Source organism: Anastrepha obliqua, chromosome 2 (genome assembly GCF_027943255.1).
Source record: "Anastrepha obliqua isolate idAnaObli1 chromosome 2, idAnaObli1_1.0, whole genome shotgun sequence".
Classification (NCBI taxonomy): domain Eukaryota; kingdom Metazoa; phylum Arthropoda; class Insecta; order Diptera; family Tephritidae; genus Anastrepha; species Anastrepha obliqua.
This window is the reverse complement of record NC_072893.1, coordinates 90,812,597-90,884,685: the sequence shown is the minus strand read 5'-3', so window position 1 is coordinate 90,884,685 and position 72,089 is coordinate 90,812,597.

Sequence of the window (72,089 nt, the reverse complement as noted above, 5' to 3'; positions counted from 1 at the left end):
AAAGCAACACCAACCGCAGCAGTTGCTGTTGGGGCTTGCTTTATTTTTGTAATTTTTGGTTATCTATCCGGCTGTAGGCTGGTCCAACCACAGCGTCGCATTTTGTGCAACATTTGTGCCGAACGACCTGCAGCAAGCCAGCGTAATTGTGCAACCAGCACTTGCAGCTGTGCAACCTACTGGTAGACAGAGTAAAGGTGGAGAGTCAACGGGTATAAATAAAGAGAAATATTTCCCTTTTAAAGCTAAAAAGAGTACTCTGAGTACTACAAAATTATATGCACAGTCGCTCTCTACGATGGTCCAACCATTTCATACCTCTTGCCGTTTTTCTGCGCATGCTCTGCGCTCGCTCTCTTAGCTGTCCTTTTTGATAATTTATTATACCGGCGATGTTGAATGCCGCAGCCTACTTTCCACATACGCACATATACGCGTGTTGTATAAAGTGATTTGTGTTGTTATTCAATTAAATTTTAGGATTTATGTCTTGCTTTACAGAAGACAAATTCTTTCCGAAGCTGTGCGTACATAGCAGCGGACATGCTTTTTCTCTAGATGAGTTAAAGCTTTCACGAGTTCCTAATTCTTGGAAATGCGCAGCCTTGGGTTTTCTTCCTTTTTTAGGCTTCCGAATTGTATAAAAATATACATTTATACGTACACAACAGTGCCTATTTGTTTGTCTCTGACACACCTTGCAAATTTCCCACTGTTTTGCTATTGAGCACATTTGAGGGGTAATACATTTGTTGGGGGATATTAAAAACTCCCTGTTGGATAAATAGGCGCTGAATACTGAGTTGATCAACAAATTCGAAGCGATCATAAGGGAATATTTTTGTGCAAGGGAATTCGTATCTCAACGTGAATGTTTGTGATTTAAAAAAAAATTTAGCTTTTCTACGCATTACGAATTATATGACAGATATCGGTCAGGTGTAGTACATGTGCAGAATGAAGTAACGAAAGTCTACTCCCCGTTTATGTGAAACTTAATGCCGTCCTAAAACAACAAATTGTCATTCCTCCATTGTTAAATCGCCTTGGACAAAGGGTAGTAACATATGTTTGCCAAATTCCGTTGAAATATATTAATTTTTGATCAAGTTATTGTACGCTCGGATGTGATTGAATCGACTTCACTCTCATTCTGAGTTTTTTGGGACACATATGTTATTATGTGAAAAATATTATGATACCCTTCGTCACAAATGCGCGGGTACGTCATCTGTGTAGTTCACTATCAAGTAAGTGCAAATAACCTGACAGCCGATGGCTCATGCTGCTGCCTCCTTATATTTGTATAGCTTAATGACATAATGGCATATAAATTTAGTTACGGTATTGCCATGGCATTATAAATGACACATTATTTCCACATAATTGTGATCCATTTTAATATTTCTTTTAAATGTCGCATCCAAATGCTTGTAATCAGTTACATAACGCTACGCTGATTTCTGTTTTTTTCAAATAAGGATTAATCGTCAATCGAAAAGTCGTAGATTAACATTAATGTACGCTTAAATTCAAATCACAATAACAGAAACTACCCCAACAACGGCGTTATAGCTAAATCACCGCAGTTCATTAACAGCTCAATTTAATAGAAGGAGCTTTCAAAAACTGGATCGCCCACTGGTGAAATTTGTTCGGCTACTTCACAAAATAATCATTACTTCAGATATGGGGGACGACTATTACTAGGCATGCAGCGCGATACACTTCTCAGGTTCTCTTGGGTCCTTTCTCCTCTACTCTGGAATCTCACGGCAGCAAATTTGCCGTATGCTAGCTGAAATGTCATTGCTTATGCGGGCGATATTGCATTAACGACATCAGGAAAACTTCAAAAATTCTGAGCGAGCTGTGTTGTGCGTAGCTGGTTCAAGGAGAGTGTACTGAATGCCAACAGGCCCTTACACAATGGGGTGGGAGTTTCACTTGCTACCGAAGTAAAGTGCCTTTGGATTATTATAGACCGTAAATTCAGCTGGAACCGAAACACCAAAATCAGATCCAGAAAAGAGGCCATGGTCCTCTGCATGCAAAACGACTATCGGTGTACACTTCCTGTACACTGCGGTTGTGAGGCCCATCCTCTTCTAGGGGGTTACTGTTTGGTGGCCACCGTTAGAAAATATGGCAACCAAGGGCAAAATGGAAACAGTAAAAAGAGTGGCATCTATGCTTCTTATCACATATGTGCTTATAATTTTAATTTTTTGAGTCTCCATAGAGTAATCTGAGTTTTGCCCCTACGCGGCACGCCTTAACCCTTTCTAATCGAGTAAAAATTAGTAGTTGTACCGGCTTAAGTGTTCTGGTTCAGGAAATTTGATATATAAATTTTGTCCCCCATATTTAAGGACCACATCCCTTCATATTCTTCTGTTCCTTTCACCCGTTGTCTTTGCTTTTGTGAGGTTTTTTGAGAAGTAAATCCCATCTGAATAAACCCAAAACGATTCCAGAGTGCTCATGGTGGACTTTTAAAGATGTAATTTTTCATTTATAACTTTTAAGTCCCTTAGAGTTATGCTAAGTACGCCGAAATATACATAAATTGCCGTACAAGACAGGATACAAGCTGCAAATAAATCTTACTTCGCGCATACACAACGGATGAAGTCGAGACTACTCTTCAGAAACCTGAAGCTTCGATTATATAAAACCGTCACAAGACTTACATTCATATATGGATTAGAAATCTTGGTGCTGATATGAATAGATCAATTCATTTGTCTTGAAAGAAAGATTCTCAGAGAGATATATGGCCCTGTACGACTTGAAGATGATATATCCCGTATTCGGTACAATGGCAAGTTAGATACACTTATCAACGGTGCAATTAATTCAGTAGTACGGTCACATTCTGCGCACAAGCAATGGTAGAACTGTAAAAAATATCTTTGAAACAAATCCACAAGGCGATAGAAAAAGAGGTTGGCCAAAAAAAATATCATATATGAAGAGAAAGGAAAGCGGAAGACCGCGTGACGTGGGGGCGAATTGTAACGGAAGCATTGATTCACCCCAAACTGAGATGCTATGATGATAATTTTAAAAGACACATTTTGAAAGACACATATGGAATATATTTTTATAGCATTCGAGTTTTTCTTAACTTCTTTCAAATCAAAATCTTGTGTTGGTGTATTACCAGCTATTTCTCTTGTGACCTGCTGGTATGGTGTTTACAATTTTTCTCTTATTTTACAATATTTTAATGGTAATAAAGATTAAATTAATGAATTTTAAATAAATTCTTATTAATGGCTAAATCAAGCGATATCACACAGAAGTTTATGCTTCCCAAGGAGCTTTTGTTGAGAGAAGAAAGCAACATTAATAGTTGCCTTGATGGGTGCTACATCAGAAGTTTTGCTGACAGTTCCAGAATGTTTGAGAAAGTACGGCAGCGAATACCGAAAGCTTTATTACATGCAGTTGCAAAACCGCAATCCAGAGTTCGGACCGATTCCGATGTCCTATTGACTTTAATAAAATCCGTATGTTAATCTCTTAATAAACTAGTTTACAAATTTTCAGTTTTATAATAAAAATGCTCCTCGACCAAAAAGCGTTTTTTAGACTAATTTGAGGTCGCTGAACCCAAAAATTACTTTTGTTTTTTTTTCAAAGAACGGTTTCCGAGATATTCCCAAAAAACCTGTTTTTATTACCAGCAATCTCGAAAACAGTGCTTGCCATTTCTTTGAAGTGCGTAAATTTCGAAAGGCACACATATAACCTACATGGCAATATATAATTCGTGTCAATGGAAGTCGTAGTTTTCGCAAAACAGCTGTTCAAAGTAAAAAAGGCGTGTTTTAATAAATTATCAAAGTTTATTAACTTTTTTCTGGAACAAAAATTTTTTTTATACCGACATAAGATAGGTTTTCGGAAAGACAATTTTGTCACCTACATTTTAAGCCTAAGTTTGTCTCAATCGACGAAAAATTGTAGAAGTTTTTTATTTATTTATTTATTTATGGTCTTTGAATGGATACATTCTTACAGACTATATTAAGCTAATGTACAATAGTTTAATTGTTACTAAGAAAAGAACGATTTAAGATGATTGACTAAGATGCCATACGGCCATGTAAAATCAGCACCAGAAGAATTGAGAAACATATTTAAATCTGCACATGCCCTAGGAATCACCCCATAGTTGGTTCTCGAGAAGCCAATTTTAAAGGTTTCATACTGTCGGAGCCTCATATTGGGTATATTAAATTGAATTTCACTTAAAAGGGAAGGACAATCAATAGATCCAGAACTGATACGAATAATAAATGAGCACGATAGAATAGATCGTCTGCTATCAAGTGGTTTTAAGTCAATTAATAAACATCGAGAGCGGTACGATGGTACAGGTTCAGAAAAGTTTAAAGATCGGAGCGCAAAACGAAGAAAGACTTTCTTTTCTTTTCAACAAGTGTTCTGCAAACGAAAAGCAAGAACCAATATCGTTAATAAAGAGTATAAAGAGAAGGGGTCCTAGAATACTTCCCTGTGGGACACCAGAGGATGCAATAAATGCACGGGATGTCGTATTATCAACGGCTACAACGCAGTGCCTGTTGGACAAATATGATTTGATCCATGACAAAAACGTGGAGTGTATACCCAATGATGCAAGCTTCGACAAGAGTATTCGGTGCGATACTTTGTCAAACGCTTTAGAGAAGTCTGTATAAATTGCATCAACTTGAGATCTGTTCTGGAAGGCTGAAATGCAGTAACCATTGAAAATAGATAAATTAGTGACAGTGGAGCGACTTGCAACGAAACCATGCTGCTTGGTAGATATTAGGCCTTTGACAGCAAAATATAACTTTTCATTCACTGTTATCTCAAAAAGTTTTGAGACAGACGAAAGCTTCGAAATCGGTCTATAGTTGCTAACATCGTTTTTATTTCCACTCTTAAATATAGGCGCAACGGAAGTAAATTTCCAGTCGTCAACAAAGATAGTTATGACCCATAATGTCAACACGTGTGATTTTGCAGCTTTTGACATGGCTATGTTTGAGGTCGAAAATACGCTTTTACTCTGAAACTTCTTCTTTTATGTTACATGGAGTCTTCACGAAGTTGCATCCAGCAGTAGTCGCTCGTCATTCATTGATCCCAAAAGCGCTCATAACGCGTAGCAATATCTTGATGAAATCGCTCGCCTTGTTCATCACTTTCAGCCCCTAAATTCGGAAGAAAAAAATCCAAATGAGTGTGAAGTAGGTGCATTTTTAACGACATAATTTTTCCAATCAATGTATATGATAAATATATTTTGGAGTATGTACGGTTTACAATACTAACAAATAGTTTTAAAGTATTTCATCATTGGATGAATCAATTGGCGGCCGTTGTTGCTCCTGTTGTTTCCCAAGAATCCATGAACCACTTTTTGGAAAGCTTTCCAAGCTTTAGCTTCGGAACTGTCAAGGCATTGTTGAAATTCTGTGTCCGTAAACAATTTCTTTATCTGTGGGCCGACGAATATACCCGCTTTGATTTTCTCTGTTGACAATCTTGGGAACTTCTGGTTTTTTTGCCAACGCTTTCACAAAATTCTTCATTAGCCCAAGTTTTATATGCAAAGGGGGGAAAATAACTTTTTTTTCTCAACAAGTGCTTTTTTGATAACGTTGTTTTAATGTTTAATGAAAAGAGTTTGTAGAAAAACCATTTAATTGAATGCAAATTTATCGAAGCAATAATATGTTGCGCAATGACAGGAAAAATAGTCAACAAAAAAGGACGTGCAGGAATACACGTCTGAAGGAAATGCACATCAAGAAATGGAGATTAATTTCAGAAATTACTTAGACCGCAGCTAGTCGGTTCTCACATTTCAAATATTAATTCTGTAAGCTGCACAAAACCGTACATGAATAAGAAGACAAGTAAAATAAAGAGAAATAAGTACAAAAAAAAATATGCACACAAATTTAAAACAAGAAAAAACCATTTGGCGATGCCTCGAAACATACATACAATATATATATTAGGTACGTAAATCCCGGCGTTCCTGGATTCTGGTATTTCGTAAGTCCCTAAAATTCTGGGGTTATTTACCCACATGCGCGGAATTTTCGGAATTTTTAATTTCTTACTATGGATACGAAATGGAGACAGAAAAATCTTTTTTTATAGAAAAAACGTTGCAAAAACTTTGGCTTTTTCGCAAATATGGAAATGTTTGAACGTTTTTGTTCTTGTTTTTCTTTTAATATAAAAAGCAATACATGCATATGTAAGCCTCTGTACAAAAAATGCCATTTACTTGATTTTTTATTTAACATAGCCTACTAATTTTCGCTTAGTTTGCTAAAATTGGAGGAGATTAGAAAAATATATGGATTTCTTTCTGCAACAAAATATGTACATTGATGTACTTTTCAAGTTTGTTTTATGCCAATTCGATATATCATAAGTTACTTTAACAGATATACAGTCGTTAAGGTGTTGTTAACGGCGTATGAATTTAACTAATGTATTTATTTGGTTTTTTTACAAATGAAATATCTATCACAAATAAAAAAGTATATTTAAAGGCGATTTATTTATAATTGACGATGTCGTAGGAGGCTTCTCAAACAATATTGATGCAACTTTTCCAGTTAAGTGGTTGCAAAATAAAGAATGTGCAAATTCCGGCACCAATACCGAAAATCCCGAGATCGTACGCATCAAAAAAATATATATCCCAAATAGACAACTATAGTGAAGTAAGTACAAGGAGTCAAGTCGGAGTTACGAGTTCACATATACTCGCACCAACTGGTTGTAATGGAATTTGTGAAGGGAGGATACTTGCACTTGATGCACTTAAGTGGAAGAAAAATAGTGTGTGAAAAGCCCAAGTAGTGTGGCAAGCGCTTCTCCATACGCTCCTCCGAAATAATCGCTTTGAAAATTGTGCTGATATTTTGCGCAAGCCTTTCCAAGCAATATCATTTTTTTCAATTTCTCATTTCTTGCATTTGTGTGGGTATATGTATGTAAGCATGTATGTGTCTCTTGTATTTTTGTGAAGTGTCATCTTGCGGTAGTGCAGCTTCAAGATGATTTCCTTTTTTCATCGCATTGTTGTTTTGAGTGTCTCAGCGTACCATACCTACCTGCCACACCTGGACGATGCTCTCGAAAAAAACACCTTCACTAGTTTAGCTTTGTGCGGACGCCATCTGTGGCACACCATTGTTATTTGTGGTCACAAGTGTAAATATCGCCTGTGTCTGTGTTGTTGTTGTCTTAACACCAACATTCTCCTCAGTAGCGTCGGGGTTTCACTGCTTCTCAACTTGTTTGATTCTTGGTGGCTGATGGCCACCTGACGCCAACACTTGACCTGCTTTTGTTGTTGTTGTTCTTGTTTTTTTCCTTGTTACTTTACATATACATACCTATACACACTTATTATTATTATTAGGACAGCTGTTGTTGTTTGCTTCTTCATTTGAAATTGCTTTCGTTTCTGCTTTTTCTTGTTTTGTTTTTTTGGTTGCAATGAAGTGCCACGAGGCAGTCAGTCAGCCCTCAAAGGTTTGAAAGAAAAAACCGAAAAGAAACGCAAAACAAACAAATACAAAGCGACAGCAACCAAATCTTGAGTGACAAAGAAAGTAGGAGCGTAAAGGCTTAAGCCGCCTTGTCTCCCCTGAGTAGGAAAACTTAGCTAGATCGCACACCTTTCGCTCACTACTATTTTTATTTATTTTCTTACTCTTAGCTTAACGCCTAGTTGTATGCCACGTCTGACTAGTTTGTCTACCGACTATCAGCCTAACTAGGCCGTCATATTCACCCGCATACCATTTTCTCATTTCAGTAATGGAAATTCTTCCGTTTCCAACACTCACTTTGCTTGCGCATCACTCATTTCTACATACACAGTCACTCGCCTTCCTCTGTCCTCTTAAAATGGAACAAAATGTCTGCTGTGTCCAAATTGTGTGAAGCTGTAGCTTTCGTTTTTTGTTTATTAATATAACTGCATTTTGTTGTTATTGTTTCGTGTTATAATGGTTGCTGCGCTAAGCAACTCAAGTGCTGGTTTTGGTTTTCAACGAAACACAGCTACAATTTCGTTCTGAGAATAAAACAATAAGTAGCAATGGCATGGTAACCTTGCATTTCATTCTCTACCCTCTATCAAATTTAGTTGTTTGTTAGCTGCTATCCCTTCGATAACCCCCATGATGCCTCTTCATAATGCCGCTGATGCTCACACTTACGTACCTAAAAGAAGAAAAAGGCAAATTTGGTTTTATTTCTTAGCTTTAGTTTGCTTTTGTTCTGTTATTTTGTTTTAATCCTTTTTCAACCCGCGTTACGCCCGAAAAATTGTTTTGAAAATTAGGAACAAGTGTTTTATTTATTATTATGCCTAATAATGCTGAACAAAACACGAGTAAACACCAATTTACACGGAGTTAAAGAGGCGTAAACACAAAGCTGGTTGATATGTAAAACTATTGTCCAAGCAATGCCACAGGGTTTTGTATTGAAACTTTGGAACATTACTGCAAATAACCACTTACGTCATGAGCGGGTGGGATGGAATCGCTCGAGCATCCCCACAAATTTCGACTCGCCCCGATCTCACCAAAATTTCCTTTCACAATTAAAGTTGTATCAAAACTTAACCTAACCTAAGCCCAACGCAACTGTTTCTCTAAAATTTTTGATCGCTGTCAAATTTTGATTAAGTTGGTTAATCTTACAGCACTGCACTTGCGTGCAAGGGTGTTCTAATTTTTTTCTCATAACGGTAACGCAAATACTATATATTATTATCATCATTTTTAGGCCATAGTGCACTACGAACTCTGATGTGGTTTATGGTGCTTGAGACTTCTGAGTGCGGCCTCAGTTTTTTGTTCCATATCACTAACGGTCTTGGAGTTGCACCACCCAGGTGCAAGAGTCTTTGTCTTGCAAGGCTCGCATTTGCAGCTAATATGCTTGTAGTTTGATCAACCGGTTCGCAAAAACAACAAACACTTGTTGCTACTAAATCTAATTTTCTGAAGTGATAAGGAAGTCTTCATTGTCCCATTTAGTGTCCATTGAGAGTTCGTAAGCCATTTTTACACTGTCTTAGGAGTCTATTTGTTAGTTTTCTGGGGGGAAGAAAAAACTATTTAGCCTATTTGGCCTGCCTCCTTTGAGGAGGAATCGAGATAGGTATAGGCATATGCTATATTCTAAAATGCTCAGAGTGATGAGAGAATTCTAATTGGACGCGTCTCTCCGCCTGTCCATCCGTGCGTATGAAAACTCGAAGAAAAATTATTAAATTTCAATGAAACTTAGCACGGAAATTATACTTTGTTGAAGGTAATTTTCTAGAAAAAATGGACGAAATTCATCAATAACGACGCCGACATATCAAATAATGCTAATTTAAAAAAAAATGGTGATCTATTCTTATGAATTAAGCAAAATTACTAAATAATAATAATTATGAACTAAGCAAAATTACTCGCATTTGACACAAATAAAGAACAAAAAATAGGATTCGGTGGCATGCCTACTTTTTGCTAAATGTGTATGTTTCTTAATAAAACTCGCCTGCACTTGTAATATGTACTGCTTTCTCTCGAAAGGTAGGTAGAAGTGGCAGTTGATCCATTGATTCTGACACTTACGAAGTGTCAGAAAATAAGGTGAAACGAGCGACGTGTATTCGACTTTCGATTATTATTTCTTTTTATGTTGGCACACTTGTCTCAAAAATATATTCACGATTTTAGCAGTATAGCAATTTTAGTTTGTTTGTGAGAGGCATAACTAAGGCAAGTGTTTTGCGTGCTCGGCGATTTTCTGCTATCGAAAAAAATGGATCAAAGAAGTTGCATCAAATTTTGTGTAAAAATAGAATTAAGTGCTCAGAAACACTTGAAGTGTTGATAGTGGCATGTGGTGAGAGTATTCTGAGTCAAAAAGTGCTTACAAACGGTACAAGCTTTTCACAGAAGGTCGAGAAGATGTGAATGACGACGCTTGCTCTGGACGCCCCAGATGTTAAGAAAACGATTATGGAGAATCATCGAATCACAATTAGAGACGTTGCTGAGGATATCGGCATATCGGTTGGCTCATGCCATGCAATCTTTTTGGAAATTTTGAGCAAGAAGCGCTTTGCAGCGAAGTTCGTTCCAAAATTGCTGAATTTTGAACAAGAACAGCGTTGCATGAGCATCGCTCAGGAATTGTTGAATGACGTCAACGATGATCCAGACTTGCTTAAAAGGTTATAACTGGTGACGAATCCTGGGTATTTGGTTACGAAATCGAAGGCAAAGCCCAATCGTCCCAATGGAAGAGTCCAGGAGAGCCAAGACCAAAAAAGGACACCAAGTTCAATCAAATGCTAAAGTTTCGCTCACTGTTTTCTTCGATTACCATGGCGTAGTGCATCAGTAGTTCTTACCACAAGGTCGTTCGGTAAATAAGGAGTATTGCCTTGAAGTTGTTCGCCGTTTGCGCTCACTCATTTTTGCTTGGCCCTCGATTTGGCCCCCATGCAACTTTTTCTTGCTCCCAAGATTGAGGAGACCCATGAAAGGGTTTTGCGTTTGGCGATGAGCTCAAGGACATACCAAAAAGTGCATATCAGAACTGCATCGAGGATTAAAAAAACGCTGAGTTGAAGGAGATAAAATATAAATTGATGAATAAATAGATATTTGTTGAGAGTAATGTAAATTCATCTTATTTTTTTAACATACCTCGTATATCCCTAAAGTCATTCGTAGCATTGAAGAACGGTGGGCTAAAATATCTAAATATAGTGGCATGCCACGAACGTCAGTGATAGAGAAGATGTTTGACAGACTCTTCCTCCCCCTGATTCTTGCAGTTTCTGTGACCAAAGTGACCTGTGATCAAAGAAACTAACATAATGACGTATTTGCTTGACCGATTAAGTAGCGCCTTTGAGCGTCTGACACCAGAGTATCAACCCATCTCGTGTTAGCTGAAGTGACCCTAATACTTGTACCACACAGATTGTAGGTTGAAAGGGGCATACCTACAATCAACATACCAAGAGGGAGGTGATTTGTTGCGCTTCTCTCGATAATTTGTCTGCCTTACAATTCCCAGGTATGTCACACTCCATCTCATTTAGATCTGACAGAAATATTATTGAAATCGATTGGACATACAGAATTTTTTCCTCTCACTATTGATTTTGAAAAACGGAAGATATACGCAGTCGTTGAAGCATACGTGGGTTATATGTAAAATCGCAGTACTCAGTTAATTTTACAGACGGAATTAGCTTTTGCTCTGTCGGAAATTGAAATTTTAAAGGTCAAGCCAAGAAGCACCGAGAGATTTGGTAACTCCTAAAACACTCAGGCCAAAAATCCCATTGTATTTAAAGCTCTGGAAAGTGAAAGGGTAGATAGTCAAGGAGGAAAGGAGAGAAGTAACAGAAGGAAAAAGATAGGATAGAATAGAGAAATAGAGGTAGTTAGACTTGTGAGAACTTTTCAGATTTTTTGATAAATCTGAAAATATGCTCCAGTTTGAAAGACGAATTTTTCTTTTTCTCATGAATTCATAGCCTTGCTTGTGAAAATGCGGGACACAGAGAAAATGCTCAGTGTCATACGGATTGGATTCTGCATACTGAAATACTTCTCTTAGCTCCCTCGCAGGGAGCGGCTGTAAAGAGTCGTAGCGTAGGTAGGAAACTACGATAGCTTCGACACTATGCCTACTATTCCAGTTCCCTTTTCAGCCATAATAGCAGTCAAATCTCGAAGTCTTTTATTTTATTTTTTAGTCCAAAATTTTATTTTTTATCACAATGGTGTGCTCGTAGTTTAGTAAATATATAACAAATATAGGAGTATGTAGAGGCATCTTCTACTTCTGAACAACATTACTATCAATTTGCTTTGTAGCTGAACTAGTTCGTTTTCTATCTTTCTCCAACACTAGTAGCTGGCAATGTCCTATGAAGAGTCAATTATTGTCCAAAATGTAACCGCTTTCAGGAAACTTTTTCAACTCTTTGCATCGCCCAATTTTCTAAACTTATCTCCATCGGATCCTGCGGACTACTATTTGCTCTTCAATTCGAAGAAATGGCTGGTGGAAAAACGATTTATTCAAAAGAAGAGGTAATTGAAGAAATGAATGGCAATTTTTGAGGCTTGGACATCAGGATTGAAATCTTATTATTCGGAAGGGGTCAACAACGTTGAACGAAGTGTATAAGTCTAAAAGAAGACTATGTCGAAAAATTAAAACCATAAGCAATTAAGTAATTTTTATTTTTGCACGGACTTTTCGTATTTGGGACATTTCCGAGGGATTTCAATAAAATTCTGAAAGATTGTAAAAATAACAAAGTTGTGCAAATAGAATTTGAGAAAGAAGCCAATAAATCGTACGAATTTTTTAAGGGGTCAACAATTACCCCTTTTACATGAAATGACAAACAAAATGACAATATATTTACAGTGCGATATATAGTGGCGGACATAACTATTAATACCCCTTGAAGAAATATTTTGTTATGGAAATAAGTCCGTAAGCTGCTCCTCGAACTTAAGATTGTACACATTATTTTTGTAAGTGTGAGCTGGCAAATCAGCGCCATTAAAAATGTACCGTTATCTTTTCACATGGCAGAACAATTTTCACTAATTGCGTCTCAGTTGCTTTTCGGATTCGACAAAAGTGTGCATACCACTAAAATATCTGCGTGTGTTGTCCTTCGTTTTAAATATTTCCCAAATTCGTAGTGAAAAGGTAATGGAAACAATCTTTTGGTGTTTATTTTACCTTGTATTTTACAACAAATATACTTTTAGCATATTGTAATGCCTAAGGCGAAGGAAATAAGCATTGATTTCAGAAAACTAATTGTTCAGGACCACAAAAATGGATTGAGGTATGGCAAAATTGCTAAAAAATATAATAGATGCAAGTCAACAATCCAGGGAGTTATAAAAAGTTTCAAAAAACACGGCGGCTATGCGAGCGCTCCAAGAACAGGTCGGCCAAGGGTAACCAATTCTCGCGATGACACGAAAATAGTAAGGGAAATTAAGAAAGACTCCTTCGGCAAGGTTTATTAAAGAAAGTCTTCAAATTAATGTAAGCGAGCGAACAATTCAGCGGAGAATTCATGAAGAGGGGTTTTCTAGTCATTACAAGAACAGGAAACCTTTCATCAGCAATAAAAACATGAAAGCGCGACTAGCATTTGCCAAAAAGTACTTCAATATGCCATTGAGTTATATGGAGCGATGAGAGTAAGTTTGAGTTTAAAAATACAAAAAGAAGAGAAAAAGTGTGGCGAAAAAGTAATGAGAGGCTCCAATCAAAGTGCGTGCAAAGCACAGTTAAGTGTGCTTATCTGGGGCTGTTTTTCCTATAGCGGTATATCAGATCTGGTACATATTGAAGGAAAAATGACTGGGGAGTCCTACGTCAATATGCTAAGCACATTCCTACAGCCCTCGGCTCGAAGAATGGGTCTTGGACACAATTTCATCTATCAACAAGACAACGACCCCAAACATACCAGTCGCGTAGCAAAGGAATACTTTAGACAAAACTCAATAGAACTTTTAGAATGGCCCGCTCAAAGCCTCGACTTAAATCCTATCGAGTACTTATGGCAATATTTAGATAAAAAAATCGATCGATCAAGTTGCCGCTCAAAGAAAGCAAAATTTTTTCAGAAATTGCAAGAGACCTGGAATAAAATACCTGCAGAGCTTCTTAAGAGATTAGTTCACAGAATGCCACGCCCCCTTTTGGCTGTAATTAACGCAAAAGGCGGCAACACTAAGTATTGAGTCATTTGCATAGCGTTATTACTTTTACTATTACTAGTAGGGTACAAGGGTACGCAAATTTTGTCGCTACAAGTTTCTGGGCATTTATAAAAAACAATATGAAAATAATATTTTGTTTTTGGAATTGAAATATTTTGATTTGTGTTTTTATAATGTTACTATATTATAAATAAATTAATAAGTTAATTGAAATTTGAATTATATAACAGAAAAAAAATATTTGTGTTTGAATTTTCCGTTAGGTAGAGTATGCATAGTTATGTTGGCCACTGTATAATATATGTAGGTATGTCTACGGTAAGTATTTGGCTAAGCTAAGCGAAGTCCCTTTCTTCTTCACATGCGTTTTTTGATCTTTTCAGGAAAACAAAAAAAGTACCTACATAAATAGTCGGCTTAAAATATGCAAATCATCGGCTGATTGATACTAATGAGGTTACTTAAAAGTGACAACGTTGGTCGTACTTACCTCTTACCTATGTCATTCATCCATATATCTAGATTTTGGTTTCTCAATAGCACTCCGTTGGACACCTTTTGTAAAACCTTCGAGTGGGCGCCCGAGCCCTGTATTTATGATACATGCATTTGTATGGGAATATGTGGCAAATGCGCCACATTTATAATTCATTTTTAAGTATCGCCGGTACTTATTTTCAATTTCTTTACTTTTTCATTGGTTTTGGCGTGCATTGAGCTACAACAGAAGTAAAAATAAGCGTTGAAAATATTTTGGTTTGTGAAAAAAAAAATTTGTTTTGTTCTTTATTGCGACAAAAAGGTTGAAGAAAAAGAAGTTGAATGAAATTTATGGTAAAATATGATATAATATTTATCTATGGATTCGGTGGAAGACCAGAGATATTTGAGTAATGCTGCCATACTAGATTCTTGCATGCAATGCAATGGAAATGAGTTTTTCGACGAAGACAATAATCACTCTTCGCTGTGAGTCTATCGACTCCGGTTGGTTGATTGACTACAATGTTCCCAGGGATAGTAATGGGTTTGTTGAAAAATGGGTTTGATAGCCAAACGAGTAGTGGATTGCGAAATAACAATTGGTGTATTCACACGATTTTCAATGTTTGCAAAGGCCAAGGTGTTCCATAAAGTCGTCAAAACTTACGTATTGCATCACTTTTCTTGAGTCCATCAACTTCCTTGTAAATACAAAACGTTGCCAATGCCGTGACATCTAACATGTTGCAAAAAGGAAGCAAAGGTGCATCGACTTGTTGGCCATTTTGATGTGAAATGTGTGACCATTTGATCCATGCAGTCGACGCCAGATCTGTGTGCATTATAATAAATAATGGGCTATGGGGTTTTTGCTTCGCCTTCACCATCTTTGGTATAATGAACGGTGGAAAGTAAGTTAACCACCCTATTCATTCTTGATACAAAGCTGCTGATTGTAATAAGGTTTCCATGAATATTATTCGTCTGCAAATTATTGTGTTTATTTATTAATTTGAGATGCTGATATCGGTGAAATCACGGAGATCCCATAGTCAAGTTGTGCCAAAATATAATCAATAAAATTTGGACTAGACAGATTCAAATACAGTACACAAATATACTAATTTTCTAAAACTTTCTGATTATAGAATATCAAAGCATTCCAATTTCCTCAAACTTCCTGTATTCATTCTCATTTTATCTTTCACAACCTTTTCTATTATTACAACTACAACTTTATAATGTTATTTAGATTTCAGTTAATTACTACTAAAATTTTATCATGTGAAAATTTACTGGTATATAAGTTGAGGTGCATCTAAAATACTATAGTCTTACTTTGTACTTCATGAATAAGTAAATGAATAAAATCCGAATACTTTTTCTAACTGAGTCATATGTCAACTGGGTTAAATGCTTGCCAAACGACCACAAAGTAATAACAAAATATGAATAATAAGCAACAACAATAACACAATAATACAACATCAACATCAGAAAACAAGCACCGGCAGCGCATTAGAATGCAACACCAAACGTGAGCGCTAAATAAATCCTAAAGTACATAGAGGAAAGGGACCGCGACAAAGTCCAACAATTGAAGGGGCCTTTAAGCAGCCAAAAATTATGCGTTGGCATCTCAACTCAACTCAAGCTAACAAAGCGTAGGATGATAAACAACTTGGAAGGATTGAAACGGGTATCATGACACCCGCCATTACTCTTCTTGCTCTCTACCCATTCATTACATAATATTTAAGTAAGTGGCAACAATGAAGGACAACATCAAACGACGCGCACAATGCATGTACATACTTGTCATACACATTCGTACTCGTATGTGTGTATGAAGTGTTGACTGCTGCGAGTTAGTTTAGTGAATAATGTGACAAAACCAAGATTTGTGTAAATTAGTGTAAATATTCGTTTTCGCACGAGCACTCATTGTCGCTGTACTTGTTTGTGTTCATCAGTGACAAGAGTGTGCAGCTAGCGCGCTGCTCCCCTCAGCCATGCTTTTTCTCCATCGGTTAGAAATTTTTGCACAAAATATGTTAATCATATGACTGTTTGAAGTGTGCGTTTAGGCCCATTGAAAATCGTCATTGCTAAATGGTTCTTACATTATGCAAAACTGAAATGCAAATGAGAAATTTATATACAATATCCTTACGAAGGAATGAATAATGCGTTTAATGAATTAAGCCAAGTTGTTTGGCACTGAATTCGGACACAAAGTTTATTACAGCGCTACATTTTGAATAAATTTAATATTTTTCTTTATGTGGCGGTATTGTTTCTTATATTTATAATGAAAGCAGATATTTTTCTTTCTAAAACGATTGTATTACTTTCGAAAATGTTCCCCTCGAAAAGCTATATTTGGATTTCTTTTTTGAGGCAAGCTGTGAAAATGTTACCGAGGGAAAAGGAAAATGTGTGAAGAAAATATAGACATACCTATAGCTGGACAGTGGCAAAAAGATATTAAGCGGTGCTGAATTTGATAGTACTCTCCAAATATTATATACTAGACATGAGAAGACTTTCGAGGGGTTCATAATTTCACAAAAGGGCGAATTGTTACAGTAAAACCATATGTGGAAGACTTTTTGGAAAAATGTGCAAAAATAAGATACAACTGATGATGGAATTGAAACCAGTTTCAAAACATAAAAAGCTTAGATCGCGGTTCAAAAGAAAATCGTTCCACGACTAAGTTTGCCAAGTACTATAGTATGAATTTTCTGATAAAAAAATTTAATAAAGGAGACAACATTAACTACATCGAAACTAAAAATAACACTATACTACCAGCAATGCTTAATTATAACTCCACCATAGAAAACATTCCCACACACATATACGTAGCTGGAATAACTACAACAACATTTAACAACCAACACTCTATACCACAAGATAATAAAACAGCTAACCCTGGAAAATGTAAGTGGCAAAACAAAAGCGGGGAAAATTAGGACGACTCACATAAGACCAAATAATGGACAGCCATAAACAAAAACTTCAGGTGCACGTGGCCAGACCAGCACGTTATAAAAAATCCAACCAAATGAGGACTGATAACAAACTTTTCATAAATAACCAAAAAAATTTTACAAAAATTAGCAACTACAGAGGAGTTTCAAATAATCCCTCCAACCAATGAACAAATAACAAACTACTGGAAAACATATGGTCAATGCCTGCTCAACACAACGACTCAGCTACGTGGATTCGCCAAGAGGAACACCGACAAAAAGATCTACAACCACAACACAATATCGCTCTGACAACAGAGGATCAAACTAACATAATCAATAAAATCCACAATTGGAAATGCCCAGGAATGGATAACATTAAAATTTTATGGTACGAGAAATTTACCTCAACAAACCATCTTATTGCACTAGCAATTAGTTATTCTAGTCTAGAAATTTGGAAAAATCAAAATTTTTTTTTTTCAAAATTCGGTAGTTTAAATATTCAAAAATATCTCCCTGAAAGGATTTTTCAAAATTCGAATTATTTTCGAAGTTACAACTATTTTAGTGACACGAAAGTTAGATTGGTTTGAGCGGACGGCAAACTTTAAACGTGTTTTTCTCGAAACTACTTCTTTCGATATGGTCGGCACGATAACTCAAGTTCTAATTAACCGATTTGCTTGAAGTTTATCACGAATATTCTTTAAATATAATATATCTCTATCGGATGAAGCACGAAAAATTGGAAATTTCAACTTTTTAATATGTGTAAACAATTCGAGAAAGCTTAAAAATTAGGGAAAAACCGAGCTCAATTTTTGAGAAGCCGCCATTTAAAGAAAAAAATTTGTTCCCCTTTTTTTCTTTACATTCATATTAATTAAGAATTTGTCAACGTTTTTTTTTTTCAGATGACCACAAGGGTAGAAATCGTGACGACGAGGACACTGCCTGTTGTTTTCCTCTTCCACTTCAAGGACGCATAATTCTATGAATTTTTTTTTTTAATTCATTTTGTGTGCTCTTAATATATAAATAAATAAATGATAAAATATGGATAGTAAAAATATAAGTAGCTTTTTTTTTATTCACCGTCAAAAAATGCTCGAAGTTCGGGCCTTTGGACTAGAATACCCCCTTAATTGATCAACCCCAAACCCTACCAGAATTTGTTACAATAGGTGATATACGAGTACATCAAACCAAAAAAATAATGAAACTACCAACAGTGCCAACTATAGACCGCTATATAAAATAATCATCTTCACAATACCCTCGAAAATAGAAACTCATCTAACACATTATAACTATAATAATAAAAAAAAAACAGGCAGGGCAGCAAGGAACAACTTATATTCGACACAACAATAATGCAACAAACCACGTTAAAATAATAAAACTTGCATTCATGCTACATAGATTACCAGAAAGCCTTCTACTTCGTACCACATATGTGGCTAATAAAAGTGTTTGAAATGTACAAAATATACCCAAAATTAATAAACTTTCTACAAAACACAAAATATACCATCTTCCATACATAGATGACAACGAACTATATGCTTCCACACAAACAAACTTAAAAACACTTTTAAAAATCACATAACAAATAAAAAACGATATAAAAATGAGCTTTGGTCTAATGCCAAAACATACTCACATTCTTCTTCGGATTAATTAACTGGACCAAACCTGATAGTGACGACCTAGAAAGATCAACAAGAAGACAACTTACGAAATATAGAAAACTTCACCCCAACTCATGCAAACAAAGACTTACAATACCAAGACTACAAGGAGAAAAGGTTTCATTGATACCCAAAACCTTCACAATAACCAAACTTAAAAGTTAAGACAATTTTTCCACATCTACTATTCCGATCTAAACAAAGCAATAGTCCTTGCAGATAAGCACTGTATCCCACTGAACCTGCAAAACACTGAAATAACAATCACCCAAACAACAGTCGAAGGAAAGAAGTCGGCTTGGTCACATAAACAGCTACATGGCAAACATCTGCATATTATGGAAGACCAAAATATTGACAAAATCAACAGTTATACCTGCCTTCATAGACAAGCGCTTCATCCTGAAACGGAAGGATTTATAATCGCCGTTCAAGATCAAGTAATCCGCACTAAAACTATCAAAAATACATATCAAAAGCCCCGATTATAACTAGCGACAAATGCCGAAGATGCCAAATACACCCAGAAGCAATAGATCACATAACTAACAGGCACAGAGTATACACATAGCCACAACATAGTTGCAAAAATATTATGATACATAAAGAAATAACCAATAAAGAACATTTAACAGAAAATAAAGATCCATATTAGCAATAAATTCCTTCAAACATGTTAGACAGTGAAGAGTGTACCCTATACTGGGACACTAAAATACACACGGATAAAACTGTAATGAGCAATAGACCGGATATTTCTTTAATAAATAAAAGAAACGAAATTACGCAATCAGCCACCCAAATTAAATCAACATACATGAAAAATATATAGAAAAAATTTAAAAATACAGTCAACTAACCCAAGAAATAAAACGAATATGTAGACCAATCACATTTGTGATTTCAGCAACTGAATTGCTCCACAAAATATTTATTAAAAGCTTAAATGAACTCAACATCGAACCAGTTATACATCACAAGATACAAATAGCAGTAAGTTTAAAACCACGCAACCATGTTAGGAAAACACTGACATACGTAAATATGAATAAAATAATATAAAATATAACAAAAAAAAAAACAGTATTCGGTGGACCCCGGTTTGCGCGGTATGCTTGGGAAGCGTGCTCTGGCATAATAATAATAACATGCTTGCCTTATGCAATTACCTTTGATCCTACTCATCCAATCACTCAGTCAAAGAGTCATGCAAGTAATGAAGCGAAGGAGTGCTCATCAACTTAGAACATTTAAGACCGACACATGTGGCTCTAGTCGAAATCAATCAAACAAAATATATCCCCAACCATTTTTGATGTCTATCTCATTCTGGTGATTCATTAGTGAGGAAAATTATGACAACTTCTGCTATAATTGCAATTGAATAAAATAATCCCACAAGCATTAATTCGATATATGCACTTGAAAAGTAATTACAAATACAACTTTCATGAATGTATATTCAACTGCTTATTTTTTTAAATAAACCTGCTTCTTTCACCTTAAGGTGCTATAACGCAGGAAATAGAAAAAAAATGTACCATCAATGAAAATCTAATCAACATCAATGCAAAATTATTGAATTTAACGATGCGTGTGCCGTTTAAAATGTAAATATTTTCGCACAAATATTAAACAAATAAACGCCAAAATGATGTACAGAGGAAAGCGTGCAAACAGCGTAATTGCCTAGAAGTATTTGTGTGAGTGCCTGAAGGTGCGACGCATACGAATGTCACATTGCAGGTACTCAAATATAATACAATCAAATACGTAGACATTTGAAATAAAAAGTTCAAAACCTGTCATCCATGAAAACAAAAAAATATTATGTACAGTGGTGAACAAAAGCGTGCAGCTAATATAGAAGTGTGCAAAAATTTTTGAAATGCATTACAATTATTTTCCTTCATATAGAATGAAAAAAATAATTACTTGTACTTAGTTTAAAAAAAGGTAAAAATCAAAATATTTTATAATATATAAATATAAATATAAAATCTTCTATGGATTTCAGTTGATTCTAACGCTTGCGGGTATAAATCTTGAAGAATATACTAATATTATACAAGGCTTGTTAAAAAAGGAAACATTTTATGTGTATTGAAAAGTATTTTTTTACCCGATAAAGGGTGGAAAAGTGATTGGGTAGAAATGTTTAGTGTTTGTATGAGGAATGTTGTACAGAGTTTATATATATAGGTATATATATTAATTGGCGCGTACACCCTTTTTGGGTGTTTGGCCGAGCTCTTCCTCGCATTTGTGGTGTGCGTCTTGATGTTGTTCCACAAATGCAGGGACCTACAGTTTCAAGCCGATTCCGAAGGGCAGATATTTTTTTTTTATGAGGAGCTTTTTCATGGCAGAAATACAATCGGAGGTTTGCCATTGCCTGCCGAGGGGCGACCGCTATTAGAAAAATGTTTTTTTTAATTTTTGGTATTTTCACCGAGATTCGAACCTACATCCTCTCTGTGAACCTACATTCTCTCCGAATGGTAGTCGCGCACCAACCCATTCGGCAACGGCGGCCGAGTTTAGGGTGATAATATTTCGTGTAGAAATTTCTTAGGTTGAACTCTGGCCCACTTGTATTTCAATTTTCTCTGAGGATATTAAAGCCCTCAAGCTCTTGCGTCTATCTAATCTCTGCATTGGTTTCGTTTCCTTCATATTTATTGTTGTTGTACTTGCATATACGAACGATTAGGCGTAGTTTGATAAAGGCACAAAAATGTTCGCTTTTCTAAGTTAAGAAAAACAAAGTCCGCTACCTTAGTTTTCCCGGTGTCGTTGATTTCACAGTCCTCTGCAAACCGCAAATTAAATTTTACATATCCTGCGACCGAATTTACATGTTCAGCACCTCGTTGAATGTTCCGCATGATGGTGTGTAAAATTTGTACTGCCGAAAGCGATAAGCGATAACGAAATATATGAACTCCTTGAGAATTCGTTCACAACGAAAGCTACTTCGTTGCTAAATAGAAGGTAGCGCAAAATTAATCATAAATTCTGGTTTTTCAATAACTTTTTATTAAAAAAAAAATTAAAAAGGATTTTAAGCGATAGAAGTCTTTATTTTTTCATTTATGTTCACGTGACCCTTATATTCACCTTCTATATTCAGGTGGTTGGCATATTCAATTAGTGAAATGAAGAAATCAATCTGCACCTGCATATTTCTTGGAACAGAATACCCAAGTGTCGTCCTTGGATCCTTGCTTTCAGTCGATGGTGAAAAGTTCGCATAATACATTTTGAGCTTTTGCTGGTTTTTTTGTTTTTTTATATTCAAATATAGAATTTAACGAATTTTTACGCATATGCTCGTAAGCGTTTATTTCAATTAGCTGCCACAGCCAAACTATTTAACAGAGGGGCATTAATTGAAATGAAGGGGCATTCTGTTTGAACTTAGGAAAGATCTTGGATTTCAGATGACAACGCGATCTGTTCTGAAGGGCTTTCCAATAACAGGTATTACAGGTGAATGATTAACGATTTTTATGGCCGGAATTGGATGGTATTGATCTGGACAACGATTATTTTCAACAAGACGGCGCTACGTGCTACACAAGCAATGAAACCATTGATCTCTTACGGGAAAAGTTTTCGGACCGTGTTATCTCTCGAAGTGGTGATCACAATTGGCCACCGAGATCTTGTGATTTGCACCTTGTGACTTTTTTCTGTGGGGCCACGTGAAAGAGAAGTTCTCCGCCAACAGCCCAGGGTCGATTCAAGACCTCAAAGATGGAATTCGTGAGGCTATCACAGACATAGGGCAGCCACTTTGTAATTCGGTTATGTTAAATTTCATGAAAAGGATATTTTCCTTTAAGCGTGGTCGTGGTGGTCATTTGCCTGATGTTATTTTTCACTAGTAACGTCTTACCTTCCTCTTAATAATGAAATAAACATCCGATCATTTATATTAAAAAGTAGGATTTTTCTTTGAATATCAAAATAACATCTCTTATTGGAAAATCCTTTATATTCAAGGGGCTTATTAATCCAACTTCGTGGGTATGAGATTCTATTACATATTCCATTAACGCTTCATACAGTTTTTTACAAACTGACCATCATTTTCTTTTCTGCGTCTTCTCTGACAGTTTTGAACCTGTGCTTTATAAATTAACTTATATGTTTTAAAAAATGTTAGCAAGGCTAAGTTTTCACTGGAATTGGTCGTTGGTTATAAGGGAATTTAGCACTGCACCTTAAAAGATCTATTGTGCCCTTTGAATTTAGAAATTATCATGCTCTACTTTTTTTCTTTAGTTCTGAACCGATATCTCGAAAACTTGAAAACAGAAAAAATTATGTCGATTTTTGGACTGACGGACTTATTTTACAAAGGAAAATTATATTAGTAAAAATTACAACATTTTTTCAAACTATATGCTTGCACCAGAAGTACCTTATACCAAAATATGCCTTCTGGAGAGCCATGAAGATGTTTATAAGCTATTCTAAGGGATTTGATAAAAAATTGCTTCAAAGACGTATCCATGACCGAAAACTGAAACTAGCGCTAGTCGAAATTTGGAGGAAAGCTCTAGATTCTTTTATGAACTGGCTGGGACGCTGGATCAGAGTCTTCAAAAATTATCTAGTAATATCAGCTGAGAATAAGTTTCGATACAAAGCGATACAATTTAGCACCAGTGGAATATGGGGTTCAAGATAATGAAGGTTCTCGGCTCCCCCTTGGGACCGGAGCTAATTATAAGTAAAGGTTTTGCCCAATTTCTGCAGTCGGATTTGGGGTCTGATGTAAAAAATACGGTCCCTGTGTTTTGTGTGTGTTGATACAGTTGTCGTATAGTCATAACAACTAATTGCTTCTTAAAAAGGGTGAACAAGGGTGAATTCGTTATCAAGCTGAGATGGAATGAGGTGTGATAACTGGTTGGATTTATTATTAGTCCAATCCATGCGTACAACATACGAACATCATAGGCATAATTGACAACCCAATATTTGTCTTTTGTCGGGCGGAAGATGACAACTCAGAGCACTTTCTCAGTTTTTGCCCAACTTTAAGTAGCATAAGGAAGCTCGTTTTGGGCAAGGTGTACAAAGAATAGGACAGTTCTAAGAATCATCAACGAGCCAGGGAAACTTGAAGGCAGTTAATGATGCCATGTTCTCCTCTTTCTCTAGTTTCCCTATGCATACCTCCCGTCTTTCATTTTAGGTCGTAAATATTATGCATAAACACCAATGTCTTCAGTTTTGAGTACTTCTGTACTGGAGTTTTCACATATGTTCTCCCGGCCAACTCAAATCCGTCCAAATACCTCTCAATTCATAGAATCCACATTGTAACGTCGCAAACTTTTGTTTAGCACTGTTTATAAATATAAATTTATATGTATATATGTATATGTATGTATGTACGTATGCACATGGTTGTGAATGGGTGTTAATGTGAAATGTAAAGTGAAGCGATAAAAAGTTGTGTGATAATAAAGAAATAAAAGCCGCTTCCCAATGCTTTGCATTTACAATATTTAATTTCTTTCTCTGGTGGTTCGTACATTTTTCCGTGCCAATTTTCTTTCATACGCTGTATGGCAATAAAAAATCCAACAACAATTTTGAGCGGAAAAAATGTCACCAATGCGCAGAAAAAATGTTAGGCAGCAAAATAAAAGCAAGCTCAAATCGACAAGAAGCCACGTTTGCAGCATTTCCAGCGAACTGATCAAATCAAAGCTTCATGCGCGCGAGTATTGACAGACACGTCACAGCGTTGCGATTTCGATGAGCCGTTGTGGGTTGCTGTTTACTGAGCAAAGGATAGCAGTGTTGGTGTAACACTAAGAATAAACTAAAGCAGCGATGCCTACTACCTACTATCGCCACTTAAGCCCACCGACTACCTGCCACTGTTGATTTAGATGTGTGCGCCAGACAAATCCATGCACATACACACACACAAATGCAGAAAATATAACAATTTTAAGTGAATCAGCAAAACTCTGAGGGTACAGCGTTAAGGCATATGCTGTTGGGGGTGCTCTTTCCAAACACTGGTGACTGAAGGTTGAGCGTTGATACGCTAAAGCTGACAAGGCCGAAACGCGCATTGCGAAAAGGAATGCGAAAGTAAACAAGCAAACGAAGTAAAGCGCCAAACGCAAAGAAGCACAGTTAAACTGAAGCAGTGATGTTGTTGTGCGAGCTGGTGTAAAAAGAAATGAAACGTGATTGCCTCAAATTGAAAAATAGATTTTTTGATGTCTTCATCTGCCACAACCAACGGATAAGTCACCAACGCTAAGCGAGCAGCAGGACGCGGAGCACCAAGGCATGATTCTCATCTCGAAGATATTTGCGCTGATTACACAATGTATACATGCATTCATACAAACTTCTACATGCACACACACACAAGAAAGAATGTAAGTGTAGTAAGCAGGATTCATAGGTACAAACGACACGTATGATATGAGCTGGAGTTGCTGCAACTGAGGCGCAAGAAAATCAAATAGTATTGCAAACTAAAATCTATCACATGCACGAGTATATACATACATATACGGATAGAAGCATTAAGGTGTGTCAAACTTTTAAACAGCGACAACTGCAGAGATTAGAAAATTCCAAAAAAATTTTATAAGAATCAAAAAAAATGGACCAGGTTTGTAATAAAAGGTGATTTTTCAAATTTCGTGGGTTTTCGATTTGTTTTTTATGTACACAAGTGTTCAAAATAATAGGAGCGTGACGATTTTTTACTTTTAATGTTTGTTTTTATGGTTTAGTAAAATATAGTACAAAAACTATATGACTCAAAGTTTCAAATTTTGTACAAAACTCGCAAAAACTTTACAAATTACAAAATAAATAATAATGCATCAAAATTTCGATCTTGTTATTCAGAATTTTAAGTAGAGTTTTTGATACGCAGTATTATATATAAGCCATGCGATATAAGTATAAAAAAGTGCAAGTTGCAATAAGCTTAAAATTCTCGTTCACAATTTTTATTTTGACAATTTTTTTCACAGAGGTTTGAATGTTTTATTCCATATAAAAAATTTCGAAATTGTGTTTTTATAGAAAAAATTTCAAGCTTTTATGCAAAAACAAAAACAAAAAATAAAATTGTAAAAAGTTGATGAGGTTTTTGAGCGGCTTTCAACTTACGCTTTCTTATACTAAAATTTAATAGGCATTGATGATGCTCTATACCCTGAAATTTTGATGAAAATTTTCTTTTAATTGATTAAATTTTTATGAATTTTGCACAAAGTTTGGAGTTTTGGATTATATGTTTTTTGTTGAAATGCATTATAATAGGACTATGAATAAGTTCGTGCGGTTTTACAACAGATGGCGTAACTTGATTATTATTCCATCGATCCACATTTCCAAACATTCATTGGAGAGCTACTGTCGTAAGGCACAAACGTCAGTATAAGTTTTTTATTTGAAGCGTAAACAACAATATTTTTACCACACTTGAAAATGTCGAATTTCGTGCCAAATAATGTGTTTTTGCGGGGAATTCTTCTTCATTATTTTAATATGAAGAAAAAAGCAGCCGAAAGTCATCGTATCTTGGTGGAAGTTTATGGTGAGCATGCTCTAGCTGAGCGAACGTGCCAGAAGTGGTTTGCACGCTTTAAAAGTGGTGATTTTGGCTTGGAAGACGAAGAACGCGAGGGTGCGCCGCCAAAGTTCATGGATACCGAATTGGAGGAATTGCTCGATCAAGATCCGGCTCAAACGCAAGAAGAGGTTGCAAAAACTTTGGGAGTTGATCAATCAACCATTTCCAAACGTTTAAAAGCCATGGGAATGATCCGAAAGGTAGGCCATTGGGTGCCGTATGAATTGAAGCCAAGAGACGTTGAACGCCGTTTTATGGCATGCGAACAACTGCTTCAACGGCACAAAAGAAAGGGTTTTTTGCATCGAATTGTGACTGGCGATGAAAAGTGGGTCCATTACGACAATCCAAAACGTCGGGCAACGTATGGATACCCTGGCCATGCTTCAACATCGACGTCGGCGCAGAATATTCATGGCCTGAAGGTTATGCTGTGTATCTGGTGGGACCAGCTGGGTGTTGTGTATTATGAGCTACTGAAACCGAATGAAACGATTACGGGGGATGTCTACCGACGACAATTGATGCGTTTGAGCCGAGCACTGCGAGAAAAACGGCCGCAATACGCCGATAGACACGACAAAGTTATTTTGCAACATGACAATGCTCGGCCACATGTTGCACAAGTTGTCAAAACATACTTAGAAACGCTCAAATGGGATGTCCTACCCCACCCGCCGTATAGTCCAGACCTTGCGCCATCCGATTACTATCTCTTCCGATCGATGCAACATGGCCTGGCTGACCAGCACTTCCGTAATTACGATGAAGTCAAAAAATGGATCGATTCGTGGATTGCGGCAAAACCGACCGAATTTTTCACAAAGGGAATCCGTGAATTGCCAGAAAGATGGGAAAAAGTAGTAGTAAGCGATGGACAATACTTTGAATATTAAATTTGTAACCATTTTACGTCAATAAAGTTTCAAATTTTGAAAAAAAACCGCACGAACTTATTCATAGTCCTAAAAAACATAAAAATATATAAACAAAAATTTTTTTAAATTGGTGGCATGTCACACACCTGTTTGAATACTACTTTGTAATTGTATTTTTGTGTGCTTGGGCGATATTTTTTACTGCACCACCATATAGCACTAGCTCACACCACATTGTTTGTTTGAGAGTTTTTGGCAAAAAGCAATACTGAATTCATTGGACTTGGCCTCCTGCTTCGACGATAAGGTAATATGCTGGCTCAAGTTTATTAAATTTGAAGCGAGAAAACTAGGTTAGGTTAGGTTAGGTTAGCCAGGCCTAAGACAAGACACTCGGTGGCGCAAAGGTCCATTGTGATATTTGCATTTGATTTCCATCCTCTAACTAAGTTGCTTAAACCACTTAGATCTTTTTAAGATGGTAACTAATCACTACAGTGAGATTTTGTGTATTTCATTTTGACATGGCTTCTTTGAAGAGCAGCACATTCACAAAGGAGGTGTTGTACCGACTTAATTTCTTTATCATCTTCACAACTCTATTAGTCTTATCGTTTTTGCTGCTTTGTCTATAGCGTAGGTCTCAGCTTGGAAGGCCCAACATTGGTTTGGGAGTCTCAAGGAGCAATTTAAGGATAATGTTCCCAGTACACTCACGATCCAGTGCCATTTTCAATCTTTGAGCTGTCAGTATAAATATGGTGACCACTATCATCTGATTTGACTCTAACCTGTCAATTTTTTCTGTCGGTTATTTGTATTTTATAGTCTTTGTTCAGATCTATCTTGGTAACCAGATCGTCTGCTCTCGATGCGCTCGGATGCGTCGTTCGCAGTGCACTTGTTATTTCTACGCAAGCTAATCGTTGGACTTTTCTAAGATTCTTTAGGTAGGATTGTGTCTCCACCGCCTCCCGCTTTCCAAAACTCCATAAGTCCAAACGGTTTCTGACCCAATTTTTTCCCAAATGTCCTCTCACAGATGTAGAAGGCATTTCAAGCTTTTTTCATCCTTTCCTCAGTGAACCTGAGAAAACTAAAAACCATCCCGTTTTATATCTTTTACCTTTTACTTTTTACGAATTGGCCATTGCTGACATTTTTCGAAATGGATTTTTTACATATTCACATAATTTATCCTGCCATAAATAAAGCCCGTGGCTTGATTTTTATTACAGTGAACTAATTTTAAATAATTAACGTAGAGTTGGATTACAGAAAGATCGCAGCGCTGAAAGCGATTGGCCTCTAGAAGTAAAGTGCCGTAATAGTGCGTTCTAAATAATCAGGTTCATGTAAATGTTCTTGTTTGTTGAAATGTTTTTCGTTTGCGCCATTACGTTAGGGGCCAGAAACTTCTACGCAATAGACTATACTCTCTTATTATATATAAATAAAGATACATTTTGGTTCCAAGTAAATTGAATAAATGTCTCACTGCTGGTAAATACTCAAACTGTGGGGATCAGGTTCCGGTTTTTTTTGTTTTAATCAAATTAATATATTGCTTGATTTAAGTATGTATTTATTATTCATATTTATATTCACTCATTTTTTTTAAAGGATGCCAACTTTTTAAACTGAAGTGATTATAGACTTAAACTGGGGACATTTTTCAGCTTTTAGCACTTAAATTTCTTCTGCTAACCACGACATTGAAAATAGTTTTGAATACTGTTTTTCCTTAAGGTATAGACTATAAGTAATTTACGCTAGTTTAGAAAACTTTTGTACGTCTAATCCAAACCCTAAATTTTGCCGCGTCTACTTTGTTTGTGTTAAAAATCTCAAATCAGTTTTGTTTGTCTTGTAACACCTACAATTCACCTACAACAAATGTTGTCACAAGGATGTTGTAGTAATATTTCTGAACGTTTTGATTTTTCTTTTCAAGTTGTTTTTTTTTAATTTTGCCTAATTTTAATGTTGCTTAGTTTTTTGAACTTGTTTTTAGCGTTTTTTAAATTTAAAACTTTTTATAAATTTTATTTGCAGTTTTTTTTTATTACAAATTTTTTTTAATACATTTTTTAATATTTCTGTAGGTGTTTCAACATTCATCTTCTATGATGGTAAGCTCAAAATTATTTCATTCACATTCTAATGGGTTTTCAAAAATTAATTGTTTTCGGAGTCAGAACTAAGACCTCCATTTAGCCATAGGACATACACTCTGTACGAAATTTAAATAAAATCGTCCCCGTAATTTTGAATTTCGGAAAATAACTTCAGATTTGTAATCAGCGATTCAAAAAATTCCTATATCGGCAGTAGCTATTGTAAATTCGAAAATATTCTTTAGCTTTTGGAAGGGGTATTACGAAAGCCACGCCTAAATGTTGTTTTAAAACATAAAATTCCTTTAGATTTCGCCATTTCTGTTCAAATCACATCATTTCCAAATTACACGTGTCCACCATGAGTATGTCTACATGCCACCAAATCCGCCAAACAGTCGATTCACGAATGCCTAATTGTTGAGAACGTCGTGATATCGATGTTGAATGTTGTTCAAGTTTGAATATTACAGAATCTAGATCATAAACAGAGTGAGAGGGTTATATAGTTTAAATACGTCAGATATGGATTTGGAAGCACAATAAAACCTCATACGCTTCCATTGGGCGTAACCGATAGGCAAATGGTTAAAAAATAAAATAAAAAACATGAAAAAGGGCTAATTTTATGGAAGTAAAAGTTTTTTAAACAAAATGGTAAAGCCAATGCGAAGGAATTTAGGGATTTGCAAAATATTATTCCAACATTTCAAAGATGACACCCATACTGTATATTTTGTGCCTTTGTAGGCAGAATCATACAAAGATATTTTTCTAAATATTTTGTTCAAAAACAGTGAAGAGGTTTGTCAACGAGACATTTCGGAAGGTAAAAAAGGCAGAAAAATCACAGATAATCTAAGAGAAAGAGATAAAATAATCTTTTCATTTTTGCCAAAGAATGCAGTTATGAAGACCACACTTAAATTCATGGATTCAAACGTAAGACAGGAGTTGGAAGATATAGAAAACGAAATATAAATTTTAAGATTCTGTAGAAATCACTTATTGCTGCAGCAGTAGCTTCGTCATAGTTACGAGCTATAGCAGTAACCAAATCTGACATCATGTTTAATACTAGCGTTTGGAAGGGGGCAAATAGTAAGGTGAATTTATTTGTCAAACTTCGCGGGATTAAAATTTCGCTCTAGTTATTTTTTTCATGAGTTGGCAGCACTGTTAATAACATCTGGACCAACTTTCATGTGAATGTCATTATCAGTAATATATTTACGCTTGTGTTTACCAAACGACCAAGAGTACATTTTTCGATTTTTACAATGTCTGATTTGATTGAGCAGAGAAGTGCCATCAAATTTTGTTTGGGGAATGAAATTTCGGCTGCGAAAACGTTTAGAATGTTGCAGAAAGCATTTGGTGATTCGACCATGTCGTAGAAAAATGTTTATAAGTGGTACAAAGACTTCAAAGAGGGTCGAGAACGTGTTGATGACTTGGAGCGCTCCGAACGACCATCGACGTCAACAGATGACCAACACGTCAATAAAGTGAAGGAGTTAGTGCTCAAAAAACGTCGGTTGACTGTTAAAGACCTTACTAAGTCGTCGCGTTGATGTGTGTGAAACAATGCTTTCAGACTATCAGGACAAGCTCAAATGCATCATTACGGGAGATGAGACTTGGATTTATGCTTACGACCCTGAAACAACCGACCAATCAAGCGAATATCGTGCTAAAGGCGAGGCCAGACCGAAAAGAGCACGTCAAAGTCGTTCAAAAATAAAGGTCATGATAACAGTTTTTTTTTCGATTTTCGTGGTGTGGTGCACTATGAATTCCTGCCAAACTATTAATAAGGAATATTATTTAAGCGTTATGCGTCGTTTACGTGAAGCAATTCGTCTAAAAAGACCAGAATTATGGGCCAACAACTCTTGGTTTTTGCATCACGATAATGCACCGTCTCACCCTGCACTCGTTCTTCGTGACCATTTCGCCAAAAAATTCACGCATATCGTTCCGCAACCACCGTATTCGACTGATTTGGCTCCGTGTGACTTCTGGCTATTCCCAAAACTCAAGAGACCACTCCGGGGAACGCGTTTCGAGTCGATTGAGGAGATAAAAGCTGAATCGAAGAAGGTGCTGATGGCTATACCGGAAATGGACTATTTGGCATGTTTCGGGGATTGGAAAAATCGTTGGCATAAGTGTATTTCATCGAGAGGGGATTATTTTGAAGGGGATGAAATTGATTTACAAGAATAAATAAAGATTTTTCATTTTACAACCAAATTCACCTTACTTTTTGCCCACAGTAGTAGATCCTTTTTAAAAAATTCTTGAATTCCAAACCAACAAGTTATAGGTCCTTAAAAAATTTTTAAAATTACCCAATGTACTAAGAATTTTAAATAAAAAAAGATAGCGAAAGCATACTCCAGAAAATGTGAACTACCCTATTATACATTCCTAAATACGTATTTAGTATGCACAAATATGGTACGCGCGATAAATCGCTGCTGTCGTAGTTTGCAATCTGCTTTGAATTATTTCGCTGAAAAAAGTGGTTTCTTGGTTTGCGTTTGGTGTACGGATGATGTACCTTTTTAGTGAACTAATGTAAAATTAGTAAAATTAAAGTGTGCCATTTTATGAGAAAAAAATCTACTTTTGATGTTAAACTACTTAGAGAAACCCAAAGGAAGCATTCATTGATTAAAAGTAATTATCTGAAATTTTAAAAAACAATTTGGTTCAGTTAGGATATTGCGGTTGTCCAATATGGGACCAGGTACCCACCAAGCTGAGATCTTCCCACTCATTCGAGCTTGGAACCTGAATAGTAAATCTGCGTCTGGATAGAGACAGTAGCACAGAAGATGTTAACTCGTCTCTTCCTTTTCCTCATCTAGACAGCTTCGGCAGAAGTCATGTGTCAAAACTCAAAATCATCCCTTTTCAGAAATTTCAGTTACCTTCCTTTAGTGTACTCGTTAAGGGGTTAGGTGGGTTTGAAAATTTCAAAAAATCGATTTTTGTTTTTTTGTCTTATTAAATAGTATATTATGTTTAAAATATTCTCCTAAAATTTCAAATTGATCCGAGTAAAATTCTACGAGATAGACCCTTCAGAAGTTCCGCCCATCAGGCCATGTCAGTGAAGCGTTTCGCACTTTAACCGCGTTTATCTCAAAACTCGATTTTTTAAGTCGGTGGACACGATTTCTCGAAAAGTTATGAAGCGATTTTGTTCATATTTTGCACACATCTTTGGAATAACATTATCAAGTTATTGAACGAAGGATTTTTGTTTTTTTTATTACAACTAATTTTTTCGAGCCAACACATGACGAAAATTTGACCAAAAAATGTGTTTTTTTGTTCAAAGTCTGTCAAAAATTCAAATTAAATTTTATTTTTTTTTCCTTCGTCCAGTAACGAGATTTATCCATGTACTAACGAAATATTTTTGGTTTTTTGATTTTAAATGAACCAATAATGAGTTATGCTGTCCACGGCAAGAGCATTTTTTTGTGAGACGTTAAGGGAGATGAGGTACCAACGGCTGAGTTTTCGGAATTTTTAAATAAAAGTTTCACAAAATACTGTTTAAATATGTGTCTTTGATATGCTGAATTGTTTAAATAAAATATATGATTGTATATATTAAAAAAAAAATAGTAAAAATACCCTTTTTTTGAACCTCTGTAACCCACCTAACCCCTTAAATAGTTTCTGATGCTCGTGCACGAGAAATCCATGCCCTCCTTCTATATCCACTATACAGACAACGTTGTCTGAGTTCCACTTTTCCTTCAATTCTTTGAATTAATACATTTCGAAAACCAGCCATATTCTTACCCCGCATATGATAATAATTAAATAAATTGATTACCAAATAATATCTAAATATATAAAAATTTTATCACGGTTTTATCTTTAGTCCTCTGTGATCAGAAAATAACTAAACTATTTTTTTTAATTTTTATCTGCCTGTCTGATTCTATAAGCACATTTCAATCATTCGATCAAATAGGTGGTCCCACCAGCTAAACACAATTTTTTATTAAACCTTCTTTAAACCATTTTATTCTATTGTTCTGTATGGGAATAAGTTTCCGCCCTTGTAAAAGAGATTTCGCTGCTGATACTAGTTCGCTAGCCCTAGTAAATACTGGCGATTTGAGGGTATACGAGTATATGTGAGGTCTCGATCGCAGTAGTTGACATTCATTTGAAGTGTGAAGATCATTTTTTATCTGACGTCAAAAATGTCTACGTTCGTCCCGAAAAAAAAAGCATTTTCGGGAAATCATGCTTCATTATTACTTTTTAAAGAAAAGCGCAGCTGAAACGTGTCGATTATTGATCAATATTTACGGTAATTACGCTCCATTAAATATAACTTGTAAAGAGTGGTTTCGACGCTTCCAAAGTGGGGATTTCGATGTGAGTGATAAAGATCGCGAAGGAGCACCGAAAAATTCGAAGATAATCTACTACAACAATTATTGGATGAAGACGTATGTCGATGATATGTTTTAAGAGTTGAATGTTGAGAGATCTACCGTCGGTAAACGTTTGCACGCGATGTGAATGGTCCAGAAAGCGGGTAACTGGGTGGCACATCAATTGAAGAAGAGGGATATCGAGAGACGTTTGGTGACGCGTGAGATGCTTCTTGAACGGCAGAAAAGAAAAGGTTTTCTGCATCGCACCATTACTGGCGATGAAAAATAGATCTATTATGATAACTCTAAGCGACGAAAATGTTAGGGCCTACCAGGTGAAGCAATAAAAAATTGGGCCAACATTTTTTTAACTGCGCACATACAGGGTGGCTGATGAATTTTGCTACATTAAGAAACTCAAATAACTTTTTTTTTAGTGTATGGAATTCATTTATTTACTTTTCAAGTTGAAGGTCATTAAATTTTATTAAATGTAGCTTAACTAGTTTTAAAAATAATTGAATTTAAATGCCCCCCATGCTCGTTGACACAAGTGCGGCATCTTAGTAAAAAGTTGTTCATTGCTGCTTTGAGAGTTGCGACAGGAATAGCCGCAATTGTTGCCCGAATGGATTGTTTTAGTTCATCCAAATTTGTTGGCTTTGTTTTATAAACTTCTTGTTTACATAAACCCCACAAGAAAAAGTCAGGTGCAGTAAGGTCAGGCGATCTGGGGGGCCAACGAAATTCGGAGTTTCTTGAAATCAGTTTATTGGGAAATTTTCGTCGCAACTCTGTCATAACAGTCTGGGCTATGTGAGACGTTGCCCCATCTTGTTGAAACCACACAGAGTTGAAAGGAATTCTCTTTCGGCGTAGTTCTGGATAGAAAAATTCTTTCAGAGTTTTCAAATAACGGTCTCCAGTAACCGTAACGGTGTGACCATTTTCTTCAAAAAAATAAGGCCCGACAATACAGCGTGAAGAAACCGCACACCACACTGTCACGCGAAGAGGATGCAATTCCGTCTCGTGGAGTATCTGTGGGTTAGAAGTACTCCATATTCGACAATTTTGTTTGTTCACATTGCCGTTTAAATCGAAATGGGCCTCATCAGATATGAAAAGGCAGTTTAACATGTTTTGGTCTTCTTCCACCATTTGCAGGATCTTCTGGCAAAATTCCAAGTGAATCGGCAAGTCTGCTGCATTCAGTTTGTTAACCATTTGAATTTTGTAGGGAAATAAGTCTAAATCTTTGTGCATTATTGTTTGCAAAGACTGTCGGTTGACACCAAGTAGAGCAGATAAGCTTCTTGTTGAAACCCTTGGATTGCTTTGTATAGCTGCAGCTACATCAGCGATCGTTTCCTCCGTCCGAACTGGTGGGTTTCGATGATAAGGCCTTCTTGCGACTGTTCCTTGCTCAGCAAAATTATTCACCAGTCTCATTATGGTCCATCTGCTCGGGGGATCGCCGCCAAACATCCGCCTGTACTCTCTCTGTACCAAAACTACGGACTCCAGTGCGTGATAGCGGCGGACTATCCAAATTCTTGTTTGCGTGTCCCAGTTATCCATTTTAATAAATTTTAAAGATCAATCTGCAAATTAAAACAAAAATGGAACAGATAACTTAAAAAGAAAAAAAGTTATTCAATTTTTTTTTGGTAGCGGCTTTCATCAGCCACCTTGTATTATACAAAATTACCTCAATCAAAAAACAATACAGAAGAAAAAATCAAAGGGACCAAGTTTTTTAAAAATATTTACATATAGACAAATGTCAAAAATTGTCAACTACTGGCTGTTTCACAAACTAAAAAAATTAGTGTTAAGATATCGTTTCGAACTCTTAGAAGTGTTTGAACGTAAATCGCTGCGTAAACTAAAGAGCTTTCCGGAAATTGGGCTTAACAGTTGTTTCGAGAATCAGAAACAAACTATGAGACAAAAATTGTATAAATGTCGTCACCCTTCAACTTGATCACAGTGGGTATCGTATTTTAAATCCCAGTATACTTGTGACACATTTGCAATGCACAATTTATGCAACTAGCCGCTTAACAACATAAGAGTATGTATAGGAAATACTATATAAAGTAATTCTCATTCAGCTTAGCTCTGTGACAGCTAAGCGCAAGCAGAGTTACCTTTTTCGAATCGCGTAATGTTGCTCAGACGCACCCGCGAGCCAAGTACTTTCGCAGCGTTGTCGAGATGGAAGCACGAGAAAATGTAGCAAACGTAATCAAACACTTAAACGTAAGCATATCGGCACATATAACAACCTACGCTTTATAGCCGTGCTGTGCTCTACAGCTTCCGGAGCGTTGCAGCAGAATTAAATACGATTATGGCTAAAGTTCTGCGGCGCGTTGTCGTTGCGTGATGGTGGTGCGGCGATGCGGCAGGGCAATATGCCATAACCTAAAGGGTTACGTGCATATATTTGTATGTCTGTGTGTAGTTAGCTAAACGCATGCTTACTGCTGGCATAGTTGGCTATTACTTTAAACATTAGTACGCCCACTGCGAATACGTTTGCACATAAGCATGTCTACATACAAAAAGGGAGCCTTCCTTTTGCCGGTGTTTGAGAGATGGATTTTTTCTCACGCGTTAACAAGCAGTGTTGGTGCAAACGCAGCCTTGAGGGGTGGTTAGTAATGGCATGCAAATGGCAAAGCTGCTTTTGCGATAACAAACAAGCGAGACTTATAAGGATTTCAGCCGAAGCAGGGTATGGGAGGCTTAAAAGGGGAGCAGTGGCAAAGCATTTACACGACTCACTTCGATTATCTTTTGGCCTGTGTGTGTATGTGAGTGTGTGGTGACGAGGTGCTAATAAAGGGTTGGCCAACTTGCTATAATCAGCGCATAGCTCAACCCAAGTAATGTTTACTTTGTTGTTGCCTCATCTTAGACTGAATTTACTTTGCTTACTTCAGTTTGAAGACCCTTGATAAGATTTACCCATTCGACATTTACGGTCATAATGCTTTCAGAATATTTTCGTGCATTTTTTTATTTTTCTTGTTTGTTGTCTGATTTTTGTTATTTTACTTATTTCTGTACAAACAGATTTCGGGTTATCTTCAGTTTTACTGAATTCATATTGCACAGTCAAGACGGCAGCGTAGGCGTTGGTGTTGGGGAGGGTGAAGTAATTCGGTAAATTCGGAAAAGGCGGTGAAAGCGATTTGCCAGCTGGCATTTAAAGGGTGGCTCGAATTATTTGCAACACCCGAGCAGCAAACGACGACAGGGAGTGTGTTGTTTCGAATGGTAATAGGCAAGCGGGTTGGTTAAGTGCCAAGGTGGGATTTAGCTTAACCTTCATGGATGTTCGTGCAAATGTTGCTGTTTTTGCTTCTGTCATTACTGCTGCAACAAAAGAAGAAAATTACGATAGGATTTGATTGCAAGTACGAGTGCGGCAAGTGGCAAGTGGCAAGCAAACGACGATTATTGACAATTGCGAATGATTTCTATTACCACAAATACACGAACACTGCTGTATCATTCAAAGCCTCATCACCTCCTTGCCACACCACTAACCGACCGATAGCTTATTGAAGGCTGAAACTCTTACGTGCGTGTGCGCCCAAACTTAAGTGCCGCGTATCAAATCAATTTTCAAGCAAAGAATATTGGTTGCTTATTTCCTTCCCCTGGCTTTGTGTTTGCCAAATCACCAATTCGTTTCACTTCCTTTTGCACACGAAAAGAAAATTGCCGAAAGAGTTAATGTCATTAAGCGTTTGCTATCGCATAAAGCGAAAGGATGCGGCGGAAGGAAGATAATAAAATTGTTATCGACGTGTGTAAGGCAAACACCTCAAGCGGCGTCTGTCTGGCTGTATGGTGGCTCAGCTTGTCATGCCCGCCGGCACGTCGTCAGGTGCACAACGCACCGCTTAATCGAAAATTTATGCCAACGCGTGCATATCTAATTTTAGAAGAAGCAACCAGTTCGTAAAGCACACGTTTTTCATTAAGTGTTGTACTTGGAGTCGCTGCTGGTATTGCAGTGTTGCTGCTACTGCTACGTAGCACCACAAATTGCCAATCATAATTTTTCGCATTTCGCAAACCCCGATAACTTGACGCTATGCCACAACAACGCAATCACCAGCAATAGCAACAGCCGCCTATGCCTTCTCTAACACAACCAAGCAGAAGCAGCTAAATTGACAATATCATACGAATTATTGTTGTATAGGACAACCCAGCACAAGTTGAGGTTCATAGTTATCGTTGCATGCCTCAATGCGTAGCACATCATCTTACTGATGTCGCATGTGTGCATCTGTAAACTTTTGCTTAGCAATCAAATAATTTTTGTCGTTCAATTCACTTATAGCCGGTACATTGAATTTAAACGAATTTTTGTTGGCGTTATTGAAATTTAGCGAAATGGTTCAATCAGGATATTTCTTATAATTTTATTAGGGTAAACCAATGTGTATGGATTTTATCGAGAATATTACGAGCAGATTCGAACACCACGTGTAATTCTAGGCAAACATTTCATTAGAGTGTAGCTGTAAAGTCTATTTCGAGCCCACCATATTCTAAAAGAAAACCATCTATGTAACACATGGGCTGAAAAGTCCTGGCCCTAACACATAGATGGCACTAGTTTTATTGCATTCACCTCTTTTTCAGTTATTACTAACTTTAAAAAGACAGCCGTTAAAATTTCATCATATTCTATCCTTAAGTTCCGGAGTTATTGTATTAAGAGTGACGCTAATTTTGTTATTTTCAAAACAATGGATAAAAAAAAATCCTAATGCTTGTATTCTACAGAAAGAACAGTTGCGCTTTTTCAATGCAATTAATTTTTAAGAAATATGAAAATTAAATTTGTCTATTTCTACTACATTTTCCTAACTTAAGAAAAGTGTTGGAACTTTTAGGCAACCACACGTACCACACAGTACGATAAAAGCTACTTACTTACTCCCTATTTCAACATTCCATTCGCTTTGCTTCTTTATGCAATTTGGAGAAGGCAGAACTAACAGCGCGGTTGTTAAGGCCGATGATGTCAATATCATCCGCATACGCCAACAATTATACGCTCTTATAAAAAATTGTGCCTGAGCGATTAAGTTCTGCGGCTCGTACGATCCTCTCCAACATCAGATTAAGGAAGTCACACGACAGCGAGTCACCCTGTCTGAGACCTCGTTTGGTATCAAACGGCTCAGAGAGGCCCTTCCCAATTCTGACGGCGCTGCTGGTGTTGAGCAACGTCATCTTGCATAGCCGTATTAGTTTTGCGGGGATAACAAATTCAGACATCGCGGCATACAGGTAACTCCTTTCCGTACTGTCGAATGCAGCTTTGAAGTCGACGAAAAGATGGTGTGTGTCGATTCTCCTTTCATGGGTCTTTTCCAAGATTTGGCGTATTGTGAATATTTGGTCGATGGTAGACTTTCCAGGTCTATAGCTACACTGATTGAAGGTGGGCTTCAACTTTTCACATAATACGCTCGCTAGAACCTTATAGGCGATATTTAGAAGACTAATCCCGCGGTAATTGGCACAGATTGCAGAATCGCCCTTCTTATGGATTGGGCAGAGTAACTTAAATCCAAATCGGCAAGCATACTTTCATCGTGCTTTAAGTGGCGGGTCCCAAACCCAGCGCACAACCAGCTATCCAGGAATGTTTCGCCTTCTCACGTGAGCTCACTCCCGAACGGGTGTTTGGAAGCTACCCAGAGGATTCTTGGGCTCATCCCGGGAATGTGAGCTGCTTGAACCATATGCAGAAGACTCGTCCTGCCCACTCCCAAGTGAATGGCGATCAGTAGCTTTCTCCACTTGCGTGGACTTCTACACATGGAACCATCCATCCATCTAAGATATAAAAACCGATGGTACAACCTGTTATTAAAATATTGGCCTATAATTCCAGTCAGTGTTTGAAAGACTAAATAATCTTTGTCATCTGTTAATAATTGTCGAATTCTACTAATCTGCGGATATTTTTTATTTTGCAGCAATCTAACTTTGAGTTGAAGCACCTGTACGGTCTGCTCCATTAAACAAAAAAAGATGTATCTGATATCTTTATGAGGTTTAGGGGTTGAGTCAATTCAGCATTTACTCTTCAACTACCCTACTTTTGCAACATCAACATTTAGTTCATCAGTTAGATAATGTCCTGTGATGATCTCATACAGATATGGCCAGTATATTTATTTCATAGTAACTAATAATAAAAAATAAATATTTGGCGCGAACACTTCTGATAAGTGTTTGGCCGAAATCCTCGTCCTATTTGTGGCGAGCGTCTTGATGTTGTCCTACAGTGTAAAGCTGACTCCGAGCCACAGATATTTTTTATGAGGAGCTTTTTCGAGGCTGAGATGCACTAGAAGGTTTCCTGCACAGATATTTGAATCTACTGACTCCCGCAAGTTAGCCACGCACCAACTAATTCGGCTACGGCGGCCATAGTATTTAATAGCCCTACGGAAATTGAGTGAGTGGATGGGTTGATACACTTAAGAAAAAAAGTATTATTTTAATTGATTGAATTTTAAGTAATTTTAATGAAGTTTTCTTGCTCAATTATGGGGGTGAACTTCCTTTGAAAATTAATGCAGTTCAATGGAAGTTTTCCAACAATATCAATTTCAACCCAGGAGTAAAACAACAGTTGGCATAAATTCTATTAAAAAAGTACTGGGAATTGGTAGATAAAGCGCAATATAGTATTTACTACGAAATAATCTTCGAAATAGTACGCTTGACAAAATATTTTTCAAATACATTTTTCAAAATTGAATACATACACAGACGGAGCGTGAATCATCTTTTATGTTTTGACGACTAGAAAAGAGTGCCTCCAAGTGGTAATTTGAGTTTTGAAAAGAGAAAAAAATCAGTTAGAACCCTATCAAGTGAATGCAGTGGTTTTTCATTGACTTTGATTGAGTTCCTGGCCAGGAATTTTTTCATGCCATGTGCGAAGGTGCCTGCCTTATCGTGATGAAAAATCCATGATTATTTTTCTAACAACACAGTTTGCTCTTAGCTGTCAAGTCATAGTTTTCGATATTGATAGTTTTCATGCAGCTGAAAAGACATCCGATACTTTGAGACAAATTCGTTAATTTTTATTAATTTTTAAAATATTTTCATTTTATTCTTCTTTACTGGCGCTGTCATTTTTATTTGATATCTTTAATCTACATATCGTATACGATACAATTTCGAACTCCATGCATTGATTAAAAAAAGAAACGTAATACGCTTTAAAAAAGTCAACGAATCAGTTGGCTGGCGCACATTTACAGAATTCCCAAATGGAGAGCTGAAAGTATAGCGTTAAATGGGCAAGTGGTTTGAAAGAGAGACCGACGGAGACAAAAAAACCCTGGATTGATGAGGTCACAGACAATTTGCGGAAAATAGGGATCACAAACTGGAAAGGCGTAGCAGAGGATCGATCGGAGTGGAGAATGGTAGATGTGGAAGCAATGGTCTGCACCAGACTGTAGAGCTGTTAATTATGATGGTGATCTATAATCTATAAATATTATCTTCTACACCAAGCAGAACATCAGCTTGTTCCAATTCATTCGCTTTTGTTTTATTCGATTCTTTGTTGCATTAACCGCTACGTATGGAAAATTGATGGTTCATTTTTAATTTTTCAAGTTGCAGTAAATAATAAAACCCTAGAGGCAAAGCATTATATTACTAAATTTTCAGATTTTTCCGTTTTTCCTTTTATTGGTATTCTCATTTTATTCACTTCAATATATTACACTTACAAAATGTATGTAAATATGGCAGAGTTCACTAAAATAAAATTTTTCCAATGAATTATATTTTTCAGAAAGCAGTCCTTGATGTTTCCAGTGTGGATGATAAGTTTAGACTAAAACTGGCAAATTCCCTAAATGGTCAGCAGAATGCGAAATATAACGCTGATAATAGAATAAAACCTAAATTTTAGCAAAAGCTTACGGAATGGTGAATTCATTCAATAAAAGAAAATAAATAGTTAGCCTGATTTTGTCGGCCTCTAACGATGGCGTATGAGTCACCGAAAGCCATCTTACAGCAGAAGTGTAACATAGAGATATTAAACATATCCATAAAATTTCTTATAAATGGTAAAGTATTAAATACTATTATTGGTAGTAAAGTATGGTGACTTGTTCTGTATGTCATGCCAGGCTCAAATTGTTTAACAATTTTCAAATAAGCAAGAAGGGCTTTTCTTACCAGATCCAAAAACTTTTATCTATTGAATTTACCCATTATATGCGTGAATTAAGGTGTTCAGTCTGTATGTTGAATATATACAGTTAATCAAAAAACCATGTTTTCAGGAAGAATGATTCAAATTCAAGAAAAGCCAAAAGCCAGAATCAGCAGATTTCAGAAATATCACGGATGGTAACATTGCTCGAAGAGCATTCGAAAATCTGGTTAATCTTAGTTAAATATCTTGGAATTGGCTTTTAATTATAGAAAGAGATAAAGGTAATTTTGATTGCGATTTGAATTAATGGTCCAGTAGATCCTATTAAATTTCAAAGTGTTTGTGATTATGCTTCTTTGATATGAAGAAGCATCGGAATGCTGAGATAAGAGCTATAAAACTTCAGACTGAATTCAGCTGCTTTTTATGGGGCAATGGATACATCAGATACAAAAATATCCAGTGTGGGTCTCAAAATACGCCCAAAACAAAAAAGTTGTTATCAATTTTTAAAGAAATTCGAATTTTGCTAAGTATTCTAGAAATTGAATTCAATGAAGCGGAAAATAAAGAGGAAGAAATCGACAAATGATGTTGAACTCCCACATGATGAGGAACAATAAAATATCATAGACGACTCATATCCGGCAGTATGTGCCCAAAGCCGGAGCGCAACTAACAATAGTAATAACGATTCACCACAATTTCATTGAACTGACTTAAAAAATCAAAATTAATTTGAGGAATTATTTTATTTAATTAAAAAAAAAAACAAAATAATAAATCATATACTTTTTATTAAGTATTATTAAAACCCACAAAATTTACCTTTTGCAAACTTGACTATATTGCCGGTAAGCCCTTGACCAAAAGAAAAAGTGTTTTTATTACACAAACGGCATGTTATGGAAGAATTAACAAAAACAGTGCAGCCGCGAGGGGAAGTTTATAAATAAATAATGGGTTCACTTACAAATAGATTATCTACATTTTCGAGCTTAACTTCCAATCAAAACTAAATAAATAACGAGATTACCCATATACAATTTCTCTCCTAAAATCCGAAATTATAAAACAATCTTAGATTATGGCTATACTTTTTTCGTAGAACCCAGTGTTTTCTGTGTTCTCGATAATTATTATAACGAATGTAAGGAGAAACGTCAAAGTAAAAACTACATAAAATAGACGCCATCAAGGAAAGGAGGTTTGTAGAGATAATTCTAAACATTTTTTAGTAAATGTTTATTAAATATTATGCATCATGCGGCCTCGGTGGTCTAGCGTAAGTGCGCTAGCCTGCCCATCCCAGAGCTTGTGGGTTCGAATCCCACGTAAAGCACGGTTCTTGCACTTTTCTAAATTTACCTACTTTTCTAGTTTCTAAAAAAAGATATTCATTCCTGAACCCGAAAAACCTTTTCCTTTCAATCCTTACTCCCGCACAAAAGTCAGCGCATTACTTGCTTTGTGGCTGCTAAAACAAGCAAAAAAACAAAGAAAAAGACACTGTTTCACATTGCATCAGTAGCGCCTACAAGAGGGAGTGGGCAATCACGATAATAGCGCAGACATGCCAAAATTTAGCGAAGTCTTCAACCATCTGCGTGATCCTTCTTCCAGAATAATTTGACACACAGATGGCGCTCCAAGCAGTAAGAAGGCGTTATTTCTTAGCAACGACAGGTGGGCATTCCCATTATTTAGGACTAGTAGCGGCAGGCTAATCACCTACCCTGCCAGAAAGCAAAATAGATTAAAGAAACCAAGACAAGACTGAGTCTTGTTGAGATCCTATGCTCCCGAGTGGAGTGAACAAGGAAAAAAAATGTATGCATTCGTATTACAGAAAAAAGCGATCGCGAAGGCACAAAGAAGCAGTCGAAATTCTTCTGGATTTGTGGCAGGAGAAGCTGCCCCAACTAAGAGGCTACAAAAGTAACTCTCATATAGCACTTTGAACGATTTGATTCTCGGAATATTACTCAATAAACAAAAAAAAATGGCAGGGAGCCATATCGAGTAAACTCGATGGCTGTTGGATGGTATTTGTTTCCTTCTTGATCAAAAATTCACAGATAATGGTGGAACTGTGCGATGGCGAGTTATCATGACGCAAAATCCACGAGTTGCTTTCCTACAGATCCTTTCTTTTATTGGCGAATTGCTTCACATAAACGTCTCATAACTCTTAAATAATAGTCTTAATAAACTGTCTGCCAAAAATTCATGGTGTACAATACCACTGTATTCTATAAAAACCATAAGCATCGCTTTCGCTTTTGACTGAAAAGGACGTGGTTTGTTTAGTCTTGGTTCATTCGGAGCTCAACACTCACTCGCCTGATGACCGGATTGCGCGTCGTAATCATAAACCCACGTCTCGTCTCTAGTTTGATTAATTTTGGGTCGGATATAGCCTTGGAAATGTTGGATGTCTTTGGCGATATCAAACACAACCCCTTTTTGGCATTAGGTTCAAGTCTTTGGGACCACCTTTGCAGCAATACGGCGCACACCCAAATCATTTACTACAATGTCCTGAACGAATCCATAAGCAAAATCCAAGTCCACTGCAAGCTCGCTGATAGTTAATTTGTCGTTAATGATAAACTTTTCTTTCACTTATTGATGTCTTTATGAGCTTTCGGTGTGGACGCCCGGTCACTATGCTTGTCATTCTCGATGGTTCTCTTCTGAAGCGTTCATGCCACTCGAAAGCGGCTGTTTTCTTTAGAGTATCATTACTAAAATCGGTTTAAATTTTTTAATGTTTTCAAACCACTAAATCCATTTTTAACTCAAAATTTAATACCAACTTGCGAGTAGCAAATTCTAATCCATTTTTAAAACACGTGCAGAGGTAAATATCTCAAGACGAGGTAACTTTTATAAATCTCAAACAATGGTAAAATTTTGGTGGAAATATTAATCACCGATGTGGTAACCTATCAAAAGAGAAACAGAAATCAAATCAGTTGACTGAGAGCGTGACCTGCGGTTGTTCCGGGAACTCTTTTATCAACGTGGACATGGCAGTGGAAACGGACTCAATAAACTTTGTGCTTTCATCAGTTGGGAAACTGATAGCCCATTTTGCAGTTAATCTGCCATTCGTGGACTGGTAGATTAATTTTTGTGGATTTATTACTAATCACTGCATATGTCAACGTAATTTAAATCTTATAAGCATTAGTGATGTCAGATTATGCCTATTACATTAAGATTAAAAATGAGAAGGGACCCTATAGTGGAACAGAATAATAAATTAAAAAGTATAGTCTAAATTTTTACTGTAACCTTCTCTTTGTAGGCTGCCGAAACTATCTTTTGGGTAGATTAACTATAGGCGTGTTTTTTACGTAGGCCGTACTACGTACTAGATCCCTAATTTTTGAAATCTAACTTCAGATTCATGATCAATGACCCCAAAAATACCCGAGAGCAAATTCGAATATTTGCCGCTTTTGGCTGCCTCTTAGCTCATAGTGGAATACAGCAAAATGTCAATAACATTTTTCTTTGAATTTGTATAAGCCCTTTAAATGCGCTTTTGTACCACCGATTCTCGGTACTTCTTTGACAGGATATACAATATACATCGGCATTGTCGTCTCCAAGAACAGATCTGAACTGTTGTATGTTGCTGTGTGCGTGCACTTGCACTGGACAAAAGTGCTTCAGGCAACAAGGCGCAAATAACGGCAACAATGGAATGGCAACAACAGCAACCAAAGCAATACCAAGACGCTCACCACAAATCGGAACTCAATTAAACACCCAATAGAGAGTGTAGGTCTCAATATATATAAGTATATGTAATAGTTGATTATTTATGTAGTTGTATTATACGAGGGGTGCCTTTTATATGTCGGGATTTGGCAACCCTGGTTTTGCAATCTGGCAACGGACAGCTGTATCGCAAAGTTTCACATTTTTTGGCTTTTACGTACTCAGAACGTTTTGAAATACCAGCGCTATTTGTGTTGTTTACAGTAACTTAAAAGATTCATCTCGGTCCAAAAATGAAATTAAATCGTGAACATTTTCGTGCGATTATTTTTTACAACTTTTACGATGAAGCTCCATCAAGGACCAGTGTTTATCGATGGTATGGTGAATTCAGTCGTAGTCGTAGTTCACTCCAAGACGAATTTCGTGAAGGTCGTCCAAAATCAGTTGTTGTTCCGAAAACCATTGATGCTGTGCGCGAACTGATATTGCAAGATCGTCATGTGACCTATCGTGAGATTGAGACAATCTTAGGCATTAGTGGGACCAGCATACATTCAATATTGCATAAACATTTGACTGTCAAAAAAATTTGTTCGCGTTGGATCCCACACAATCAATTGTCAATCGCTCAAAAAAAGGCTCGTGTCGATTGGTCGAAGGAAATGCTCAAAAAATACGATCGCGGGGCTTCGAAACAGGTCTATGACATCGTGACAGGTGATGAATCATGGATTTACGCGTATGAGCCCGAAAGTAAACAGCAGTCGACTGTATGGGTGTTTCAAGATTAGCCAAATCCAACAAAAGTTGTTCGCGCACGAAGCACTTCCAAGCAAATGGTCGCCTGTTTTTTCGGAAAAACTGGACATGTCGCAACCGTACCACTAGAACAACGCAGAACAGTAAATTCTGAGTGGTACACAACCATTTGTTTGCCAGTTGCCTTCCAAGAAATTAGGAAAACCAATCGCCAAAGACGGATCACTCTTCACCAAGACAATGCGAGCTCTCACACATCGGCTCAAACAACTGCATTTTTGAGCACCCAAAACATCGAATTAATGGGTCATCCGCCGTATAGTCCGGTTTTGGCACCGAATGACTTCTTTTTATTCCCGTACGTAAAAAACAAACTGAGAGGTCAACGTTTTTCGACACCTGAAGAAGCGGTTGCGGCATTCAGAATGCGTGTTTTGGAGGTACCTCATTCAGAGTGGCAAAAGCGCTTCGATAATTGGTTCAAACGCATGCAAAAGTGTATAGATCTTCATGGAGAATATTTTGAAAAACAATAAAGTGATTTTCGATGATTAAAATTTGTTTTTGTTCTCTAATCCCGACATATGAAAGGCTCCCCTCGTGTCTACTAATTTGACGGCGCTGATTCTAAATACATCCTCAATCAATTTGTGACAGCTCTAGTTCACGAGGTATAGCTTTTGTTAATAATTCATTGTTTTTTATCGTTTGCTGAAAAATTATAAAAAAAAAATTTATTATTATAATTTGCCATGGCATCGTCAAGACCAGTTTGTGTAAGTGATCCGAACCAATTTTGTTTCATTTACGGAGAGTACATGTTTAAAGAATACCGATTAAATGTGACACCGTTCATAATTAATGCTTACGAAAATTACTTTGGTCCCCCTATGGAAATGAAAAATAAGTCTTGAATTCCTCAAAAGGCATGCAAAATATGCGGTGATGTTCTACGTTTGTGGACAAATAATAAAAGCAATAGATTTAGGTACGAAACTGCTATGGTGTGGAACGGACTCGTGAACCACAAAAACGACTGTTATTTTTGTTTAATTAACAAAACAGGCATTAACCGGTAAAATCGAGTAAAATGGGAATATCCTTGCATACGGTCACCATATAGACGTGTTTTAATCCTTAAGATATCACCTGAACCTCAAGCTCGTCCATCACAGGAATGTGACCTGGAAACGCCAAGACCATTTAATCAAGATGATTTAAACGTGCGTATTAGAGATTTGGGTCTATTAAAGTCTGCTTCTGAGCTTTTGGCTTCTAGCTACGAAACTTACTAACAGAGGAAAGTAAAATTTCTTGTTACCACACAAGAGAAGAAAATCTTATTTATTTAAATAAATAAATATTTTGCTGCAGAAGACTTTATATTTTGTAAAAATATACCTGGTTTAATGGTTACAATGGTATTACAGATTTACGTTGCTAATGAGTGGCGTTTATTCATAGACTCATCAAAACGGAGTCTAAAATACGTTCTCTTGCTCGATGGGAATAAATTGGGGTCGTTGCCTATTGCACATTTTACTAAAAAACGAAGAATATAAAACTGTTGCCCTGGTTTTAGAAAGAATTAAATATGTGGAACACAACTGGCTCATATCTGTCGATTTAAAAATGGCAAACTTCCTTCTAGGCCAACAAAGTGGTTACACAAAGTATCCCTGTGTTCTTTGCTTGTGGGACAGTAGAGCTAAAACACAACATTGGATTAAAAAAGATTGGCTTACTCGGTAAGCGCTAGTTCCCGGTCAACAGAACGGGATACACCTCACTTCAATCATTGTCAATGTTATATTTTCGTTGAGCATTTGTGTAAGTTTGCAATGTAAGTACATAACTTTAAATTTTTCTAGTTAACAGCTGAATTGGTGTTAGTTGTTTGAACTGCCTAAAGTTTGCTCTTTCTGTTGATGGGAGTTGTCGCATGTTAGTACTCGTATGGTTCGTTAAACGGATAATATGATCTGTGCTACTATACGTTTGCGGATGATTTCTGCTACTGTATCGATGTTGAGGTAGCGATGGATATCTTCATTTGAGACGTACTGAAGAGCTTTGGTTATTGCTCTCAGTATTTTCGATTGTAGCCGTACAATATGTAATGCCAAAGTTAGTTTAATTTACAGTTCCCCATATTTCTAAACCGTATGCCCAGATTAGCACAACCATTTAATAGTTATATATAATTGTATTACATAATTATTTTAGTCAGGAATGAGAGTTTCGAGTGCCTGCCAAGTAGCCGATTTACTAGTCGGAATCTGTTTTTGAACTCTTTCTCTTTAAAATGATATGTTCTTTCCAGAGCAGTTTAGATGCCATAGTCAATCCAAGGTATCTTACTTTGGTGTCTATCGGGATTTGTGAATTGAGATTCAGATTCTTATGCCCAACTTTAGTTTTAGAATAAGCTACATGAATTGTCTTACCACTACCAATACGTTTACATTAGTATAAAAGTGATGACTGGTAATTTCAACGCTGTGGTAGGTAAGCAATTTGCTAGTCAAACTTCCTGAAACTAAATGTCAAAACGCGGTAAAATTCTCTTTGCATGTAATGGTTAATGGTTAATGGTAGTAAAGAGTTAAGGTATGGGCCTTTAGCACCGCGAGCATATTGATCTATTGTACACCCTATGCTGTCTATTGACTGTTAGTATAAGTATGCTTATGAATTGTACCAGCCCTTTCTGAGGGAGTGATTGAAGGTCTTCATCTGTAAGCATGAACTTGTTTAAGAACCTTTTCCTTCTATGCGTCAACCCCGGACATTCGATGATGAGATGTTCACTGCATTGAAATCTTCTTTCAAAGTCTCTCATTTAATTTTTATTTAATTAAAATATTGTAATTTAAATTAATTATTTTGACGAAAGAACTAAAAAATGGGTATTGGAAAGTCGCAACTGTGTTCAAAATTTCTTTAAAAAAGATATTTCCACATAGTTTTCGCTTAAAATCAGTATTGAAGTACAAACTCAGAAAATGAGCCCGGCAAACACTGTTTTCGGGACCAAGCATGGCTCCTGCTCTGGGGTCTACGTGGAATCCAGCAGGACAAAACTGCACTTTTCTCTTGGAATGCTTGTATCTGTGTTTCTAGTGGAGGTGTATGCGCTTCAAGAAGCGATGAACTTTGTTGTGGGAAACCGATGGAGAGGCAAATCTATATATGTCTGCAGCAACAGCCAAACTGCGCTTATGGCCTTAGACAGCCGCCCAACCACATCAGGGGTACTCAAGTCCTGTAAATCCAGGCTGAACTATGTCGGTAGACATAATAGCCTGATGCTAACATGGGTCCCGGGACACGTGGGTATCGTGGGTAACGAAACCTCTGACTACTTAGCTAAGATGGGCTCTGAGGCCAACTTCTTTGGCCCAGAGTACGTTTTGCCACTCCCTTCTGCGCCCATCAAAGCCACGGCTAGTTAATGGGTAACTACAACCCACAATCGAGCTTGGCAGGCTGAGAGAAGCTGCAGATGGACTAAACTGATGTTACCTGTCATGTTCGATCGACTGTCGCAAACCCTTCTGTCATTAAGCAGAGGAGAGTGACGGCTTGTTGTACTGATGACGGGCCACTTTTTGTGGGCGAAGCACATGGAAGGGGTGGGCATCTCAGACAGAGTACTCTGCCCAGCTTGTGAAGAGGAGGATGAGACGGCGGACCACTTCCTGATATATTTAGAACCGACCACCTTGGCTCCTTGGCACCACAAGATCTACTCAGATTTCTTCGGAAATCGGGTAGATTTAAAGGAAATTAAAAGGGAATCCAAGTGTAGTAATTAATTAATGTCTGAGTGCTGCACTTGCTAGTTGTCCCGACAAAAAAAATGTATGGAAGTACTTAACTTATTTGATTTTCATTGTTTATATACGTGGCAACCCTATTAAAATATACTAGGTTACCAGGAAAGTCACTAAGAACAGCCTAGATACTAAGAATATTATTCTTTGGGTCATAATTACATTAAATGATATCCAAAACTTATTTTAAAGAAATATTTTTGTTTTTTTCGTAGCACAATTTTTTTGTCAAATGCTAGTTCAAGGGCCGAATTCGTTTACTGATTTTAATTTATTAATATGCCAATTATCATCAATACAATTTTAATCGAACCGTGAAAGTTAAAAATAGCTGCTTGATAAAATTTTGAATTAATGATTTTTCATTAAGTGTTTCGTATTTCACGTCATTAAAAGAAAATTCTGTATAAAAACTCTTTGATAAATTATTCTAAAACTAATATGTCTTTTAAGCTATCCAAAAGAATATAATATTCTACGAATAATGTAATTGAATAGATTCAGCAGGCAAACCAACATAAATACACATCGATTCCTTGCCTGCATACCTTCATTGACTATGACACTCTTGCCGCAAATGAGCGATATATAGTACAGTAGAAATTCGTTTCTTGCACATAATAAAAACCCGGCTCGGTGCAAATTTCGAGGTTGTCGCAAGTACTGCGATTTTCTCCATATAAATTAAAATAGTTTTTTTACTGATAGCAATCCGAGTTTATTTGTTTTTAATATATTAATTAAAGGGAAACACTTTAAAGCAAAAAGTTTAATTTTAAATTAAAGAATTTCCGATTTTAGTTCGCTTCTTTAGTACCAGACTGTTTCTGAGACTCAGCAGAGCCATAACATCGTTTAAGTAAGCATTGTTTTGCTATGCAAAATCCACGCACATATTGAATGCTGCTATTGCGCACTCTGATATAATTTTTTTGTATTTAGCATGACATCGTTAGTTCCTTTGCCGAATGTTTCGTCATCTGCATGAAAATATTCTTCATTTAAAGCTGTGGACTCCGAATGAGGTTCACCAATCGATTGCTCGATTTTAGGTTCGGAGACTTGTTGCAATGGTTCTAGCCATCTATATTTATTTATTTAGATAATTTTTGTTAATACGCGGGTCGTTTGAAAAATATGTGGAACATACTCTTATAAGCTTATAAACTTCATTCAACGCTGTCCTAGTTATCTGATCCCTTCCGAATAATAGGATTTGTACAAGTCTGAAAAATGGCCATTCCTTTCTGCAAGCACTTCCTCGTTTGAACAAAATCTTTATCCCGCCAGCCATTTCTTCAAATTGGGGACAAAATAGTAGTCCGACGTATCCGAGGGAGCCCAGTCTGGAGAATAAGGTGGATGTGAAGAAGGCTGCAACCCCATTTCCATTAATTTTACTACCACAACTGCTGAGGCTTGAGCTGGTGCGTTCCCGTGATGGAAAAGAAAACTCAGTCGACTTCCTTAACTCAAACTAATGCCAAACACAAAGAAATATACCGGTCTGCCTGAAACTGGGTGTGTTCTTGCGAGAGATGCAATTAACTAAACCTAGCCTCAATACGCACCTGTAGTGCCGTCTCTCTGACTTTATGGTACACGGACTTTTCAAACGACCATCGTAATTTAAACTATAAGATCAAGCAAAAGAAAGAGTTAACGCATACATGAATACTTTTAAGTAAATACTTTAATTGGTGTGCAAAATCTATCTCAGCGTGCATAATTAATGTAAATATTCGAAAATTTAATTAAGTGGTACCTTTCGAAAAAATCGCTAAATTTTAGGTTGATATAAAAACAAGCGGCGAGTTTCTATTGATATCTAATTTACTTTTCGCTCCAAGGCAAAGGATGCAATGACAACCGGAAGGAAAAATCTAATAAATTGTTCAAATTTGTGTGCATGCATACATGTACATAAATACATACACAGGCATACATATGTACATTATGGATAACTAAATGAATTTTCCTACGTGTTAAATCGAAATGCTATACGACGTCAGCAGCTACATACTTACACATACAGACATATGCTCGTATATAAACATGCATATATACATATTATATCCCATCAGAGTTGTAAATGAATACGAACAAAATATCTATATATGTATACGAAAATATGTATAGACGTGCATCACGAATACATACATAAATTGTATGCTTCTGTGGTTTCAAGTGTCTAGCCAATAGTTCCACCAACTGCCGTACAACAAGGTCCACTTTCGATATTTGCACTGCAATTTATACATAGAAAGTGCAATATAAATTCATATAGTATACACACATATACATACGTGCCTGTGTATATTTGTGCAAGTGATTGGCCGGGCAGCTTACACACTCGAGCTTACTTACATAGGTACATCCAAGCGCTGCTTACTGACCGAACCGTGAACGAGTGAAATGAGTTGGTCGCCGTATCGCTTGCTCGCTACTTTGCTGCTGCTGTTGCTCTGTCCATTGCCAACCGGATTGGATTAATTTTAATGAAATTTAATGAAGGACAAATATAATGTTTTATTTATGCCACGAATTAAGGTCATTCACACACAATTTCTATGTGCACGTACACTTTCGTAACTACTCATTCACCTAAATAACTACAAACTCTCAGGGTAGCCACTTAAATAACATACTCTACTTCCAGTACTTCAACTTCCACTAGACTCGACCTCAGGCTTCCCTTCGCTGTTGAAGTAGCATCGCAAACTTGCATGCATATATATTATATTATACCTATTTAAGCGTACATCCACCCAAACATTTACATATGATTTATGCATGTATGTAATGTGCGTGTGCAAACAAAAATACTAATTCTCACATATTGCTCATCGCACGCAAGATTGTGTATGTTTTCTTGCAGAGGGAGCTGTCGAAGGCAGGTCTTTTTATTATGGACTACTAGCAGTTGTTGCAATCCCCACTACACTGACCAAGCCGTTTATTTGCTATAACCACTTGACTTTGTTTTACATCCTCTCTATTTTCATTTCTAGTATTAATCCCTTTTTCGTAAATTTTTTGTATTTATTCACCACCATTCTAACTGTTTTTAGGTGTAGTACGAATTCCCTACCCTTTCTTGCTTATCCATTTAAATTCAGTCCGTATTGGTATTCATGAGGCTTGACTTGCGACTGCATAAATACCAACTTATTTATATCCCAGCAGACAATAGGGATATTACTCAATTAACCATGAGCGCTTCTGGGATAGGAGCAGTAGATAGGAGCGATCTTTTACTCTAGGCACGAAAAATGGAGCTAAATATGCAAAGTTAACTTCGATAATTTTCTACGATTATCGACATGGAACGAATCAATAATAGTGTTCCGATCAGTTCACTTCGACGTTGACTTTGATGATGAGGCCCCATCTTCATCACGCCACTTTGTTTGTTACTTTTCATATTCAATCGCAGTCGCACTCCGTTGCAGGACGAAGTTCGTCAAAAGTCAACTAAAGGGTGGTTAAGTTTTAAGGGCCGGTGTTGATTTTGAATAAACTACAATCTTTTTAAGAAATTATTATCATTTTTCTTCATTATGATAATACTGGTATGGTTCAATTATGAATGGAATAAAATATTTGCTAAATAGCCGCCGCGGCCTCGGCGGCACACCTCCATCCGACGGTCCAAATTTTCGATGACGCTGAGGCATAATTGAGGTTCTGTGCGGTTAATGTGCCCAATTATCTCATCCTTTAGCTCTTGAATTGTTGCTGGCTTATCAACGTACCTCTTTTCGTTAAAATAACTCCAAAGAAAGAAGTCCAACGGTGTCGAATCACTTGGTGGCCAATTGACATCGCCGCGACAGCCATTGTTTCGTTAGCTGTGTGACAAGTGGCACCGCCCTGTTGAAACCACATATCGTCCACATTCATATCTTCCAATTCGGGCCATAAAAAGTTCGTTATCATCTCACGATAGCGAACACTATTCACATTCATTCATTTCATTTTGGAAAAAATACGGTCCAATGATGCCGCCGGCCCATAAACCGCACTAAACAGTCACTCTTTGTGGGTGCATTGGTTTTTCGGCAATCACTCTTGGATTATCATTCGCCCAAATGCGGCAATTCTGCTTATTAACGAATCCACTGAGGTGAAAATGTGCCTCGTCACTGAAGATGAAGTGCGCGATATGCATTTTGATTTGAACGCCCGTTTTCATAATAAGCCTGAATATCTCTAACGCGTTGCTCATTATGTGTCTTTTCATGGTTAAAATTGAATTAACCTGAAATTGAAAAATGTCAAATGAAATGCGGAAAAAGACATAACGTTTAGGTGTGATTCACATTCAACATCGGCCTTTGAAATTTAACCACCCTTTATTATGCCAAAAAAAACTTGTTATGTGCGTGAGCTGATATTGCAAGATCGTCAAGTCACATACCACAATATTGAGCCATGCTTGGGCATTTAGTCGTCGAGGCACTTTACTCACATTGTAAACCACATAATTTGAAAATCGCTTGCAAAACAAGGCTGGTGCAAAGATTGTTGCTAATATTAGTTAATATTCGCTTCAAATGCATAAAAAGGTATTTTTATATTCATTGTTGTCTGTTGGAAAATAACAAAACCGTCTTCGATTGCAAATATTCATTGTCATTCATCTGTTTTAAAATTTTCTGGTATTTCTCGTATAACTCGAGATTTAATTTGGTTCGCTCTTGTAGAAAAATATTCCTGCATCTTTCAAATGATAAATTTCCGATACTTTTGAAAAGAATTTTCAATTACGAATTTAGTATCTGTCTGATCAGTTCAAGTTCAGAGAAATTTTATCAACTTATAAAACTGAAAATATCGCACTCTCTGACAGGGGAAAAAATTTATATATATATATATATATATATATATATATTAGGCCGGGTCGATTTGTGGGGAGGCAAAAAAATCGCCCATTGCTCTGTGAAAATCATATTCTAGGGATCAAAATAAGAAACTTTGTCGAAGAAACCATACCTCTAAAACGAATTCTGATGTCTTCCAATTTGGGTCGAACTTTTTAGTTTCTTTTCTCATGTAAAGGCCAAAAATGGTGATATTTTGAAATGATTGTATGGGGAACCCGCCAGAGGAGTTCCAGGGGGTGTGCCACTTTCATGGGTGGATCGGCCGTCCAAAGTTAGGGGGGGTCGGTCATACATTTGAACTCGATTGGGTCACTCTAAATGAGGCAAAGTGGGATTTTTCGTTCGACCCAAATTGGGGGACATCAGAATTCGTTTTAGAGGTATGGTTCCTTCGGCAAAGTTTCTTATTTTGATCCCTAGAATACGATTTTCACAGAGCAATGAGCGATTTTTAAATCGACCCGCCCTAATATATATATATAACCATATATATAACCGCCCTAATATATATAATAACCATATATATATATATATATATATATATATATATATATATGTATACACATTCGTATAAGCGCACTCTTAATTTAATTATCTTCTTGCTCTCTTTTCACAATGCATTGCTCACAATAACTTCTAACTCATATTGTTTGTCAAACTAAAAAAAGTGTATGTAATACGGACACAGTTTTAACTAAATAACTCCTTAAAGGGCAAGGAGTAATTGGTGAAAGATATTTAAACCAATGAATTCATCCAGCTGGCGGAATTCGATTGTGTCCTGCGTTCTGTTTATCGTTATTATATCAATTCAATATATTTTCTGTTGCTCTACTTTTTTGAAGATTGTTACAGAAAAATCTACAGGCACTGAAGTTAAAATATTTAATTCTGATAAGGCACAAACAAAATATTTAATGCTGATAGGGCTTGCCCATTTAATTTTTGACGGTAGATTTACGATCTGCGTTCCGTTTTTTCGGATCTCTAAAAATATTTTGATTTTAAATTTGAATTGTCTCTAATTTTTTCAAAACTTAACACTGAATGGGTTACAACTAATTTTCCAACTTTGGGCAGTTTTTGATTTATTTCTATAAATTTGTTGTATAAGAATTCCTATCTCGGATTAATAAATTGTTTTGGATCGGCTGCTACTGTTCTCGTACACACTATTGAAATATCACATCTACGACGAAAAGACTGCTCCCGTTAGTTGAAGATATGTAGCCGAATGGGCTAACAGGCAGATAAAATAGATTAGGATATAAAAATAGGAAAATCATTCTGTCTCATCACCAACAGAAATTCGGAAGCGTAGAGTCAATTATCTTACCAGCAATTGCTATTTCTTTCATTAAAAAATAATATTACATGTCAATTATTGATATATCGCCTCAGAGATAATGTAACTTAAAATCTAAAAAATTTGAGAAAATAACCTGATATAGAAAACGAGAACACATATCCATAATCTGCGACTGCTATTTATATTTGATTTTTGTATCTTTCCGAAGTAAAAACAGTTCTCTTATTAAATTATTTGATTGGCTAAATAAATATTTAACACCACAATGGCGGAACTTGCAAGTCGTCGCATGCCGTCGCGGTGTCTCCAGTCTGGCGGCAATATGCCATTCTGTTGAGTTGGGATCAGTAGAAAGCTATATAGGAAGCACAATAAATCAGTTTCAACGAATTCTGTGTTTTCCATATATATATATAATTGGCGCATGTACCCTTTTTGGGTGTTTGGACGAGCTCCTCTTCCTATTTGTGGTGTGCGTCTTGATATCGTTCCACAAATGGAGGGACTTACTGTCTCAAGCCGACTCGGAACGGCAAATATTTTTTATGATATTTTTCATGGCAGAATTACACTCGGGGGCTTTCTTTTTCTTTATTCTGGTGTTTCACTGAGATTCGAACCTACATTCTCTCTGTGAATTCCGAATGGTAGTCACGCACCAACCACCCCGTAGCCACCATTCGGCTACGGCGGCCGCCAATGTCCATATCTTTGCTTTAACTGGTAATTTATTTTGAAAATTTCGAATTCCGGTGTTTTACATATTTTGAAAGTGCGATATATTGGTAATATACTGTACAAATTTTAGACCGAGATTCGAAATATTGACGAAACTATAGCACATACATGAGAGCGGCTCGTACTTGCGCGCGCTAAGCCGCTAAAACTTTAAACGCGGTTTTCTCGAAACAACGTTTTTCCGGATGGCCGTCGTGAAAACAATTTTCTATCTAACGGATTGAGCTGAAATTTAGATATGTTTTTCTACACATTAATAGTTCTGGTGGGTAGTAGATTTAATTTATTTCGTCCTTAACTTTCCATTTTTTAGTCCGATTTCCACTTTAAAAAAAGGCAATTTTCTTACGAAGTCCGCCATTTTGTTATTTTTTGTCAAAATCGTTTGATCTTACTACCCGCCAGAACGACAAGCACACTGATTAATAAGCAATTGGTTTTTTCTGTTTCAGATGACCACAAGTGACGAAATCACGCCGGCCAGCCACTGTACCTCTTTTTTTTTGCCGCTTGCTGCAGTGTACAAAAATAGTATCAAAACATTAAAAAAAAAAATTTTATACACCTGATACTTTTAATAACATATCAAAAAATCAAACCGATTGAATTTTATTTTCCCTTCCAAAAAATGTTCCAAACATTGCCTCAAAAAACGTGTAAGTTACCAGACTACTACCTTAAATCACTAAGGGATAAATAACACTGAAAAGCTAAATTTGATCTGACTAGTTGATACTCAGGAGAGAGATTTGCCAATCGCAAAGGGTTAATAAGAGACTTGCAAGTACGATTTTTGTTCGCTAAAAATGTGTAAACATTAAATTGGACTAAGCTTTCTTGCACACTCACCTTAACCCACATGAGTTTTGTCTCTTCGGTGACCCGCAGTGAAATTCTCTGCTTAAAATTTTTGTGGAACCATTTAACCACTTTTAACTGCCTTTTTTAATGAAGTATTATTAAACCTGTCTTAAAACTTTGAACTATAGAACTTTGCCTTCGGTAAAAAATCAGATCCTGACTTCGATAAATTGATCCTGGGAATATGCTTTTAAATAATTATTAGTGTTTGTTCGTGTTTAGTAACATTTTTACAAAATTGTGCGGCTTTGTTATTTGCTGGGATAGAACATGATGTACATACAAAATACATGTGTGCGAGTATATATATGATGTACTCCTGTAGGTTGGAATAGTTTTGGTTTATTTAGTTGGTTTATTTTCGGAAAATTTTGCCATTCCGATTTATTCCACTTTCCTTATTCAACATTCTACTCCATTGCATCTCGCATTTCTAATTTCTAAGAAATTCATACTTCCTAAGAAATATAGCAATTCTCATACCTACAAACTTACATATACTCACATACAGAAATATTTGCTTCCAATATCCCATTTTCAATTTTAATACAATGGAATTTTTACTATTAATACCTGTACCATTAATTAGATGGCTTCCTTCTCTTAAATGTTAGGCTTTGTTAATCAATTATCGAATAGTAGAAAAATGTAATATTCCTCCATATTTATTAAAAACTTCAGAGATACATTTTGGCTTTGACTTCAGTAAATTTTGCAGCAAAATACTATCGAAATCTTCCCAAGCTTCCGTAGTTGCCAATTTGAGCTATAGTACAGTCTTATACTGGCGTCTTTGGGCTTTTTGTCCATAAAGTTTGCGCGATATGCAACCCCACCGGTTCTCCAGCGGATGGAAACCGGGATTGCCTGTGGGCCACTTCATAAGCGATATGTTTGTGCTTTTCTCTGTTTCAATGATTCTTTGGAAAAATCGTAGAGTTGCCTTCATCCATTTTACATGCCAAAAATGAGTGCATCGTCCAAAAATTCTCTTTGTATTTTAGAGTTCATTTGGCTCGGCACAAATCAAATATTTTCTTTTTCCGTTAATGGAATGACGCCCGTTCTTAATGACGCGACCATATTTTTGACATACATACGCATTTAGTTGATCCGCCAATCGTACCAATAACAACTCTACCAGTCTGGGCCATCTTGGTTGATTTTTTTCCATCGGAGAATTCAACATTGTCCCACTCGGTTTTCCACTGCATGTGGTTTTAAACGAAGTCTAAATGCGCTTGTCTGTGATGTGTTTTCAACCCAGGCTTGTACACTGGTTTTTTTGCATTTTACATAATCTGTGTATGGTAAAATATGTGAAATGTGCCTGGTTGCCTCTGGAAGGTTCAGCTTCTCTTTTATTTGAGTTGAATTAAAAAAAAAAAAACACCTGGATTTTTTTAAATTTGGTTTATTTGGCGTTAGTCAGTTTTTTATTGCTTTTCGTGTGCTTTCTCAAGCCATCATTTTTTTGAGCGACTGCTTCTGATCTTCGAATTTTTTGCTTCCTCTGTCAATTTGAATATTCAATAAGACATTTTCCCTTTGGAAGTTTGATAAAAATCTTAAAAGGCATATCATTAAAATAATTTTCCACTTACAAACATACAAACGAAAACTTACCAATTATCCATTTAACGGCAAACAATTTTTTTCTCTTCAATGTTTTTTCTTTGCTTGCATGCCCACCTTTTGCATACTAAGATGAGTGGAGTTGAGCTGACTGAGTTTGCTAATTCCGAAATGCGACTACGATAATTTTGCTACTTCAAGCTCTTGATTGGTACGCTAATTCGTTGATACATGAACATGAACAAACCTAGGCAAATTCATACAAGGTAGCGGCACTAGGCCAGTAACAACATATTGTACAGCAGATTGCAGATTTAAATCAAAACGGGAGTTAACGAAAACTTGATTCCGGACGAGGTTGATCTTTATTCGTCGCTGAATGTTTTACAACTGACTTTACGAATTATCTTAATTCTCAATTTAAGTCCTAAACGCTGATTAGGCGTTTACCAATGGGAATGCCAGTCCCTGTTCTGGAATTTCTTCAACAACTTTTTGGTTGCGCGTGTTTAGTGTTGAGTTACCATCGCCTTTTTGTGGCGTTCTATCGGAAATATTGCAAAAATTAACTGACACCTTCGCATATATCAGAAAAATTGTTTGTATTCCTTTGGAACTTACTCGGCCAAATTGAGTAGTATGCTCTTATGTAGATTCCTTAAGTTCTTGAGGTACGCATTTCCCAGTGATTTGTTGTCAAATACCTCCTTTATGAACTATTCGTTGTCAGCTACTGTTTCAGGTAAGGAAAATAAAATTGAAATATTGAATTTACTTACATTTCAAGAATATTTCTTCTAACTATCCTCCAATCACGTTAAAGAAATGAAGCAAAAAGCATTAGGTTAACGATTAGAAGATTTAAACTCGGGCCAGTATATCTACTACATAAAATTACATATAGTGCATTATATTATATAAGTATTTTGCATGTGGAGCCTATTATGGGTTATCGATATTGATACCTATGTTTTGATAGCTGAGAACAACATTTCTGTTCAGTAAGGCTTGACAAGTCATCATAAATCGATACGCCAGAAAAATACTTTAAAATTGTGGAAAATTTCTTTGAACAAAATATAGGGTCTGGCACTCGAAGTGTAACCATTTAAAAAGGCCATAGATTTAGTTTGGAAAATTACTTTTATTCAATTCCAAGTAAAATTAAGAATCAGGTTACTTTTGCTCGATATGAACACCTTTTGAGACGGTCCGAAAACGAATCGCAAGCTGCCGGAATGGGACTTGCAGGTATTTTGGCCCACTCGCAGAAAATGGCTTTTTTCAGCACCTCGAGACTGGTGAATCTTTTAGTTCGGACCTTGCTCTCCAAAATGGTCCGAGGAGAATAATCCATCGGATTCGTGTCTGGTGAATTTGAGAGCCATTGTGTGGAAGTTATGAAGGTCAGAACGTTGTTTTTTAGCCATTCTTGGTTCACTCGAGCTTTGTGAGACGGTGCCGAGTCCTGTTGAAACGTCCATGGTCTGCCACCGAAATGTTTGTTTGCCCACGTCTTGAAAGCAACCTCCACAATACTTTCCCAACAATATTTCTCATTTACCTTGACGCCAGGCTCGATGGAAACGATTAGGGAGCGCCCATCTGCGTTTACAGTGGCCCAACCCATTAGTTGTGGCGGGTGCTGCCTTCTGGTGGCCAATCGATGACTCAAATTCTCATATGAACTGTCGATCAAATAAATCCTATCATTTTGGTAGTTTCCGAATTGCTCAATTTGAAAATGTCTCGTCAGAAAACACAATGCTCGGAAATTGACCGCTTTCGGCTTCGGCCAAGCGAAGCAACTCCGTGGCTCTCTCAAGTCTTACTTGTTGCTGCTTTGGTGTGTGCCTTTTGGATCTCGTAAGGCATGACTTTGAGATCATTTTGCAGTATGCGGCGGATGTTATGGTCAGATATTTGTGATTCTTTCGCTATTAGATTGGGACTTCATAGGGGATTTCGCTCAAGTCGCTTCTTCACTTTTTGAACCATTTCACTTGACGTAGCAATCTTTTGATAACCACCTCCATGACGTTTGGCGATGCTGCCAGTATCATTGTAACGAGTAATGGTGCGATAAAGAAAAACTTTATTTACTTTAAGGTGCTCGAGCTCACGAACAATCGCTGGTTGGGATTGTCCATTCAAATATAATGCAATCACAATATAACGTTTGAAATCCATTACTGATTTTCTTTTTTCGCGTTTACTCTCTGCAAAATGCTGTCGCGCGCTTGTAAACTATACTGTGGACTGTCATTTAGTCAACCAACAGACAGCCGATGCTCGTGCATCAGCTGCGCGAGCGGTCTGAAGTAGGCTACACTTCGAGTACCGGACTCTGTAAATCTGTTCGTGAAGTTCATAGAGCGAAGTGTTGAAAAAGAAGAAATGTCGATTCGCCGTCGCTTGTCAACTTGTTGTCCGACTACGTGGATAATATTATATTACGTAAGGATCTTAGATTATGTGCCTAAAAAAACAGCTCGTGCAAGAATTGAAGCCAAATGACCGCTTTTGGCGTCGTATTGCCAAATTGGACTGGTCGAGTGGACCATGTAACTCGTAGCCATGGCAGACATATGCCAGATATCATTCAAAAAATAGATGCCATGAAATTATCTTCTTCTTCTTAATTGGTGCGATAACCACTTACGTGATTTTGACCGAGTTTAACAAAGCCTTCCTCTGCTATCACCAGCTGGAATACTTTCAGTATTCAATTCCACTATCTACCAGATTATAATAAAAAAAATTCATTCCAACATTATTTCTGTTTTGTATTATCACTTTAAGTTCTCAAGCTCTAAAAAACTCCCTTTACATATTTAAAGGCTTAACATTTTTTATACATACATGGAGACATATGCAGATATGCATAAAACGTACGCATTATAAGCTCCGGAAAGAAAATAAACTATTCACTTTTGATTTGAGTTCGTTTTTATTTATTTTCGCATCAGCTGGCAAAAAAGCTAGCCAACTCAGAAAAAAGACGATTACGAGAATCTTTAAATTTTGCATTTTTTTATATATTTATAAATCGTTCCATAACCTTTTAAAGTCAAAGGATACTACTACATAAATAATTCAGCAAAAATATTTGTCAATTTTCATTTAAACTAAATATATGTAAAAAAAATCGGAACTCATTGCTCTCAAAAGTATATTGTATTTCTCTATTAGTGGTGTGCAAATATATTATATGTGCAAGCTATTTGATATTTCGTATGAAAAATATTATGTTTTAATAATGAAATGCGAAAATGAAAATGAAATGAAAGCTGAAATAGTTCTAAGCGGCACTCATCAATGACGACCACTATTGCTGAATATAATCACTCAACGGACTCGTCAAATTCACATAAAAACGAATTGAATACCAGAACGACAACCAAATAAAAGAGTTTGTGATCGAAATTGCGGACGTATAACCATTGAAAAGGATCCGGATACATACCAGTGATGGAAGTTGCTGTTGTTGATACATGAAGCATATTTTCGTATATTATGATCAAATTTTACATAGTGGCAACAGTAAATACCCTACAGAAAATGCAATTAGTCCGGACATGTCCAGGATTTGTCGAAAAGGAACTCGCAATTGCTGCCACTTTTATTGTCTTTATTTGGAATGAAATGTTCCCTACTGTTTGAGAAGACTATGAAGAGCCTAATTGCATCCTTTCGTACTCGAAGGGAGACTAGTCATTTTCGAAACCCTAATTTAATATCAGTGTAAGACTAAATTGAGGTTTGACTCAGTAAACTGTTACCAATGTAATAGTTGATAGTACTGTGTATTGAGCATGTAGTACGCATACGAGGTCTGGAGTTGAAGTCTTGTCTCAGGCAAAGATACAAAAAATGTAAATTTTTATTTTTCTGTTCAAAATGCATTGTAAAAAAATTTTATTAATTCAAGTGCAAGGTATATTTATATTCAATTAATTTGAAATATCTACATGCCCGTTAGCGTACTAGCACCATCTAACAGTGTGCTCTTTCGACAATGTAGTTGGACAACATTTTGTTTTCTTTTACATTTTTGGTTAATAAATGAATCGATTGGGGCTTAACGGTGTGAGTTCATTTACTTCGAATAGTTTTTTTCTGGTGAAGCGTCCCAAAGACGAACAGCAAAAACGAAGAACTGACATTCAGATGCAAGACATTCTAATATTCAGAACTAAATAGGTTAAGTGATCGGGACGATCTAGTGAGTTGAATTTGTTCGGCAAGATATTTGTGCTCACTAGAGTTAATAACCTTGTGAAGCAGCATTAGGCATTTTACTTTTAATAAATCACCAAATTTTACACAAAGTGTTTTTAAGTCAAAAACTGATATGTGATCACGACGTTTTTCACAATACTCATATCTGGCGATGTTGTTGGAGAGGACATTAAGTTTACTACGACACAGACTATCACAGTTGGCATATAATTCACATCCACACAATAAAGTTGGTAACAGAGATGTTTTAGAAATCAGTCGAATTTTCATTGGAGTAAAGTGCTGAATAGCCCCAAATGAACTGAGCATACCATCGACCTTACCTGTCGCACAGTTCATGTGGCTATGAAAAATTGTTCCTAGATTACTCACAGTGTTAAAAAATTGTGTAACAGTATTGTTCACTGTAGTCTTCGAGTGCGAAAGCCTTCTTGCAAATAACGATACACTGAGTAAAAGTAAACCATTGTCACAGGCGTACTTGCTGACGCGATCTAAGTGTTGAGATTATTAATGCAATTATTGACGGATATAAAAGGGCAACTGACAGACTTATAATTTACACACTTTGTAGATCATTTAAATATAACACAAGCAATAGAGGGCCGAGGATCGAGCCTTGGGGAATACCTTTAGTTACGGGTAAATAGTTAGATATACTCGTATTGTCACCGGCCCAAGCAGCTTGTGACCGATCACTAAGGTATGATTTTATTAAATGTAATGCTGTCGACGAGAAACCTGTTTTGAAACCTTCAGAGAGGCCAAGGTTCAACTCGGACCTTCACGCACAAGCTAATGATAATGAAATGATCAATTATAAAGGGGTTTTCAATTGGCGCGGGTCGATTTTGGCGCCCTGTGGCAGCCATTTTGTTTTGGTGACATCTGTCAAATCTTTTGTTTATTATTCAATTGTTTATGCCAAATCATCATGGCAAGTTACACGATTGAACAGCACGTTCAAATGATAAAACTTTATTATCAAAATGATGAATCATTTTTCGGTAGACGTGGTGGCCCTTCAAAGTCGACATTTCAACGTTTGGTGACCAAAATTGAGACGACCGGGTCAGTAAACAATCAGCCAACACCCGTACGTTCAAGGAACGCAAGATTAGTGTATAGCAGAACCCGTGGCAGTCTATTCTTCGCCGTGCACAAGAACTTGGCCTTTCGCAGACTTCAACTTGGCGAATTTTGCGTCGGGACTTGGGCCTACCCCCGTACAAGATCCAACTGACCCAGGAGCTCAAAGTTGATGATCATAGACAACGCCGTTTGTTCGCTGACTGGGCTTCGAATCGTTTGGAAGAGAACCCCAGTTTTGGGCCAAAAATCATCTTTAGTGACGAGGCGCATTTTTGGATGAATGGCTGTGCTAACAAACAAAATTGCCGTATATGGGACAACACCAATCCACACGAGGTTCATTAGGTGATAATGCATCCTCAAAAAGTTACCGTTTGGTGTGGATTTTGGGCCGGCGGCGTCATTGGTCCGAACTTTTTTGAAAACGACGTTGGTGAGGCGGTCACCGTCAACAGCGAGCGCTACACAACGATGATAACCAATTTCTTATGGGCCATATTGAACCATATGGACCTAGACGACATGTGGTTCCAGCAGAACGGCGCTACGTGCCACACAGCAAACGCCACGATTGACATTCTGCATGAACGATTTGAGGGCAAGGTTATCTCTCGCAGGGGTGATGTGAATTGGCCACCAAGGTCATGCGATTTGACCCCGCTAGACTTTTTCCTGTGGGGTTTCTTGAAGTCTCAGGTCTATGCAAATAAACCACAATCGACCTATGCTCTAAAGGTGAACATAACACAGGCTATTGCTCAAATTCAGCCGGATCTATGCGGAAGAGTCATTGAAAATTGGACCACTTGGATCCGTTCCACCGTAAGAAGCCTAGGCGGGCATTTGAATCATGTCATATTCCACACTTAATGGCATATATGCGCCTTTGAAATAAAAAAATAATTTTGTCAATAACTCACACACAGCTTGTTTTATTCCATTTCAACATCTACCCGCCCTTATTGAAAACCCCTTTAGATAAGAAAAATTATAGATATACGATTAGTTTTATTTTAATACATTTTAGAATAGTATTGATATTCAATACATTTCAGTTCAATACTCGTATAAAAATATTCTAAATGTGAAGAAAGTCTAAAAGTACGTTCACATATGCATTAATTACCAATAAATCCACAAAATTAATCTACCCGTTCACATATCGCAGATTACCTGCAAGATTGACAATCAGCTGCTGTGAAAGGTTTTTCTTCATAGGTACTATTTTGGTGAACTATCTCGGTCTTTTCGGTTTGTTTAATTAGTACTAACGATATGAGGAAAAGACAAGGAGAAGGAATAGCTAATTGAATCCCGCATTTGGCTGCTAATAATAAGCAGTTGGAGGAAATCCGTAAACGGCGTTTACTGAGGTTTCAAAAAATTATGGCAGTAATACGCATTCGAAATTCGACATTACATTTTATAATAAGTAATGAGAGGACACACATTTTTTTTCTGTTGTGTGAATGCATGGTTAATAATACCTAATAAACATTTTATAAGAATTATTCCTACGAACCTGTTTTCTTTGCCGGCATGCATTTTATTTAGTTTTTACTTTGACGTTTTTCTTTACACGGGTAAAAATAATGATCCATTACACAGAAAACACAGAGTTGTATGTCAAAAAGTATGGTTATTATCTACGATTATTTTATAATCTCAGATTTTGGGAGGGAAATTTTGTAGGGAAAATCTCGTTTTTTAATCACAGGTATTATGAAATACTCAACAAGATAAAAAAAAATAGTTTATTTTTATTACTGTTGCACAAAGCTATAAAGGACTGAAAGATACTCTTCTGGACTTTTTATTTGCGGTTCTTTTAAAAAACTCAGTGAGGTGTGATTGAGGGTAAAGCGCTTGCAGGGCGTTGCCAATATGTTTCACTTGGCTTGAAAGCAAAAAGTCCGAATTTTATGTTTTATGAGTGATGAGAGTAAGACTGGGTCTGATAATCTTATGTATAAGTAGAGGCATTTACTTCTTGGGGTATTAACCCATTTATAAAATGAAATAAATAGATATTTTTAGAGCCATTTCCATTTAAGCACCGCTATTTTCAAAGCACCGGATTTTTTCTTCGATTTTTAATGGAATGGATAAACACAACGCTTAATACCTATTAAGATTTAATTTTTTGTTCACAATAACAAAAATATTTTATCCGATGAGGCTAATTCACTTATCAGAAGTTATTTGAAAAAACTACAACACTCCTCAAATAATTGAAGTGCACATAAATCACATTAAATTGCACTAATGACTCGCGTAAAACGATTTTTTTTAATGAACATTTTTGAAATATCTTATCTGCTAATAATCAATGGATTATCTTTATGTTAAATATGCACATATATAAAAATTCAGAATATACTTTTGAGGCAAGTTTCTCCACCTGGATTGTTAAAATATCGCACTGTGCTTTGCCCTTAGAATCGCAGGCTGCACTCTTCATACAAGTATTCTGCCATTGTCGGTATGCGCGAGTGGATTTAAGTTTTCTTCTCAGTCTCGTTACTTTGAATTTTCGAAGAAGTGGTTCAAAATTGTCCAATTAGTACCCAATCACCCAATGGGTACTAGACCCGGGATACTCTCTTTGAGATAAGGCTCACAATTTTTGGCAGGGAACAAATGTTGGCTGCTGCGGGCGACAAATAGTTCGTAACGAACTACTTACAATCCAGGTATTTGTGGGAGTGTGTGTGCGTGTGTACGCGCCAAGTGGACAAATTCTCTGTTGCCATTTGGGCACCCCGGGAACTGCACGGCACCGCAATACTCGAGTAGTACAGTTTGCAATTGTAGTTGTTGTTTGCTGTTGTTATATGCGTTGTTGTTGTTGTTGTACGATGTTGCTCCCGCTCAGCGTATTTATGTATGCAAAATACACGCACTCCAAAAACACTTGTGCTGACACGAAACAATTACAACATACTACAAAAGCAACAAAAAATGTGATAATATTTCACTATGAGAACAACAGCAATGAGTGGTAAGTAGCATCAAGCAGTAAAGTTGCCACATGCCATAACTCTTGCTATGCGCACCACTTCACCAGTGTCATCGCTCTTTTACTACAACTACATATGTATGTATGGATGTGTGTACATAAGTACGCATTTGAGAGTGCATCGGTGTACACGAATGCTATATGCGGATGTGTGTCTTGTGAGGATTTGTGCTAATGCAGCCAGGTGTGTGTGTGTATGTATGGGGTTTGTTGCAACATGCGCTTAATATTAAAAGATTTATAAAATCACGCTCGCATCTAATAAGTTGTCGTGATGAGATTTCTAGTCATAAGGCGACTAATTGTGTCAGAACTCACAATAGTATTGTAAGCATACCGTAAGTTTGGAAGAATTTTGAAACCAAATGAATAAAATTAAATAATAATACTGGTTGGTTGGTTGGTTAGAGTGGTGATTCATCCAGAATACAACTAGCGCTTCCGCACCATTTTGTTGCCACATCCTCGTTACCAACTTGTTTAACAGTTACTTACAGCAAGACTATATCCAATCTGTGCGGTTTAGGAACCTTATCAGGCTGTTGACGTCTATGCCAGACAGTTGCTCGAGACTCTCGAACAGCGGGTTGCCCAGGGTTAACATTCTGTCCTTCCATAGGGCAGGGCATTCACAGAGGAAATGGAAGACTGTTTCCTTTTTCTGCGGTTGCTTACAACTATGACAGTATGTGTTGTGAGGGATTTTCATTTTGGCGGCTTGTTCTCCAATAGACCGGAAGCCAGTTATGGCTGCCGTTAGTCTACGGGTATCCCGTCCTTCATCTACAATCTGCGACTCGAAGGTATTTTAGGGAAATTGCATTCTTGACTGCACCTAATGGTGTGAATACCTATTCTGCAAGAACGTTATTCATGGCAGATCCCCCTCTTGCCAGTTCATCGGCTTTTTCGTTACCTTCTATGTTCCGGTGTTCCGGGACCCAAATTACCTGTAAGGTTACTTTATGGTTTTCATTCAAGTTGGTGAGGCTATTCCTACTTTGCTCCACCACTTCAGAGGTTATTGTAGCCGATTCCAGTGCCTGGATTGCAGCTTGGCTATCCGAAAGAATAGCGATATTGCTCTTAAAAGAAAAATCCGTGTTTAATAGCCTGTAAGCTTCCCCAATTGCCAGTACTTTCGCCTGGAAGACACTGCTGGTATTAGGGAGGCGCACAGATTTTTCAATTCTAAGTCTGTGAGAATATATACCAGCTCCAACACCACAATTCATTTTACTGCTATCTGTATAGATTGTGGTGTCGAAGTTGTTAAGAGAGAATACCTTATTCCATTCTTCCTTAGATGGAAAGAAAGTGGCAAAATTCCTATTGAATGTTACCGTCGGCACGATGTAGTAAGTTCTCACCGAGATTAACTGAGTTTGTTGCAATAATAGACTAGCATGACCATACGTTTTTTCTCTCCAGCGACCCGTTTCATTTAACCTAAATGCACTCATGGTTGCCGTCTTCTTAATATTTAAGGTCAATTCGAATAACGTGTGTCAGTGCATTGAGAGCCTTTCTAAGACATGATCTGATTGATCCAACCGTTATTGCATAGACTGATCTTTGTATTCTGCCGAGTAGTTTGGTATTGTACTCTCTCCCTGGAGCCTTCCACCAAACTACCGAACCATACGATAAAATAGGTCGCATAACCGTCTTATACAGCCATAATGTATGCTTAGGTTGAAGACCCCATCTTCTTCCACGCAATAAAGCAATTTCTGCCTTCCTTACCCGTTCTTCAACATTTAATTTCCAGCTTAGTTTGGAGTCCAGAATTACCCCTAAGTACTTTGCGCTGGGTGATAGTGAGAGAGTTTGTCCGTTAATATTTGGTAGGGTAAAAGTTGGTACCTTATATCTGGTGGTGAAAAGCATAAGTTCTGTTTTACGTGGGTTTAAGCCTAGGTCACAGCCTGTGGCCCAAGAGTTAAGCTCGCCTAACGCCCTTTGGATGATCCCACTGATCGTATTAGGACACAGTCCTGACGCCATTAGCACCACATCATCAGCGTACGCCACCACTTTTAGCCCACCTCTATTAAGTTTTATCAAGATTTTGCTGATCACACATAGCCAAAGAAGTGGAGATAATACTCCCCTCTGTGGAGTGCCTCTGTGGACCTTCTTGGCTATGTTGATATTATCAACATTAGCTTTGATGATCCTGGTTTCTAGCATAGAGATGACCCAGTTACTAATGCAACAGTCCACCTCTAGGTCTATCAACGTTCGTTGGATGGCATCTGTACTAACATTGTTGAAGGCGCCTTCTAAGAATGCCGCCATGGTATAATGTTTGCTCTCTAGAGAGCCCTCTATTGTTGGGATTACCTCGTAAAGCGCTGTCTCCGTAGATTTGCCTTTAAGGTAAGCGTGTTATGCAGTTGATATACCAGAGCCCTCCAAAGAGCTTCTGAGGTTGTATATCCAAAAGTCTTTCAAAAGTTTTTAACAGGAAAGACGAAAGACTTATTGGCCTGAAGTCCTTCGCAAAAAAAAAAAAAAATATACTGAAGTAAAATAAAAAAATTTTAAAATAAAATGAAAAAGAATACAATAAAATAGAGTAATATTAAATAAATAAATTAAAAGATCGGAAATTACACAATATAATAATTAATAAAATAAAGTAAATTAAAATTAAAAGTGAAAAAATTCAATTAAAGTAAAAAGAAATAACGAAATTAAAAAAATACAAAACAAATTAAAATGAAATAACATAATATGACACGAAATAAAGGAAAATAAATTAATTTAAAGGAAAATAAAAAAACAAACAGTACAAATATAAGGAAATTTTAAAATAAAGTAAAATTACTTAAAATAAATTACATTAACGTAAAACAAAAGGAAATGAAACAAAATTAAATGAAGTAATATAAAACAAATTAAATTTAGAATTCAATAAAAAATTAAAGGTAAAATAAAATTAATTGAAATACTATAAAGCAAAATAAAATGAACTAAATTAAATTTAAAAAATGCAATAAAAATAAAGTAGAATAAAATAAAACGAATGAAAGAAAAAAATATTAAAAATAAAATAAAATGAAATAAACCTATTAAAAAAAAACACATGAAGTAAAATAAATTCAGTTAAAGCAAAATAAAAAATAGGAAAAAATTAATTAGAACAAAAATTAAAAAAAAAAAATAATGAGAAATAACAAAAATAAAATAATATGACTTTAAATAAAGCTAAATATAAGCAAATAAAATTAAAATAAAACAAAATGAAACAAAATAATGACTTGTTCATCCGCACTTCGAGCCGTTCTTTCATTTTCCTACATACTCAGTGACGGTTAAACCTTACCAAATGGCTTTGTTTTTCAATACAGGCATACCATTGCTAAGCATACCTTGTTTAAGCGATACAAGACATTAGTACAAAAGCAGGCTTACGTTTCAGGATTACAAAGAAAAATGTTTGGCCATTTATTTTTTGTTTCAAATGATAAAACATGATATTATAAAAATTCAAGAAAAAAAAGTTACTTTGCTTTTATTCAGCTCAGTAAATACATTAAAAAGCTCTAAAGTAATAAATAACGTATACATATATACATAATTTAGGTATATGTATGTAATACCTCATATTCTTCACTGCTAACATATAGCGTGACCGTATTTGAGAAGCTTCGGTGTCACTTTTGTTATAGAAAAAATCTGCTCTTTGCTTAATTGTTGGAAATTGCTTCGTAAACCCCCTTTTAAGGTGACAGATTATTCAAGGAATGTCGATCATTTTCGACTTTC